Consider the following 72,089-nt stretch of genomic DNA (forward strand, 5'->3'; position numbering starts at 1 on the left):
CTATTCTATTCTATTCTATTCTATTCTATTCTATTCTATTCTATTCTATTCTATTCTATTCTATTCTATTCTATTCTTTCTGGGTGACACAGTAACTTCCTGATAGTGAGCAGAGAAAAATATATACCTTCAAAGCAATATTATTTTCTTCTCTTTTACACTCAAGGAGGGGATGAACTGCTCTCTGAGAATTCTTCATGCTCCACATGGTCCATAAAGAGAGTCTGGAATGATTACTTTTGTTGTAGGTTAGAGAACTGTTAGAGAACTAAATTAAGTGAGGTAAATCTCAATAACAATAGAGGTAATTCATTTTGAATCTTAAAACATGTATCATGAATTTCAAAATTAATGGTTGTGTATGCATATGTATTTATGTCAGGGACAGCAGAGCTATTTCACTGTAGGTTCTTTCTGAGACACAATTTTAAACCATTAGTTATGCCTTTTTCCTTTCTTTTCCTTCTTATTTTTCCCCCTTGGGTTACTTAAGCAGGTTGCAAAGCTGGAAACATTCAAGTTGGAGCAGTTTTTGAAGCTCTTCATAATGTCCTGGTTTTCAAATTAAGCAAAGGAAGAATATTCATACACAAACCTGTAAGGAATTTAGAAGGAAACCTTAAAAATTAAAATAGCAAACTGAAATAGTGTGAAATGATTTTAGTAGAACCAGGAGAAACAAAGGAATTCTACCCCTAGGCACTGATTCCTGAACATCTGTAAGGGGAATGTATGAAGTAAATTATGTGGTGTGTTGGGTGTGATATTAAGGACTGTGTTTCTAGCTTGGAAGCAAGAACTGATAATCTCACCATTTGCTTCCACATGGGAATAATACACAAAAGGAAAACGTATGAGGACTGGCCAAAAGAGGGTAAAATATGAATGCTGTCAAAAAGAAGAAAGAATTCTGTGTTTAATTTAACAGCTGGTTAATGGACTAGGATGGACATGGTAACATCTATGTTCTAGAACCCAGAGCCTGGAAGTTACTTTGACATCTTTGATAAGCCACTTGGTCACTATGCTATCTTTTCAACTCTTTGCCTAGTTGGCCTGCAATTGATGGAGACAAGCAATTTTCTTCCTATTTCTTTGACCAAAGTCCTGTATAAGGCATTAACTGCTAAAAATGTCTAACACATCTATGAAGGCATTTGGTAAGATCTGTTTGCTGTCAAAATTGAACTCTTAATGACCAATTTAATTTCTCCTTCACTGAGATACTGAGATTTCATTGTGAAAATTCATATATATGCCAACTCTACTTGTCACTGAATTGCTGTATTATGATAATAATATGTAAGGACTTTTACCTGTTCTATTATTTTACAGAAATTTTGCATCAGCTTCGCCCATTTATCTATTTATTTACTTATTTTCAGTGTCAGGGGATACTGGTTGCATTCCTTCCTTTGTTACATCAGAGATGAGTCGATATATGTTTTTTTCAGTAGCAGTCATGAGCACAAGATTTTAATGCCAGTGTTGACTGGTCCAGAATAATTGCTGAAGGAGGAAGGTGAGGATGAAGAGGGTGCCTCACCCTCAGAAGCATAAAAAGGTGTCCTATTTTACCTACCAAAGGACAAACTATTACAGCCTCTTAATTAAGCACTGCAATTTATTAAGTTTCAAGAAAACTCCTTAATTCTGACAAAGTAATTTTGAGGATAGCACCATATTATTTTTGGAGCATAACAGTTATACTTATCCCTAAATAGCTTGAGAGAACAGCTAATGTGAGAGAAAAAAATAAAGTATAATTTCCAAGAAATAAAAAACACTTTTTCAGTGTAGGAAGGTAATTAACATAGGCTTTCCTACCTGAATTCTAACAAATTCATTCCTATTTTTCCTTAGAGTTTTATCACCACTCACTTTTCCAGATACCGCGTGTGATATATTAGTCTATTTGGATTTGATTGGCAATAAAAACAGACCAGTCAGTCTGTTAGTTCTATAACCTCTTGCATTTAAGAAATAATATAAATAGCATGAAGACAGAGGGAGAAATCAATGTGTCAATTATTTACATAGAAAAAAAAATCTACCTAGTAAAATGAAATTGCTTATTTCCTAAAGGGCAGAGATGAACTTTTTTGGCTGTTTATGCAGAAATGTTATAAATATTTAAATGTAAATAATAAAATCTTTACATGCATAAATAAACATGAGATTGATATTACACACACCATAGCATCAAAAAATGGCAACTGCTGCTTCTTCAGTAAAATGAATATTTCCTGCGATTGAATGGAGAATAATCTCAAAGCTAATAAGAAGATACCTCACAGATGCTCCAATTTCTCACTGCTGTTAACCAAAATTCCCCTTTTCTGAAAAAAAAAAACAAAAAAAACAAAAAAAACAAAAAAAAAAAACAACTGAAGACTTCTCTGGAAGCATTCACAGAATCATAGATTGGTTTGGATGGACAGGGCCTTTAAGATCATGTAGTTCCAACACCCTCCCATAGGTAGGGACACCTGCCTCTAGCCCAGGTTGCTCACAGCCCCATCCATCCTGGCCTTGAATGCTTCCAGGGAGGAAGAATTGACAGCCTTGCTGGACAACCTGTTCCAGTGTCTCACCACCCTCACAGCATTGAATTTGTTCCCAATAGCTAGTCTAAATAGAATTTCTTCCAGTTCGTAGCTATTTCCCCTCATTTTGTGGTTTTGTGCCCTGATAAAAAGTCCATTTCCAGCTTTCCTGCAGTCCCTCTTCTGGTACTGGAAGATTGTTTAGGATGGAAGATGTTTAGGATGAGATTAAATAGGTTCCAGTGTCATTAAACACAGGATGCTAGAGTCAGCACGGGGGAAGCTGAAGGAATGTTAAGAGCTAGAAACACACAGATGTCTGTTACTTTGTCCATTACTAAGGTCTGTATGACTTCAAGAACGAAGCACTTGAATGGGATTTTCTTGTGTTCAAGAAACATTTGGATGTTGCGTTGAGGAATATGATTTAGCTGGGAAGTACTGGTAATGGTTGGACTAGATGATCTTCTAGGTCTTTTCCAACCTTGACAATTCTGTGATTCTGTGGATGCAGGTTTGGTCAGTAGCATAAGAAATGGAACTTGTATGAAAAACAAAATGGTGTTCCCCTGGCTTTCTCTTTGTCTTTAGCATTAAAGATAGTGGAGCTTCTCCTGACCTATATCTCATGTTATGGCAGACTGGTGCTCACAGTCCCTCTCCGTGCTGTGTTAACACACTCAGTGCTGCCTTCAGCTCTCCTGAGTCAGTACTCGGCCACCTGGCTGCATGAGGTACACCTCAGAAGGATGAACCAGGTCCAAGCTCATTACCACTATTTTGCCAGGAGGTTTGTTTTTGAACCTTTGGTTACGTATATATGACTATATAAAACAGGTCATGGATCAGCTGGAGGACAGTCTTTCTTGACAGCTAAAGGGAGCAGCCTAGCTTGTAGGCACATGCCTAAATTCTCTTTCCCTACAGACAGGATAACAGTGTCCAAGCTGCCTGTTGGGAGCAATTCATAGCACATCAGTACCCTGGGCTATGCAGAGACATAGTCTAGGAGAGCCAGCATAAGCCAAAACCACGTAGGAAGCATGTGAGTAATTACATATTCTGGATAACAGGGGAATGGAGTTTGACAACATGTTCTGGCTTTGATTTGTTTGTTGGTATAAATGTAACCTTTGTTCTCAGTAGAGAGTTATGAGGTCCTGAAGAACTCCATGTTTATGAAAAGACTCTAGAGACAGGCTCTAAGAGTACAGGAAATTCTATGATTAGTCTCTTTTCCCACAGACACATTTATTTAAGTAATTTCCCTTTGCTAACATGAGCTCATTTTGTGGTGTACAACTGTTCTAGGCTCTTAATCCATATCACCATCTGTATAGTTTTACCAACTGTAAGCATGACTTATGCAGAATATAAAGTCACTCTGGGAATGTTAAATAAGCAAGTTCAGGAATACCATTTAACATTAAAACTAACAGCAGGAAAATCAATCAAACAACAACAACAAAAACACCAAAACAACTCCCACCTAAATAAAGTCCTTGAAGAGGTCTTGAAATCACGTCTGTGTGTTTGGTGTTATTTTAATAGCAGACCTAAGTTCAAACGCAAGACCACCTGCCCAAGTGAGAGATGGAAAATGTTCAGGACTGTTGAGCACTGCACGCCTTTTCACAGTGGCTCGGCTAAGAGCTATTCAGCACAGGTGTTTAATTACGACACATCAGGGAAGCTCATGGCATTCCACGCTCCTTAGTCTCGCGGTCCCACCTGTGCGGTGGACTTATGTCAGCGAGCAAGGCTGAAAAAGCAGGTATACTGCAATGCTCACAGCTTCCAAAAGTGCTTTGGGGCTTTTCTGAGCAACCAAACTCATTGCAAAAAAGCCACAGGTATACACTGCATGTGCACAGTCGTAACTCTAGATTAGGAAATGCACTGAAGTTATGTTGTTTGGAATTTAAGGGTGGCTTGTGTGCAGCTTGGACCATGACACAGCACTGAGGGTTTCTCTCCAGAAGCCTTAGGAATGAAAGAATCATCTTGAAAAATTCAAGAGAAAGCTGTCTGGAAAATATCCAGTGCAAATACTTTTGCCTTCTGAAAATGCTGAGTTGTGGAGCATGAAATGTGCTATGGAAACATTTCAATTCATCCTAATCTGCCCAAAAATACAAGCAAAGAATGGAATGTCCCGGTAAACTCAGAATACTCAATTTCGGACTTGCTGAGTTTCTATTTTTTGAAAGCTTATAATTAAATAATATTCTATGTTTAACGATAGTCCTTCAGAATTACTAAAATGAAAGGGTGAGTAACTTGGGTCTGTTCAGCCTGGGGAAAAGACTGAGATCTGACCAATGTTCATACATATCTAAAGGGAGGTGGGTGGCAAATGGATGAGGCTGGGCTCTTCTTGGTGGTGTGTAGCAATAGGACTACAACTTGAACACAGGAAGTACTGTGGTAACATGAGGAAGAACCTTATGGTAAGGGTGATGGAAGACTGGCACAGGCTGCCCAGGGAGGTGGTGGAGTCTCCTTCTATAGAGATATAACAGACCTGTCTGGATGCCAACCTGTGCAACCCATTAGCAGGGGGTTGGACTTGATGGCCTCTTGAGGTTCCTTCTAAGCCCTGCAAAGCTGCAACTCTGTGAAAACTATTTCTCTATATGCATTCATCTTTCTTCTATAGCCTTATTTTGAAGGACTTTAAAAAAAGTTGTTCTCTGTGGTTCCATTTTGTTTGCTTCTTTTTGTTGCTGTTTTGTTTCTTTTTTAAATCACATTTAAAGAAACTTTAATTTTTTTTTTTTTCCCAAGGTCTGACTTACTGTCTGAAAGGGAGCAAGATTTCTCCTAGCAGGAGAAACAAATGTTTTAGCAGATATATTTTTGTAGCCTAGGTGCCTGGCTATGCGGAGTAGATGCTCTAATTTCAGTTTTAAAATAGAAACTGCTATCTTCAGTCACACACAGAAAATAGATATTCACACTGGACTGGTTCCAAGGTTCCTGACATAGTTATGAATGTTGTAGTCATAACATAGAAACCATTGGGCTGGTTCTTCCAACAGAAATAAATAATAGTAGAAAAAAAAGGAATAGGTATGTTTACTTTTGAAGAGCACATAGAGTAATACAGTATCAATGTAATACTAGTAAACAAAGTAAACTAGTAAATCAAAACTTGGGTTTTGATTTCTGGAGTGGGATTTATAAAATCTAATTTACAAATAGTAGGGATGAGTTGAAATCAGTGATCTAGTCTAGCTGGACAAATAACTGAGAAGTACTGTACCCTTACAAGGCAATTCACATCTGCCAGGTGCCGGGTGTGGAATGAGATAAATAGGATATGAATGGACTTCGTTAGACTGTGTTTTAGGTGACCAGAGTTGGGTTAGGTTAATCCCAGTGATGTATTTGGGATGGTTTCATCTCACTTAGGTTTAAATGCTTAAAAGGTCTGACCATGCAATCATTCACATCAGAGTTAGTGACCTTGGTTTGGGTTTTAGTGAGTGGAGATGAATAGGCATTTTCAAAGTGTAGCTAGTTTGGTTGAGGTGAATACATTTTCAATTTTTATCATGAAGTGAGATTGGAAAATGACCTCCAAGTTTAACGTTTCATCTGAAGATTTCCAAAATTAAAAATGAAACAATTTCTAGTATAAACTAGAGGAACAGCATTTTCTTCTCTGGACAGTTGGATTCTGGAGATCGGATCTTTTCTATGACTGAGGTGCTTGGAATTTAGAGTTCTGTTCTCCACAGGAGAAAAAATGGTAAAGTAATGCAGTGTATCCCCATTACCTCAGCTGTCACTGAGGTTACCAAATAATAGGTGTTGTTTTGTGAGGTTTTTTTTTTGTTTATTTGTTTTTTTGTTTTGTTTTGTTTTGTTTTGTTTTTTGCAGCAGCAGATTCAGGTAGCTTTTATAGGAATGCTAATCTCCAGGCTGGGCTTTGAGGTACCTCCTTAGTCCAATATCTAACTAATGCTCAAGCATTTTCTTTGTCATGAGGGTTGAAAAGTGCTGATGACATTAGCTTAGATAAATAACAGTTATATCCCAGTTTTGGCTGTTGGTCATAATCAGACTATACAGCCTTCCATGGAACAATAGAGAACATTGGAATTCTATCCAAATTATAGAAAGCACGATAGCTGGAGATTAAATAATTACTGAATGTGTAATGTGCACCTTTAATTTAAGAAAGCTGGAGCTTGCTTTGATATACCTTGGGATTTTGCAATATGACTCTCAGTCTACACTAGATTTTAGCAGCATGTCTTTATTTTTGATACCAGAGTGTTGCTTTAACACAACATATGGAATATTTAGAACCTTAATGAAAGTGTGAATCATTAGTCTAATCTCTTATTGGCATAATTAAATCAGAATCTTCAGAAAAAGTTGGAATTTGGCTTTTGGTTTAACTCAGTCTTTCCAAGTTTAAAACTGATGCTTTGAAACTGTTACAGAAATCACAGATAACTATGACTGCAATGTAAATACTGAACATGAAATGATTTGTTTGCATTGCTGCTTTTCCATTAACATCCAAAACTCTGTTCTAGAATTACAAGTTTTGTGTATCAAGATCTATAGACAGGCAAAAAAGGAAGAGGTTTCTATGTGCAAGAGAACATCTTCCTAAGTTTAAAAAATGTATTATCTAGTTATTCTAAATGCAGTCAATGATGTCACTCTTTTGAGACAATTTTTGCTCTCCCTTTTAAGATGTTGTTATCTAGAGCACGTATTCATATGTTGTTTTGCCATAACCTTTGAAACAGTTCTTTGATTTCAGCTCTTTTCTACCCTGGTGTAGCACAGCCACTACAGAAACACTGGAAACTAGGATGACACTCAGCTTTCTTGTCAGTCAATGGAGTAAGATGGGCATCGTCAAAGGATGGGTCATTGCAATACCTCACCACAGAGGGAAACTTGACAAGTGACTTAGATGAGATACTAACAAGCCATTAAAAATAACCACAATTAATTCCATTATTGGTATCTACAGAAAAACAGGTCAAATTTTGTCTATATGGCTACATTTAGAAAAACAATCTGCAGTGTTCACTCTTAGAGAAAGCAATTTGTTTTTTAGTGTTCCAGTATCAACAGCACAATAGCGTAATTGTTTAGTCAGTGGCTTATGAAGACGTATTCAGTATTTAGTCATTAAAAAAAAAGAAAGAAAGCAGTATTTCCTTTTTATTGGAGAAGCCTACTGTTAAACATTTCTCTATCTAATGTTTAGTAAATACCTGGCTCTATCTTGTACCAATCTTGACAATAATTAACCTGAAATAACTGCAGTTGTTTTATATATCGAAACATATTTACTTTGACAGATTTAATTTGCTTGTTAAACAAAGGGTAAATGGTTAAAATGACACTCTTTAGCAAAGAGAATAAATTCTGTTACAATTTCCTTTCCTTGGAGGTACCTGCAGCTGTTCTGACTAGAAGTCAGCATTACTGTGAGAGGTTACAGCATGTTGGGTTTGGTCAAGGTACAAACTCATTTCCCATAGTGGTTTAGAGCAAGCCTGGAGCCCCATATATTACATGGTGGTGTTGTATTTGATTCTTTGCGAATGGCAGCCTCCAAGAAGAGCTAGACTTGGTTTTTGAGAATTATCATGCAAGAATGTTGGTGGACATGAGCAGAGGTACAGACCAGCTCTCCTAAGAAAGCAAGCTTGGGTTGCATGAACACCCAGCACTGTCATGAAGGATAGAAAGATAAAGGAGATAAGCAGCACAGAACTAGAATTGAGACTTAATGTGTGAGAGTGAGGCTTTTTCATATGCTAATTCTCTTAAAAGGAGCTGAAATTTACACTGGCTGGGTTTACCAGCAAGAGCAGCTTACCTCTATAGCCACCATAACTTGGTCAGTGGACGTCATGTAAACTAAGCCTGAGTGCTACATTTCTTTATCTCATATTTTCATTAGAAAGTTTACAGCTTAATAATTTAATTATATGAATAAAATCTTTGTTTATCCTTGATTAATTCTTATTTTTTCCCCGATTTACAGTATGCAACTGTTAGAGCAGTTTTACTTAATGAAGATGTGAATTAGCTGGAAAATAACATATTGTGCTGTATGTAAAATGAGGAAAAGCATGCATAATGCTTCCTCTCATTTGTACGTACTACATTGGTGATTGTCAAAAACAGGATTAACTGCCTCTCTTGGGTTGTGCGTTCCAAAATGCTTAATCTATTCTCCCTTTGATACGATAGAGTAACTCCCACTCACACACAGGCATGCTGGAACAAAAAATATTAATCTACCCATGTTTCTCATCTCATATTAATTTCCTACTAGTCTTCATTAGCACCCCAAATCGCTGCAGTTCTCACCAGTGGAAAAATAAATCACCAATATAAAGTGCTGTATATTGAAAGCCAAATTTTTTGAATACCAAAAATTAGAAGGATTATTATCCTTCAGTTTCGGTGAGGGCTGGAAATTCCTTTCATGAATACAGTGAACATTTTTGAGTCCTTTTGGAAGACATGAATGTAGAACCGGGAAGAGACTGGAGCAGTGATTGTCAGTGGCAGATTTGGGCTGTCTACCCATCTACTGTTAGGCACTTTATTACTAGAGTCAGAAGATTAACATTCTAACTTCCAGTGGAAAGACAGAATAAGATCCAAAGGATCATTCCAGTAGCATCCAGAAGTGCTTCTCTTATTTGTAGAATCATAAAAGGATTTGAGTTGGAAGGGACCCTTCAAGGCCATCTGTCTCACTCCCTGCACTGTACAGGGACACCCACAGCTCCATCAGTGCTCACAGCCCATCAAGCCTGACCTTGGCTGGCTGCAGGGATGGGGCACCACTGCCTCTCTGTGCAACCTGTGACAGTGCCTCACCACCCTTATACAAAACACCTGAGCAATGTGGTCTAGAGGGAGGTGTACCTGCCTATGGCAGGGGGCTGGAACTGGATGATAATAAAGGTCCCTTCCAACCCAAACTTCACGGGTGTAGTTCGACTAATTCGACAGAATTAGGCTGTCTCCAAAAATGTGCATTTGGATAAATATGTTGGCAGGAGTCTTACAGTCCTATGACCCCTCTTCCTTTTAACTCCATGAGACACTAAAATGAAACCTAGTAGGGTTATAAAAGCATAGAATGGCTTGGGTTGGATGGGACCTCAAAGATCATCAAGATCCAACCCCCTCCACTTCAGTCATGGCTACCAACCTCCACATTTAATACCAGCCCAGGCTGCCCAGGGCCCCTTCCAGCCTGGCCTTGAACACCTCCAGGGATGGATGGGGCATCCACAGCCTCTCTGGGCAGCTGTTCCAGCATCTCACCGCTCTCTCTATCAAGAATTTCCCTGTGACATTTAATCGCTCTCTCTATGTAAAATAATTGTAAATATAATAATGATAATAATAGTATAGTATAGGAGTTGAATTTATTATCATTCTCTTGGAAAAGGGATCACAGCACAAAATATTAATGGATTCTGAATAATTTCTTCTTCTTTGCTTTCCAGTATGTTAAGCACTGTAAAAAATAATAATAATAGTAATAAATGTCTAAATAGCCACAAATATTCCAAGTCTGTTCTGAGTATTTCTGTGTTCTGGCAGTGCCGTGGCTTTGTGGTATGAAACACACCGATATTAGCTGCATTCCCGTGTGAAATGCAATATTCACACTTTTGATTTCTCTGATGATAATTCAAATTACCTCCCTTTAACAGGGTCTTGATCTGTTAAAAACCTATGGAAAAACGTGAATCTGATAGCAGAATTTGATTTTATTTATGATATGGGAGATCAGAGTCTGGCTTCGTCTTAGAACCACGTTGGATTTTACGTTATGTCATTGTCCAGAACAACTCAGTCCATGTATAGCCAGAAATATTCAGCTAGGCTTGGGACAATGAATGTTCTTAACTGTATGTACGTGTATATAAACATTCTTTTATGTCATATTAGAATATATATGCGATAATCCGTATTTATAATTTCTACACATCCCAACAATCAGGTTTATTAAGCAAATAAAGTAGTGACTATGGTAGTGAATGTTTTTATAGCTGTGTTTTTTAACACTGCACAATGATTTGCATATCTATATATCAGCATCAAGTTAACAGGACCGGAGACACAGAAACTGAGTGGACAAAAAGCACCTTAAGAAGCTACAAACCAACAACCAGAAAAGCCTTTCAGCTCTAAGTCAGCAGACTTTTATGTCAAGCTTGGCTGACTAATTATTGCTTATAATTTGCATTAGGATTAATTAACTAATTAGAGAGGAATGTCTGAAGGCAAAGTTATGGCTCTGCTTGTCAAGCTGAGGACTTTAATTATTCTGATATTTTTAATTATAATCAGCTGCTGAATGAGTATTACATTGTCAGCTACTATAGCTGAAGCTGCAGCGGGTAGGAGAGCTGCAGGAATTGTGGGTATTGTACTACCACTTCACCTAGAACCACGGAAAGGTAATGCCAACTATGCAAATATAATAGGAAAGCCTTCTGGCTTCAATACTCATTAAAAGCATGTACACAGCACTATGCAAACAGTGACAGTTCAGGGTTACGTATCGTTTTAAGAGTAAGACGGCAACATTTCCTCGGGAACATTCCTGATCCTATATTCTCGCTGTGTTTAAGTCCCTTTTTTGTCTGCCTGAATTGTCTCACAGTCCCTAGGTACACACATCACTATGCATACTGCTTTGGGAAGCTCAGTGTACAAGGGACAGTAAAGAAAGCAATGCCCTGAGCCTGGACTGGGAAAAAAAGGCATCTTCTTGCTACCTGTGTGTCTCTAGCAGAATTCAGAGAAGCCTCAGATATCTGTGCTTCAATTAACAGAAGCTTTTCAGTGCTGCGAGGAGAAGCCCTGCGCATCGCAGAACAGGATCATTTCTGAGGCACAACATATCTGATTTGCTTGCCAAGACTTCTGCAATATCTTGGCTTAAGGGTTTGATCTCACAGCCCTGTCAGGAGTAAGTTTGTTCAGCAATTTAATGAGGCCACTCCTTTTCTAAGTCCTTCGACGATAACCATCACCGTCTGCATTGTAAGGGCTCTTCATTATCCTCAGTAGATGTACTTTCCCAACCCCTGTGTCATTACTCACATTTTAAAAGTGGGAAATGGGGAACAGATTAATGAAGAGCTGGAGTGGACTTCAGCACAAACTCTCTGCTTGTCGCTTTTATGAAACTCATGCCCGTGAATGCCAAAGGGTGGTTTACAGTCACCTGGTTTAGGTCTAAACATTGTCACTATTTTAGACATTTAGCCTGAGGTGGTTCAGCAAGTCTTAAATAACCACTTAAAATCATTGTACCACTTCTGAAAAGAGATATCTGGTCTGCCTGGTGGTGATGCTTCCTTTTTATTGGCAGGGGATATAAATATCCAGGCAAACCAGTCTGACCCATTTCTGCTGAAAGTGTAAGGAATCAGTATGAAATTTTGGGTATTTTGGGATGCAGTTTATCTAAATCCCCTTACAGAATGAAAACATTGTTATTTCCCATTCCTGCAAAGGTAAAGTGAGGCACTGGAGTTTAAGGTCCTAAGCATCATCAGCTGGATTAAGCCCATGTCTGTCAGACTGTGAGTACTTCTATCATCAGGCTAGGCAGAACTTTTTATTTCTGAGCCTGGGAGAAGACAAAGGTACAAAATGGTTTGGGCTAGATATAGCAAAAGAGGTTAGAGGAAGGCAGACTCAGGCTGGTACTGAGGCAGGAAGAGATGACAATTCAGACCAAAGTCCCCCAAACAAACTTCTCTTCTACTTTGAACCTTCAAGAACCATTAAATCAGTACAGTCTTGGAAACAGGAACATAGAAGGCATCACACTTCTCTATGCTCAGTGACTTCTAACCTCTTCTTTAAAAAGGACATAGTATGACTTTCACACCTTATTCCTGCTGATAGATTGCAACCTAGCTATGCTCAGTTTTTCAAGTAACATCCAAACAATCTTGAGTAAGAGACACTGTCCTGCATAAACCTAGATTATAAACTCTACAGTAGACATTTCCAGATATGTATGGGCAACTGGAGTAACCTTAAAGTTTTGGTGTAGCATTTAAACTTGTTTAGGATTAGTCGATTCTGAAAAAGAGCAAACTGTCACCGTCTTCAGCTTAAGGGCATTTGGACTACAGCCTAATTTAGGTAGAGCTGAAGATGACCGAGTTCTACACCAAATTTCTCTTTGCCAAGTCTTCTCAGTGCCTTCTGTTCAGTGTGCACAGAAATGAGTTCCCTGGGGGAAAAGGAGGCCTACCTAAGCTCTAAAAATAATGTGAGGGCATAGACCTGTCTCTGTGGACAACCGCTTCTCAAAACAAGGCAGTTCAATTGGATGGGAGTAAATACAGGTGAAATCAATGAAAAGGCTAATTGCATCTAAAAGGAAAAGAAGTTCTGTCTGTTTACCTTTTCAGTGCTACCAAAAGTGATCGATCTCACATATTCATCAATTTTGGTTTCCCAATATGTGTTATCACTCTGAGACGTTCTTGATCTGAATTTACTCTCAGTTATTACCAGTGGGATTTTTTATATGAGTAGAGTTTCTCCAAGTTTACACTATTCCCAAAGAAATTTTGTCTATTCATTTTTCTGTAACTGTGTGTTAAAATGAGATTAAATGAGATTAGTATGATTTTGGAATCCATGCTTTTCTCTGAACACTGTATAAAAGTATTCTGCATATATGCAAGGCCTAAATTTGTCAGTAAGAAATTAAATGAAAGCACTACACTGGAAAGATATTCACTAAGGATATGTGTTGATTGCTCTGAAAGTAATGCCTCCTATTTATCTCCTTGGAAACTACAACAGATGAAAAGAGGACAACAGTGCTGTCCGACAGAGCAAATTCTCTGCTACAAAACCTTGTTTTTTCATCACAGCCACCACCATTAGCCATGCATTTTCACCTGTGATCAATAAGAGCCTAAATGTCATGCCCATAGAAATCTGCACTGGTAGAAATGTCCCACTGCAATGGTCACCACTGCTGAAACTCTCCCTTTACAGTGCTCACACCCACTGTTTCATCTCCATAAACATTCAGGAAGAGTCAATGAACATCAAGAGGTGATATTTTTTTCAGCATAGAGGAATTCAATTCCACGCTTTTTCTTTAACCATATCTCCGTGTCTGGTGCCATTCTGTCAGACTGCTCCTCTTTACTGATGTCTGTCACACAGCAACAAAATGTAATAGGGTATTGGAGTGAAGGTTTGATCCTTACTGCCATTCCACCAACATCCACCTCTGACACTGTGGGCGAACATCATAAAACAGGAGGCATTACTTTCATGTAATGTATTCTATTCTAAATGTATGCACTTATTTAGAAAGTTAATGTTTTAAGCTTTCTGTATTCTAGACAAATATATCTGACCTAATTAGTGCTTTCCAGGCAAACATGGCTGTAAGCAGGCCCTGAATATGCTGATGTCTCAAAAGACATGTCTCACCTCAGGCCTTTTCAGGCCCTCTTTCTGTCCTAGGATTTTAAATGTACCTTGGAAAATACTACTTAGCTTGATAAGCATGAAGAAAAATATAGTGAGATATAAAAACAAAAGATAAAGTGTATGCATTCATATTCTGGAAAGGAAAGAGACAGAAAAAAATTTGGAATTCATTTATTCTATCTTCAGAGATCTTTAAGAAGTTCTCCCTTTAAGTGATCTATTTATGATATTACAAGTCACAAGCTAACAGATCCAGAGGACTATATAGATTGACTCAAATGCAGATATCTATCTGTAAATATACAGTTAATTGCGATAAGTATTGTTATGACTTATTACTTATCCTTCAAATGCACACACTGAAGATAAATGGTTTATTTCTTCTGTGGGCAAACATTCTTCTCAAGTGTTTAAACACTGTTACAGAGAAAGTAAAGGCATCGTAGCTCTTGAGCTACAAAGAAAGAATTTCTTTGCTAGTTTGAAGTTTGTTGTATTGACATTTTCCATAGCTCTGGGAAAGGAAAGAAAACTGTTTTGTAAGCTGAAATAAGCTAGTTTGTAGACTTCATTCTTCTTCCTATTCCAAAAGGATTTCATGGAAAACCAAGAAACAAAAGCTATGAGCATTCCACTATTTACACTTTTAGGGGTCCATCTTGAACTACAAAGGAATACAACAAATATAGACTTTGCAGTGTTTTTCAGTGTTTTCTTGTGTGGGCCAAGCATAAGGAAGTCATGGAATCATAGAATGATTTGGGTTGCAAGGAACTTTTAGGATCATTCCGATCCAACCCCCTGCTGTAGACAGGGACACCTCCCTCGAGCCCAGGCTGCTCAGAGCCCCATCCAGCCTGGCCTTGACTGCTTCCAGGGAGGGGGCATCCACAGCCTCGCTTGGCAACCTGTTCCAGTGTCTCACCACCCTCACAGCAGAGAATTTCTTCCTAACACCTAGTCTAAAGTGCAGAAGCGATTTGCTTGCAGTTTTACTTTTTCATCTGCTAGGAAAACTCCTTGTAAAAGCTAAAAATGTGCCTACAAATTTACTAGAACAAGGATAACTATATCATCTCTGGGATCATCAGGGACTTGCTGCTGTAAGTCTACATTCTGGGGGACTCTCGGTCAATGCTGAGATCCATGTGTTGTGGATTAAGATTTTTTAGAAGTATTTAAGGTTTAAAATACAAATGTTTGAACTATTAGCACAAACTGATTTGCCAACAGGCAACCTATATATTCAGAAACATCCAATGGTAGGGCATATCAGTATTATTCTCTGTGAACTTGGTATGAGTAGGGAAAGAAGAAGACAAAAAATAAAGAAAAATCAGAAGAAAATGATAGGTACAGATGGAACTTTAAGAAAACATGCCAAATATTTGACATCAGGGAATATATAAAAATATAAAAGTTTTCCTTAACATTCACCAATCTTAGTTAAATCGGGCAATTGTATAAATCACAGCTTCAAATGTAGTATTTTTCTTTAGCTGCTGGTACAATATCCAAGGCTTTTGTTCTGTGTTAGAATGTCAAATCGAAAGCAAAAGACAAATCGTTTGTAAATATTATTCATTTTCCTTCCCATTTGATAAGTAGAAATCTAAAATAAGAAAGAAACTAATTTTTATGATTACTGTGCCAGTACCTACAGCTTCCAGGCAGGGATGAGGTTTTGTTTTTCTTCATATTTTAATGTACTCTATTTAATTTTCTTCAGTTTCTTCTTTGTGATTTCAGTAAGCACTAAGAAATATATAATTATCAGGGCTCTGTGTAACTACATTATTTTTTAATGGATGTAAATCTGTCCCTTATTATTCTCCCATTTTTTAGTTTGTTATTCTGGTTACCCTTCCGATATGGTTTTATCTCAGCTGACTCTGTTCTATCGTTCCTTCTTAGAGGCTCTGCTGTCTGAACTCCCAGCTAAGGATGTGGCTATAAGGTATCTTTCAATTTCTGAGAAAGTTCAATAAACTGCAAAACATACTTTAGTAAACTGAAAAACTGCACGGATCTATTGGAATTGAATAAACAGGGGAAAATGGGAAAAAACTGATAGGCAAGACACAGTAGTTTGATTCATCACAAGGAAGCTTATATTCCACTGTTTATGGGAGAACACTGCTTGGAGTATTCTCCTGTCTCGGGTATGGTGCTGTCAAAAAGAAGGAGGACTTAGAAAGCCAAGGGAAGATTACAGACAATGCCATGCTTACGATGATGCTTTCCTATCAGCTAGCACTGTGACATTCGTACATCCCAAAAAATTAAAACCTACGGAATCAATCATTTCCCTTAAATAGCTAGACAAATCCTTGTCTCCAAGATCCTTAATGCCATATAAATATTTAGCCACAGGCTTGCCTGGGTAATTATGCCTAAACTCTGCCCTGAAGGCAACCATCCCTGGCACTTAAGACTGACTGAAAGGCAGGAGCAAATTCATTGTTTGGATTAAATATATGGAGACATTGTCCCTCATGTCTGGGATGATCTGCTCCAAGAGGTACAACGTGGGCATATTTCAATGTATTCAAAGTAAAAATATGATGTCCGTTATTTGCCATAGATGCTGGCTGTGCCAAATGGATATTTGGTATAAAACAAAAAATAAGTAAGATTTGAGTTCGAGCATTGGTAATTATAAACCTTTTTTTTTGCAAAGAATGTGAGCCTATTCACACACCTTAGAGTGAGTAATGAATTCTATTTTGTGGTGTGCTGGGAAGGACCCTGGGATATTTTTCACCTTCTGTTGAGCGGAGAAAACATCAGGCAGACACAAAAGGTTTCCTGGGCAGGAGTACTAGGGGACCATCAGTCCCTCTTATCTTCAAAGTTACATTCAATGTTTTTTGTTTTTCTTTTAGGAAAGTGCAACTACATTCCAACTAAACAAGAGAGAATAAATTCTATGTGACTTTTGCCCTGTACTCTTAGAGAAAGCATTCTCTCCTGTAGGATGCCTATATGGGATGCAGACGAACATTAAAGACCTAAACTTACGTTTTCCCTTCTTCGTGCATCTGATACAAAGGAAACCCTTTAAAATTCTCATTTCTTATATTCTTTGCCCAGATGAAAATTCCCCACACTTTTGTCCATGTAAACACAGAATTAGTCTCCTGCAAGTTTCGGTGGTGGCAGTTCCTGAACACAGTCATATTTTGCAGATAACAGGATTAGCTTGGATGTGGGTAATAAGTTGGTGAATCTCCCCCTGGCCATTTCTCAACACTGTGAGAGCACTAATCCTTTATGCTTTGATGTCTTCTAGTTTTCCATCAGGTGCAGCTCGGCACTTTTGTCCTGGGGCAGTCAGCGCTCTTATAAGATCTCATAGTGTCCTCATTAGCTGCGCCTATTTACCCAGCCAGCCTGTTGAACCCAATTTATAGTTTATGTGATTAATTCCCAAAGTACAGTAAACCCTAGCTTTAAGGCTCTCTATTATATGGCTGCATCTCATATAAGGGCAAACACTAGCTACCGCTCTTTTGTTATATGGCTTCGCTATACATAAAACTGTAATAATTTTTCTCTCAACTACACATTAAACATCATTATATATACCTCCTCTCAGACATACAGCCTATAAAAATGTTGCACGTTGGATCATAAAGGAACACGCACGCACAAGACTCATTTTTGGGTTCTTCCCTAGTTTCATTTTAAAAATCTATCTCTTTCCCACTTTATATCACAATTATTGATATTGTTGAGTAAGTCTAACAAGGCACATAATTTGGAACTGTTTATCCATGGAATTGCAGGTTACAAAGGCTCAGCAGTCAAAGTAGCAGCCTATAACCACTGGCACAATTTTTTTTTTCCATTTTTTTTTTAAACATGCAGGGTTTGGAGATAAAAGACTTACGTTGTGAATTTTTATGCACTTATTAAAGTCAACTGATGACATCTGTCAGCTCTGCTGTATTTCTTCCTATTGGGATATGAACTATGGGAGTTGGATCTTTGGTAATTTGCATGCGAAAGAACATTGTATCTTTTTTTAAATGGATGATCATTTCCAGCTATCTCTCCTCAAGGGTTCTTTGGGAGAGGCATCCTGCAGGTCTCTCTCTCTCTCTCTCTTTTCTTTTTCCACCCTCGTTTTCCATCCATTTAGTTTCAGAAACTGCTTCTCGCTGCTTCTTGGAAGTTTCAATTACGCTGGATGATCTCCATCACCAAAGCAAAAGCAGAAAATCAGCAAGTCTCAGAGTGTTTTGAGTAAGATGCAGAAAATATTGAGCAGAGGGGATAGCAGAAAAGCTCTTTTGAAAGGGGATCCCTCAGCGTGAGCTCAGCTGACCGAAGCTGTTTGTTTAAACAATAAAACCCAACTTGCTATACAAAGGCCTTATGAGAATCAGTTACACCACCTGAAAAAAAACCATAACTACAGATCACGGAAGGCCAAATTGTTACCTTAGTGTGCATTAGAAATAATGCAAACATACAGCTGTGACCAAGGAGAACCTTATTTTGACTTAAAATGAGGTTTTAGCTGCTTTATTCAATAGCCTTAGTGCCATCTGACAAAAAGTATGAGGTATAAACTTGCCCCAAAATATCCAAAATTACTGAAAGCGTTAGGATGAGCTTCCCTTAAGCTACATAATCAATAAGTCTGGAACTTGACCTAGAATGATGAACCCTCTGAAAGAGCAGGAGAATTATTTAAACTTTATGCTCTTTTGTCCCCCGATATTTCCAGTGAGGCCTCTCAACACCGGTGTATACGAAGGTCTGGTATGGAATAATCAATATGAACATGCTCACAGATATTTTTATGTGTATAAAAATGATATCTAAAATGCAAGTATATATGTATATTATTTGTATACAAGTGCATATATATATTTACATAAAATGAAACACAAGAAAACAAGTGAGAGACACTTTAGCAAACCATACAAAGCAGAAGTTTTTATGCACTGTTGATTCCCAAGGGGAATTCCTCTTGACAATCATAGTCGTTTGGGAATAAGAAGTTTCTATAAAGGAACGGTAGATCAATACTAGTGAGGAAAATTCTTTTGACCTCTCCACTGAGCAACTGTACATTTATGATTTTCTCATCAAATATGCCCGTGTTTTTTCCCATTTGAGTTTTCATTTAGTGGGATTTGACTATATGGTTGACATTCATTGAACTCTCCTCCCAAAAATGAACATATTGGATGTCCCAGCAGCCCTGTCAGAGACTGTAAAACAAAATAAACAGGAAATCAACAAGTCTTTGGCAATTGTATTGAACATGTCCATGTACAGTAGCACACTGCTATGTGCTAAATATTTCAATTATTCTTGCTCACTGAGTTTAATGTTTGAAAAACATCCGACCCTGATATTTTTTTTCTGTGCATTTATTTCCTGGAGACAATCATAGAATCACAGAATACCTAGCTTGGAAGTGACCATAAGGATCATCTAATTTGCCACCCACAAGATCAGGGTGGTGGGTTTTATTACTATATAAGATAAAATCAAATGCATTTCTACAGAATAAACTCCTCAGTTAACATTTGAACAAGTAGGAAAAAAAACACACCTGAATCAGGTACTGATGTAAAATGATATGAGGTCATACAAATTGTAGAGTCATTGGAGATGGAAGGAAAGGCCATCTGGTCCAACCCCCTGCCACAAACAGTTGCACCCACAGCTCCATCAGAGCTCAGAGCCCATCCAGCCTGACCTTGGCTGTCTGAAGAGATGGGGCACCACCGCCTCACTGGGCAACCTGTGTCAGTGCCTCACTACCATTAGTGTAGAAAACTTCTTCCTTATATCCAGTCTAAACCTCTACTCTTTTAATTTTGAAATCCTTTTCCCTCATTCTGTCATAACAGTTTGTTTCTATTGTCCTAATACATTAAGCTGAATTTTTTAATTTTCCTCCATGTTAAAGTATTTTATTGGACGTCCATAAGAAACTATGATTCTTGAGCAGTTTCAATGCACATGAAGCTATCTTTTGGAGATAATGAATAATTGCTATAAGAAACTGTGAACACCAGCAGTTCTCCAGTTCAAATGCTGACCTATCACAGCATTGCACAATAAGCATGTTTTTTTTTTACTCCTCTAATGTTGAGTTTTGCATTGTCTACTCCAAAGGGTACACCATGGCTCTGAATATATTCAGCAAAATTAATAACTCAAATAAAAGAAAGAGATAACCTTATCAGTATTTCCTTGTGTTGGATCGTAGACTGACAAAATGAGCATTTGTATAAGCTTTAATAAAACTCTCTTTCTTCAAGAAAAGTGCTGAGTATATAATGGGAAACGAAAAAAGAGGATTGCATATGTAATGGAAATTTCCTAATTCGTATTCAAAATGCATGTCCACAAATACTTTGTAATATTTACCAGTTCTAGCTGTGAATAGCACCTTGTCTCTCAATTCTTGGTAAACAAATGGCCCACAAGGCAACTTGCAATAACTTACTGATCTAGAAATAAGTAAGATGATGCAAATTTTGCAGAAGTTTTGTCTGAGGTTTTCAAAAATACATGGCAAGTTTAAGAGCATAAGATACTATTTTTATTTTAGGTATTGAGCTAGGCAATTGTGCTGTTTGTCCCAGTGATATTCTGTGGAAACACTGTCAGAATCTCAGTAATACGAAGATGTGTATTGTTGCCATAGACTTTTAATATTTCACATGCAGGTGGACTGAGTAGAAATGAGCAGTAAAGAGGACTGGCATGATAATAACGAAAGAGAAAGACTGTTCTTCGTATTTAGAATGGTTTTCATTCAGTGATCACTTATGGCTTTGTAAAACAATATGGATGCTGATGCCATGTCATGAGAAAAATAGTATCAGCATTATTATATACAATTTCAGATAAGATCGTGGAAATAGTAAGTGTTGAGAGTTAAGGAAAAAACAATGCCACTGAAATCATCAATTTAAAAAATAAATGAGTTTTTTTTTTTTTATATTATCAGTAATGTCTGTCTCTTTAATAGATATATATAAATATATATCTCCATATGTATATATGTGTGTGTGTATATATATATATATATATATGTATTTTCATCCCTCAGTAGATATGACCTAACAAAAGTACCCATAACTATAGCATCTGTGTTCCAAAGCATAGATTTAGACTACAATCCGCAGACTGTTCCTCATCTTCCTAATAAGCTTCTCCTTTTCATGAACATTTCAGTCTCTTTGAAGAAGATTTAAGGCACAATGCAAAAGCACACTGAAATAAATTATTTTTTATATATATATATTTGCAAGTACACAGGTATACAAGCATCAGTATGCAAGCAGTTCTTGGAGTAAATATAAATGTAGATATATGTATGTTCCTTTCTTAATGAAAAGAACAATTGTTGTAAACTACTATCTAAAACCTTGTCTTCTAACCTAATTCCTGTGATACCATAAAACATCATAGACAAGGTCTGTGCCTATAGGAGAATTTCTCTTCAGCCCAACTTTCCATGTCTTCCAAGGGCATGTCTTCTTCCACCTCAGAAACTTTCCTTGACTCTTCCAGTTTCTCCTTCTCATTTGTGCTTAATTCATTTCTCGTCTGCGCTACACCCCTATGGCACTTATGTTGCCTCCATCTCAGAGGTTCGTAAGTCATAGTCTTTAAGTAACTGCTTTTCTAAGCCATGTCCATACAACTGACATGTCCTGCTTGGGGGGAGTATTTCCTCTTAGCATGTTTTATAATAACCCATGGTTTCAGTGATTTTGCCATTTTACAGACTTTTGCCAAGCACTCTGTCTTTTTCAGTTCTGTTACTCGCTCTATTTGTCAGACTGGTTCAAAATAAAAAGAGGATTTTTGGGGCCATCCCAGATTCTAATTACTGGTGCCAGGAAAGGCCACTTCCTTGCTCTTCTCAGTGTGAGTTTAATCTCATCATTCATGATTGGATCTGAAACGAAGGTGTACCTCTTGACATTTGTGTTTATTGAATTGTCCTATTGATTACAGTTTAAGGGCACCGTGAACTATTTTCTATGTAAGGTACCAAAATGCCCTTGATATGCTGATGTAAGCCAACGATGAAATAAACTGTACAATACAGGTAACATTCATATGTGAAAATTGAGAGGTAACTGCTGAAATTTATGCTAATTTTCTGTATTTGGGGGTTATTCATAGAGTTGTGCCCTAAATTTAAAATTAGGTTGACTAAAGATACAAGAGAGAAAGCTGAACAATATGTCCTTTATTTCAGCGTTTACCAACTAGTGGGATGGCAGCAGAGCCTCAGAGGATGACATTTCTTATCCTCTGTGATCCCAGCCTAAGTGACCACACCATGTTCCTCAGATCCAGATCTGAGCTGATCATGGTTACAACCTCTGAGGACCATCTAACAGATTCAATTGGATTCATTCACCCTTCCAGTGCCGCACCTACTTCAGCAGATCATCTAGTCTCAGCAAATATATGCAACAACATAATTTCATTATTTTTAAAATACTGATTTTTCATTATTATTGTTTTGTCTGCACGTGTATCTATCTAATTAAAAAATATCTTTTGTCCTTCAAACACTTCTATGGAAACCATGTTCTATGGCTCTCATGGTCTCTGATATCTATGTGCTAATGATTTAAGCGAGTCTTGTTTCTCATTGTCCTCAAATAGATAAATTCTGATGAAAAAACATTTTAATTGATACTTTACTTTGAAATACTTAATCACATAATCTGAGTTGATTGCTGTGTCTAGAGATACTTTAGTAAACTGAGCTCAGGTTGCAAAATTTGGCATTGTTTTATGACTGACCGTACTGTAGAGCTGCTAATACAGACTTCGAAATGACTACCAAGACTAACTATAACTAACAAGCTTCCCAGGTAACACACATGCAAAAGTCAATGAGATAGCATGTTTCTAAGGATCACTGTTGATGTTAGGATCCAGCTGGTTTGAAGGACAAGGTACAGAGAAGTTTCTCAGTGTCAATTGTCTCACAAAAATAGTTTCGCATGAGGTCTTTTTTGTATCTGGAGACTTGTATCTGGGGATGCTGGTCTCTTCACAGAACCACTGAATGACAGAATCACCAAGGCTGGAAAATACTTACAAGATCATCCAGTCCAACTCTTCACCTACCACCAATATTTCCTCACTAAACTATGGCCCTTAATAGAACATCTAAACACCTCCAGGGATGCTGACTTCCCTGTGCAGACTGTTCCAGTGCTTACCCACTCTTTTGGAGGATAAATTTTTCCTAACATCCAACCCAAATCTCCATTGATGCAAGTTGAGGCCATTCTATCTAGTCTTATCACTGAGTAAACAGAAGAGGCCAATCCCCACCTCCCCACAACCTCTTTTCAGGTAGCTGTAGAGAGCTGCAAGGCCTCCTCTGAAGTCTTCTACTACATGTCAAAACATAGAATTTAACAAAAGGTCAAATGGCCACTAAAGCTTTTCCAGCCAATCCACTAGCTAATGTGGGCAAAGTTTGTTTGGAATGAACTTACATTTACCTTGACCGATATTGGATCCACAAATTATATATCACCAGCTATTTACATCTGGATCAAAAAAGAATGAATTTAAACTTAATACTTTAAGAAAATGTGAACTTTTGCATCTTGAAATTTAAATGTATGGTGTTGTTTAAATTCATCAATTTTTTTTTAGACCAGAGTCCATGAGGAACATAACACTGCAGCAGTTTTTCCAGCACCCTCAGGAGGAAGGGAAAGTGAAGAGCTCAGCTCATGATAAAGCTATCTGTGACACTGCCCCCTAGACACTACAACTTCCATCATCAAATATGAGCACTGGATGGTGGAGTATTCAGCAGCCAATGTTTGTGCAGTCCTTTGAAGTTGAGAAATGCCTCTCCATGCCTCTTCATTTTCCCCCAACTTCTGGCAAGCATGTCAATGGGACATTTTTACTCAAAGCACTATGTCAGCCTTTATTTTACAGAGATAAACTAGATGTTTTCTTCCATTCTCTAACAAATAACAATTAAAAGAATGAAAACGTCTGATTGGATTCCCAATGTGCAGTGAAAGCTTAAGTTGGCAAATAATTGCTACTTAAAGCTTCCTCTGACTCACAGCTAAATACAGAAGGCAAGTCAAAACAGCCTTGAATAAATACTTAAAGCATTTAAAGATATTAGGCTTATATTTTGATCTTAATCTGTAGCTGGTATAAATCTACCTAGCTCAACAGAATGAATGGTGCAGCAGAAAGCAAAGTCTGGATCTTATTTTCAAGACTTCTCTAGATAGTAAATGAGTAGAATTTATGTTAAATATTTCTACATCTCATTACTAATGTCTCACTGACTGATAATTTCTCAGACATGTTTTAAATGGGAATAGACATAGATATTGCACTCTTATTTATGTATCCGCAGAACAGGTGTGTTCAGGTACTGCTGGAATAGATGCACTATAAAATGTGGTTTCATCTCTGTTAACTTTGTCCTCTAGACTGATAACCACATCTGAGTTAATCAACCTGTGCTCCTCATAGGATTAGTCGTGACAAACAGGTACTTCGAAAATTGAATTCATCTTCTGGTAAAAATCCTAAATATTTCAGGCCTGAGATCTAGAAGTGTCTAATTTTGCCTATTAACTGTAAAGAAAGAATGCAGTTAACTCACGTATCTACGCAGTTGTCTCTAAAATAAGGTGACGTTAATCTTTTTCGCAATCAATGTTTCTTTTAAATGATGTTGCACAACTAGAGATTGACTGCTGTTGCTATCCTGGGTGAGAGACATACTAGATAAAAAAAGGGTGGTTGCAAGAGTGACCTCAGGAATCACCACAGTTTGAGCAGAAGCAGAACCAGAGACTCAGATCTCTGTGGCTCTTCATCCTATCATCATCGCTCCTGCTATGCCAGAGAAACCCTCATTTTCACAGTGACAACATTCAGTTCTTCCTTCAGTCCTCTGAGTGTTTGAGATACTTGTGCTCTGATAGCCTTAAGGAGAATGTACCAGCTGCCAAATGGAGCTGTTTTTGCTTTAGGGCTCCACATACTCCTGTTGCTTAAATTGTGATCTAGAAGAAGAATTCAAGGTAAAAATAAAATGAGATAGTGCTGATACATTGCTGGAATGTTGAGAGCCTTAAGATAGTGAATTCTGGAGCCAGATAACATTTGTTAGGCAATAAGAAATCTAGACTCAATATATTTAGTAGGAAAGAAACACAAAAATAAATGAACCAAGGGAGGAAGCTAACTGGATTTGGTCAATAGACCTTCAGATTTAATCAAAATGCAGCCAGCTTTTTTAACCGTCACGGTTACAGAAATCACAGTTCTTACATATAAAAACACTCAAATCTGTTTTTTGTTGCAAATTCCCATGCACTTCAGTTCCATTGTTTGTGAAAGTATATAGAAACATGCATAAAGAAATTGTTCTATTTATTAAGAGGTCCAGAAAAGCATATCTTATTTGAATCCAGACGCATATCTTAGTCTAGTAGACAATCAAAGTTATATGAAAAGGATCCAGCTTAGAAAATGTAGTTGTACTTACTGTGAATTCACCTCTACAGCAGATTTAGAAATGAAAGAGTATAGTGGAAATATTATGGCCATATTCAACAAGTCCCTTGGGGAGGATCACATGCTCCCTCCCACCACTGGTAAATGTCCTCAATGAAAATTCAAAGATACAATGTTATAGGCACTTACATATATCAGCTCTATAGACACTTTAGATGCGGCCTCTCTCCAGATATAACAGAAAAGGAACGGGATTTAAAGAGAACTCCAAACCTTCCAGACTGGCTGCTGGAGCACAGGTAGAACATTCCTATGTCATCTCAAACAGCAATGAACATCCATTTGAACATCTAAAGCATTGATCTCTACTTAGAGGTTCATCAGTCAGCTAATGAATTCAGTTCCTATTATTTTTACTTAAACCACCCAGAGCAGAATAAGCCCAAAGAAATTTTCCTGTAAAGAAAAGAAAGAAAGAAGAGCAAAAGGAGACTGATGAGACATAATAATAGTTTTAAAATATTTAAAAGTCACATAGGAAGTACAAAAAGAAAACAGTTTTCCATATTCATGTGTATGGGAGAAATAATTAGGAACAGAAGCAGCAGTAGGGATATCTTTCTAATGAAATGGATCATTACAAAATGGAGTAAATCTCCTGGAAAGGATGTAGTGTGTCCATGCCCGAACACTTAGGTGAACAGGTAGATGTCATGGGGCATCCTTCTGAGTGTCTTCCAGCCTGACTTCTAATGATTTTGTGACTGTATTTTTCTATGCCAGGGAATAGGGAAATTATCCCTGTGGGTGGAAATGGACTTACTCTTATCACACAGGCCTCCTGACACCACCAACAGAATTTTAAATGAGGAGCTAGACGGTCTGTAGTTCTTTAATAGGGCTTTGCTGCCAAGGGGCCCAACATGTTTCCCATAATGAGGGAAGGGTAGGAGGAGAGAAGAGGGAAATTCCTCCATTCTTTATATTTCCATATTATTTTGTAATTAATTTGATGCTTTTACAGAAAATTAATTGGTTTTTGATAATGAAATAGAGAGGACTCGTCAGACACTGTCAAATTAAAATATATATATATCAATGTCTAATAGGGCCCCACGTCAGCCTGATAATGCTGTCTCCCTCAGGTGCTGAAGAAAAAAATAACCCAAGAGGAGACATTGTGGAAGTACTTGTGAATGTAAGGGTTAATCTGCCTTCTGTACCCACTCTCCAACTCCCTCACAATGAAAGCTAAGCAGATTAATTAAAACTTAAAAGGATTCTGATTTAGTTATGACTAAGAAAGTGAAGAGCTGCAGCTTCATGCCTATAATTCACCACCGCAGATTGACATTCGGACAGGCCTGAGCTATAATTATCTCATGATGTAGTATGTTCCCTGCAATTCTTCACAAAGGCACGGCCTCCTTTTGGGCTTTTTTCCCTCCCTTTTTTCCCCCATCCTTCCCAAGACGAAGGTATTTAAAAGGGGTAAACATTAATTTGTAGGAGGATGACAGCTGTGGGTCACACAGGAGGCTGATGGATCTCTGTAAGCTCAACAGGTATCTGCTCCACTTCATCTGTCATTCCCTGGTGAAACAGAAAGCCATTCTACACCATTTCTGCTTAATATTTCATTTTTTACCCAATATATAATCGGTGGAAAAAGAGGCAGAGGAAAAAAAGAAATCCACAGTCAAGAGTATCTCCCTGTTCTGCTCAGGGTACCATGAATATTCATAGGGCAAGTTATTTATTTTCCACACATAAAGACTAAGTTCCCACATTATTTACTGTAGCAAATCATTTACAAATTTCTGTGGTCTTAAGTTCCAGCCACCAAACCCACAAGCCATAAATACATTTAATCCAGTACGGAGAGCTGGTATAAAACCTATTGAAATAGTTGAATGTCCTTAAAAATACAGGGATAAAAGCACGCATGTACAATGTTATGTGTTTGCTTTCTGCATAATGATGATTTGCAATCTGTTAAGCTAATCTTCCCCCTTGAATTTCCCTTGCTAACAGGAGGCATACTTGGATATACCTATGTGATGTCCATAATGCTAACTGGGCAGATTTGTGCTTTCTATGGAATTAGACATACTACATTTTGATTTTGAGGAGATAGATAGAAGTTCAGTAGGCAGATGGCGTTGAAAATAACCATGTAGAGACTTTATAAAATGGACATGATATTTGATGTTGTACCTTAGTGGTGAAATCATTCACTGAGGCTTTGGAAAATGCAGGTTTTTCTTTTCTCTGTTGGAGGGATGTGAACTCAGACCTCCCATCTTTCTTCAGTCTGACTTAAGTATCAGCTTGCACAAACTTGAGGAGAAGTAAAGGTGGTATCTCTATTTCAAAGCTGGTCTTTGTATAGAAAATAAATCTTCTCACAGTAAATCAGTGATAGGACAACAGCTGACCATAAGTGTAAAGCGTGAAGCAGAATAGTATAACACAGACATGAAGCCAAACTCCAGATCTTGTTCCAAGGATTTACTGATTTTACCTGTTGTACTTACACAGGCTGAGGATGACACACTGGAATAAAGACTCTTTTGAGTTGTTTCTGATGATTGTGTAGAGGTTCTTACTCCCTCCCAATGTACACTGTTCTTATTTGTATACCCAAACAGTTGTTCTAATTTCTATTCAAATGGAGATTTGGAATATGTATTACAGAACCTATTTGGTAACCACTGGGAGAACAAAAAACTCCCTTTCTTTGAGGTGTTATTCCGCCCCTTTGGCAAAGGGAGGAAAGTTCAGTTTCCCACATCTTGAGCAATCAAACCACTGTACGCAGCAGCAGAGGAACTCATAATTGATGTTGAATTTCAGCACTTGCATGCTGCATAAGTTCTGTTTTAGCTATGGGGGTAAGATACGGAACTAGACCCACTAGCAGTGGAACCACCTTTAAAATTAAGTGACCCTTATACCTTTCTTTAAGAACCCAGCTTCAAAAAGGTTGCAGTAGGCTTGCAATAGGTGATAGAAGCAACAGGGGGGAGTTTTAGTGGAATTCTAATGGAGTATATTCCTGTTTTTCTAAAATTGTACCTAGTCCTAAATGTTGATATACCCAATGAGATCTGCAATAGCTACAGTGTGCCTCAACAGGTAGATTGGTGTAGGAATCAGCTTGGTTACCTTAATGTTGATACCTGAAGCCTTCAGAACAAAGACAACTACATGGGAGTAACAGATATGATGATGTGATGATTTGTTCAATTCCAGAGTTGGCAGTGGAAACCAGGTACCCTTGGGTGACTGTAATGTGTCAAACACATATATGTAGGCAACTGTATTATACTCGCAAAAGTATAGCCGATAAAGAAATAAACCAGGCCAGCTGAGCATCAAGAAGAATCTGCCTATAAATCTCTCTAAGTGCTCAGTACAGTTAACAGCACCATTTGATGCACTAACTTCCAACAGCTGCACCTGAGATGTTTCTCAAAAGCCCTGAGATACACCTGGCTGCTTTCTGGAGATGTTTGGGATACCTTTAGCATCTCAAATTGCACTTGATGACCACATGAAGCACCTGAACTCAGTCTGGAGTGTCTTCATAAATCAACCCGGGTTACACAATTCACATGAGAAGTGATGGGTTGAGCCAGTGAATTCCCGCACTGTCATTTCAAGGTGGATTCAGAGCCTTCAGATCATGTCATGACGTTGATAGTTAATGGCAAAATGAGAAAAGCTTTCCAAGTGGAAGAGTTTCTTCAGGATGAATCAAAAGACAATAAAAATAGACAGCATAAGACTCCTTGAAAAATTATAGTATATTTGTGAGGAGTGATGATCTCCCTTATCCTCCCTGTATCCTAACAATAAAACAGCTGAGATTTCTTAATTGAAAATCCCTTTACAGGGACAAAATCATGGCCTCTTGTACAGCATTTCTTATTAAGAGATCCATCCTGGATGGTGCAGGAATTGCATAGTGCTAACAGAGATGTTAAGGCAGCTGGGTGCTCAGTCCCTGCAATCTGTGTAGGTGTTATATTTTTGCTTTCATATCATGGGTCTGAACCCAGTTCCAGGATTCCCATTTATCCCCATGATCTGAGTGTAAACATGCCTTGAGAGTAAGTGCAGATATCTCTAAGTTTGTGTCTGGGATCATGTGAAGATTGGCTGTATCATTTCAAATACTTCAGTGTCGATCTGTACGCCTATAATCTGCTTCATAAGTTTTTCTGTCTCTTTCCCATACACTGTTTCCTATGTCAACTGGTGATGGCATCTTCACAGATTCACTTCTGGCATCTGCAACTCCAATATTTACTGTTTATCAACCACTACTGCTTTTCCCTTTTAGATAGCTTTAGAAAGCTACTTGGGAGTTTTGGAAGGTTGTTGAGTCTCACTTTTTTCTCCTCAAGCATTTTTTCCTCATCATTAAGAAAATTATGTTCCAGTTTTCTTATTGGTACTTACATTTACATCAATGTCATATATCTATTGGAAAAGTCTCGGCAATAAAGAAAAGGTCACAAAATCCTGCGCGCATCTTCAGTTTTTGTGGTACAATTTCTGTCAATACCAAGAAAAAAATTCCCACATCTAATGTTAACTCTATACATGATATTTGGTGAAATGCATCAGTTTTTGTTCTATTAGAAAAAAGAAGGAAAATGTGATCACTTTTTGGGATACTTTGGTGTTCATTTTTATCCAGGGCTGTGAATTTTGTGAGGGAATGGCCCATTGTCAAGGCAGAGCCTTTTGGTTATATTGTGTATGTCAGTCTGATCTGATTGATTTATAACCTTCTGGAAGTGTTTATTTACCCACTGTAGTTTGTGTTTCTCTATGCCAGAATAAAAGGTGCTCATGGAAGTTCATTCTTCATCTTTGTGTTTATCTAGTTGGAAAGCATTTTAAGCTATTTAGACTATTGTTATTTCACTCTGGGCACCTGTGGACGCCTAGGGGAAAGTAATTCAAATCAGACTGTGAAATCAGAAGTACTCTCATGGGCCATGAGTGTTTTCCCATGTAAACCCATCACTTACCAGGAACAACATCAGGATATAACTGCGAGCACAATTTATACAATTCAAAACAGGGATTATTTTGTGGGCTTTTAATTATTTTATTTTAAATGAAGATTTTCATCCAGGTCCTTGACCTTTCCCAAAGAAAACAACTGGTTTTGTTTTGATTTGTCTTGTTTTGTTATGAAAACATTGGGTAGAAGAAGAGAAAGGTGACAGTTTGCATAACAAAAAGGCTATGCAACCCTAATGGCTTTCTAGATGATGGAACTAAAACTGTTTTCCAACAACACCACTTCTGGTGTATCTGTTTTAAGTTCTTCTGGCAGGAAAGATCTTCCTGACTGGTCACACAGCATCTGACATCTTTCCTATCATGTGCCCCGTGTTACGTGGCCCACTGCAGAAAAGATGAAACCACAGGGATTAGTCCTGGACATACAATGCCATGGGGAAATGAAGGATGTTTATAATTTAAAAAATATTTCCTCTTACTCCCAGGCTACATTTTTTAGACCAATCCTGATCTGTTTAGTAAAGGAAGATGCTTTCAGTAAGACCACAGACCGTTCACAGAGCTTTTTGGTCTCCAGTAATCTCCAGTAATGACTGCCTGTTGGGAAAAGGCATAAAAAGGAAAATGTACACTGATGTTCCCACATTTTAGCTTTCCAGCTTCCTGCAATCTGTGGCTATGCAGTTTCCTGACCTGGGGGTTATTTCTTTGTCTATCACACTCTGTGGTGGATTTTCCTTCCATGTTTTTATCTAATTGCTTTTTGAACCCGTGAAAACTTATGATGCTCACAACATCCCATGGCAATGAGTATCATAGTTTAATTACGTGCTGCATGAAAAACTGTTTTCCTTTAATCATTTTGAACCCACCTTCATTTGATATCTCCAAGATTCTGTATTACAAGAAATTGCTCTTTCTTCACTCTTTCCGTGTTTGTCATGATTTCATTGACATCTGTCACATCCTGGAAAAATTACTTTCCTTGCTGAAGAGACTCATTTTAGTTTATCTCTCTTAACATGGAACCTCTTTCATATCTTGAAGTATCTTGGCTATTTCTTTGTTTTATATTTTCTTTACTCTGTTTATATAAAAAGACACCTCATACAGTAATTTGTACCTCCCTAAGCATCATTTTATCACTCAAGTACAGGAAAACTTCTTTATACCCAGTTCTGACTGCAGAAATGTGAATCTGCAGAGACTTCGGTTCTCCACATTCAATAAATATTAAGCAGTTTCTATTTATCATCGAAAAAATTCTATTCTGACTTTGATGTGGGTTCCATATTAAAAGAACAACAACAACAAAAAAAAACCCAACACAAAATAAAACCAAAAAAGAAACAAACAAAAAAGTATTTATTTAATATTTGTTTTGATTATTCCATCTGATGTTCTCCAATCTGGTGGAGAGAAAACAATATGTTCTGTTAATGACTATGTTTTTAATGTCTGATGAATTTTCTTCTGTGAGAGAAGGACACGGCTCTTTCAAACTCAGCAGCTGAATAGATCTATACACCCCGAGGCAGAATGTTGCCAGGATAATGACACAGCTAATGTAATTAATTAACCCTTTTGAAGTCTTAATGTTTCAAAATTTCAGGTAATGGTGTTTAGGTAGTGATTTTATTTTATTTTATTTTATGTGGATTTACGTAAAATTGCAATTTGATACCTAAGTAAGTGGAAATAACCCTCAAAACAACAAAAACAAACAGATAAATGGGCCTAAGCACTCTAAATGAAAAAAAATGGGAGAAATTAAATAAAGAGAGTCATGATATATATAAACTAAGACTCAATTTACAACATCATAGGCAAAATTAAAAATATCTTTTGCACTGTAGAGAGCAAGAGAAAAAGGAAAAGAAAGAGAAATAAAAGTGAAAGGAAAGGAAAAAGAAAGGGAAAAGGAAGAAGAAAAAGAAAAAGAAAAAGAAAAAAAAGAAAAAAAAAAAGGAAAAGCAAAAGGGAAAGCAAAGACAAAACGAAAAGAAAAAGCTTTGATTACAAAGCTTGAAGAATGGGCTCAAAAAATAGATATGTTATGGATTGCAGACCACAATGTGACCTTGACTGCGATGTGCTTAATTGCCGTGTGCCTCATTCCATGGTCTTTGAAAAAAGGGACAATCTCATTTCTTTATCCCAGATTTATTTATTTATTTGCCTTACTTATTCACACTGCAAATAGGTCAGGATTCGGCCCTTTCTGTAGTAAGAACAGCGCTTGGTACAGTGACATTCTGAACTCAGCAGAACCCTTTAGATACTACGTCGTATTGATGAGATGACAGTTGATAAAGATGCATAGGAAAGTGAAGTCATTTCAAGTTACACTTTGATTTTATTTAAGACAAATAGCTACACCCTGCTTTGATTTACACTGGTGAAAATCTTCAGTAATATTCTTCAGTTCTCTGGAATATGCATTTACATTAAGAGAACAAAGTACTTATTAATTGCTTTTAGTTTTTTGTTTGTTTCTTTTGAGAGGAACTGAAATTAGATCATGCCTGTTGCTATAAGATTATAATTGCTGCCTTTTTTAATCTACGGAAAAACAGCTTAAATGTTGCTACTGAAGCTGATGTTCTCTGTTAAGCAATCGCGTGACTTCAGAGTCTTTGTAAATGAGGACATCCTTGGTTTGCTATTAGATGCTCTTTGGATAATGCTGAAGTCTATAATTTTAGCTTTGCTTTTTGCTCTAAAATTAACATAAATCTAAACATTTTACTCACCTTAATGGTGGCATCTAGTGACGTTTTATATCCACTGGATATCCTGCTTGGCCTATTGTTGCTGACCCAGAGAGCTTCCCCAAAGGTCTTTCAGGAAGTTCCAGCTACCCTTGCTTGTCCAAATGGCACCCACATCAAGACAACTAAACGGTGCCTGTGGTGTAATTCCCTTAGCAAATGGCCATTATCATTTTATGTGGATTAGGACCAGGACCACGCTGAAGGGATGTGAGCTGATGCTTTTATTATCCTACATCACCACTGCAGTTCAGTGATTAACTGCAGGTATGTAAATGTAAGGAGGGTCTCTTTATTTGCTATCAGAAACTATTTATATCCCCGAGGCGCTGGGTGAGCTCAAGAAATATCCAAGATAGAGACAACACGCCACAAGATTTGGAAGGTTTAGGAGCTATCTGAACAGCGGGACTGTTCTCTAGAGAAGATGTTGAGACACAGAACAAAATGACATGGGGCTCCTGTGACATCAGCAAGAGCTGCCCCCAAAGCCCCTAACCTGCCAGGTCTTCACTCCGAACCCACATTTCCTCCCAGATGCTGGCTGACAAATGTGACACAGCCTGGTTCTCCCTGTTATTCCCTTGCACTACAAGCTCCATTAAATGATTTCTGAGCTGACAGAAATGAGGCTCTTGCTCTGAGGGAATTTGCACACTATGGCTTTTTCTTGCATTTTTTCATCCTGTGTAATTTTTAAAACCATTTCTACCTCCTCCAGAGGAAGATTTTATCCAATTTTGAGAATATTCACAATAGTCTGAGAATATTTTATTTTGTACTTTTTTTTTTTTTTTTTTTTTTTTTTTTTTTTTTTGCTGTAGATATCTATTCTCCATCATAGCTGGGTATTATACCCTAGTAACGTGTATCTCTGCAAGAGCAATCTGTACTGCCCTTGCAAAGAGTAACTCAGAGTAGTGTAGAAAGTGTTGTATTTTATGAGGCTGCCTGTGGTTCCAGGAGTCATGCCCCAGATGAGCAGCAGTGTAGCTGATTTTCAAGCCAGACTAAGGGAAAACTAACACAAGAGTCAGGTACAGCAATTTTGTACAGGCTGAGAGGTTCCCTCAGCCAAGGCAGCACAAAGATCTGCTCCTTTGGCTGATGCTTTGAGCATGTTAGAAAGAATCCTATTTCCACATCCTATGTTTTTTTTTTCTCTGGGAATAAGCATTCCAGTCTGTGTGTGTATGAGTATGCTTTAGTAGCCTGGAACACTGGCACTAATCCCTTTTTGATCCTGATGGCAATATCAGCATATTAACAGAGGCTTTTTAATTGTGAGCTCTTGAACAGCCGTATTAAAAAATAAAAATAATAATAATAAAAAAAGGCAATATAATACTGCCCCAATGTTATTTCAATGCTAATAAAAAACGATGAATAGACTGAAGACCTTAGTAAATAAAACCATGTTATTTTACTTCAGGGATCGCAATTGTTGGCCAGACTCATGATTTTCACTGAAAATGAGATTGGTGCTTTTATTTTAGCCTGAGTAGATAATTCACATGGAGAAATAGTTCAATAATTATTCTCATTAGTCAACTAGGACAGGGGAAGCCGTAATGGATTTAAGTTGAGGCAGGGAAATTTAGGTTAGATTTTTGTAGTTAAAAAGAGAGAAGAAAGGATGGTAAAGAAATCAACAACAACAAGAAAAATGAAATAAAGCAATTCAGGGAAGAAAACAAGGAGCAGTGAGAAGATGTGATGCGAAATAATGAAGAGTGACAAAAGGCGGATGTTGAGAGACGATGACTGACTAAAGCAATCCTCAAGCCCAGTGAGGACACGAGCATATGTCTTTTATTTACACTTCATTATTATTTCTGCAAAGTTATTTTCTCAAGAATCAAACCTTATTTTGATACTCAGTTATTATTTCCATACATAATTTTAATCAAGTTGCATCTGCAAATCTAATGAAAAGAAGGGTTTTGGAAGGAGAAAGCTATGCAAGGTGAGGGTGGTGCATCATTATCCATTTGCCAGGAGCTCTTGGCACATCTTTACTGTATTGAGGTTTACTATTTAGTCCAATGGATTTTATTATCATAGAAACATAAAATGATTTAGGTTGGAAGGGATCCTTCAGACCACCAAGTTCCAACCCTCCTGCTTGTGGCAGGAACACTTCCCACTAGACCAGATTGCTCAAAGTCCCATCCAGCCTGGCCTCGAATGCCAAATTTCTTTGAATTATATAATTTGTGATTCTTTCTTTGAATTTCAAGAGAAGAAACCCTGAAAAGAACTGACCAGTAACATTTTATAGGTGGGCAAAAGGTTTCCTAGTTTAAAGAGTACCATTCTGATATGACTGTGCTTTTCTCCTAGGGGACCTTCATGTAGCACCATAGCACACTTTCTCTATTGGAATAAACCATGGAGAATTCTGAGCAGAGTTACACTGAGACTTCACCTGGAGTTCAGGTGTTCTTTATCCCAATGGCCTTGTAATCTCAGGATAATGCATGAGAAATACCTAGGCATTTTACGAACATGAAGGAATGCTCAGAGAAACTGGAAAATATTCACTACATTTTGGAGATTTAGGGCTTGAGGCTTTGACAAACTGTGAGCACTTGCTAAACAAATCACTGAAACCTTTAACACTGCTTTATTTTTCTGCAACCCTAATAAATTCAGTGGCACTTTACATGATACACAGGCGTAATCAACAGCCTGCTGCAGTTTAGCCATTAAAAAATTAGGAGCTTTGCATTTGTTAGACATCTAGCCTCCTGCAGTCAGACAGATACATTCAGTAAAGCATTTCATCTCCACTGTCTTGACTGCTCATTATAGGCGGGATCAACCACTCTCCAAGGGATCACGATTCTCCTTCCTCTTCCCAATGAAGGAAACTACTACCAGGTCAGATGGTACACCTATCTTGTTAGCTAAGGTAGATCTGTCCAAAACGAATTAAAAAGAATGGTATTAGGTGAGAATCTGCAGAAAATAAAACTTTTCTAAGATTCCCATTGTTTTCATGCAAAACAAGAAGAAAATGAGTTTGGGAACCAGTCCATGGCATTATAACTGTAAAATAATTATTGTAATACAATAAAATTATGACAGTGGCAAGAATGCTTTCAAGACTGTTTTCTGGGCCATGTAATCAAGAAATCAAACTCTTGATTCACCTTTCTGAACTATAGTTTTTTAAAAGTATCATGTGTTGACTAAGTTACCCGTGAAGGTGTATCCCTGCAGCCAGCAAAGAGAATAAACCCTAGGGAAAACAATTTATTCCAGCAGAAATTTAATGTCTCTTTAGTTGGGACTGATTTCTATCTTAGCATACCTACCTAACAGCCTTTCTGACTTGGTGTGTCTATCTCCTTCCAACAGAGTAGCAGGAGCAGACAAAACTAGCTTAGATTAAATGCCTAATTTTAGGATTGGAAAAGTTAGGACAAATTACCTTCATCCAGAGTGAAAATTCAAAATGAATTTTGATAAGGATCTACAGTACCTGCTACTGTACTGAATCAACTAGCAGTGATTGATGACTGCTCTTGGACTCAAATGAACATGTCATGGAAACAACATTTTATTTACACCTGAGAAAGTGACCTTTCTGAATTGCAACTATAATTCAGAGGGAAATGGAATGAGAAGAAAATTCCACATAGCGTAAGTGAATATAGACCTATAGACCTATGCCAAAAATCTGGAAATTGTAGCACGAAAACTGAAAGCTGAAAGAATGAGCTTGCTGAGTGTGGTGACAACAAGAAATCATTAAAGTAGTGCAGAAAGGTTAACATTAGAATTTAGACTTCTTCTAGTAACCAAATTAAGAATTAGCACTCCGTTTTCTGGTTTAATAAACACATTTTCATCTTATGTAATCTGATAAATTTTCCCAAAGCAACAGAAGGTTCAGGAAGTTCATCAAAGGTTGTATCCCACAGAATTTAAGTGCTAAAAGGCTGAAAGTCTTTCAGATATACCCCAAAACTACTGGGAATAAGCAGAAAAATTCACTGCTGGATTGTATTGGTCAATTCCAAAATCCAGCTGGTCCACAGAATATATTTTCTATTAAACTGAAACAATATAGACAGTTTACACAGATCACACCCTTATTTTAATTCAGCTTTACTGAACAGCTCCTCATAGGTAGCTGCGTCTCTTTAGACTAGAAATAAATTATAGAACTCTGAAAGTTAGATTTTTTTCTGTCAGGTCCCCAAAAAATTCCTAATCCATTTTGAGAGGAAAAAAATGGTGTGGTCAGAATTTTGGAAGTCCTTTGGAACAGGGCAGCAGCAGGTGAAGTTTGGATGCAGTCCACTGCCTTCGATTAACCCACAAATATGTATAACTGACAAAAAGGAAAACAAGAGTTTGATGCAATCTCATCCATTCTATTAAAAGCTTGCATGCATAGCTTCATTAACAGTTCATTTTCATTTATAGTACTAGTATTGATTATGTACAGATAAAAGGAGTGCAAATTTTTGGAGTGGAATTGGTTGAAAGTTCATCTGTGTAAGTAAAGGAAGTACTGGGAATGTTGCTGTTCACACTGATTCGTACCTAGAGTACTTTGTGGCATGGCTTTTGTTCCAGACCAACTAATGTTGTCCCAGAGGATGGACAACTCCTTTCAGGTAGTTTGGATGCATTCACACAGTTTTGGAGAGTAAGGTTGTTTAGTAATAGGCATGTAACCAACCCATGGCCTATTTCTCTTGGGAATAGGTCCTTATACTATTTTTTTCCACCAATAACTGGTTACCTGAAATATTTAATCCTCTAAACATTGATCTAAACACTTCAAATTAATGTTTAATATCCTGACTGTGGATATCTTTCCTGTCTTGAACCTCTGCTGATAGAAAAGTAGCCTTCCAAGATGTGTATTCCTCCTCTCTCTGTTAGGTTTTGACAAGAATATTGCTTAGACTTCAGGATTTCCCTTCCGACTGCACAATAATTATGCCCTGGTATTGGTGCTGAGATATAAGTTGGGCTAGTTTGTGATTAAACTTAGGAGCAGTCTCGAATACCTTCCTACATCCACCGAGAGCAGAATATCAAACAGGCAACTAGCATCATTAAGATCTACTTTGAATAGAAGAACAAATTTGATAATGTCTGTGCTAATTTGGCATCTCTCTTTACTCCGCACACTCTTTTTAACACAAGGCAATCATTCCTGTAGCTTGTTTGTTCCTAGCAATTACATAACACATTTAAATCAATGTAGTGCAGTGCATCTTAAGGGAGCACATTATCTTCATACAACAGTTTGCAGTTTATTTTGACAATACAGTTTCAAAGTGTGGTGAAAATTATTTTGAGTACATATAAGAAAAGTGCAAGTAAACCTGCAACATGTGGTTTATTTCCTCCAAATCCAAATAGTTCACTCAATATTAACTGCAATGGAAAAAAATATACATTTATTAGTACATAATTCCATTGCTTGCCCAGGAACATGATAACGTAGCATTTTCTTAAGCAATCTTTGAGAATGTGTGGAAAGGGAACAGATTTTTTCACGTGTCCTGTAATGCCTCTCTTTCCCAACATTTCAGCATTTTCAGTACAGAGGTTGAGTTACCCATTTTGACTGCAGATTTTCCCCACATTTTTTCCTCCCTTCTGATTTTTCCCCTTTTTTAAAAATATATATATATATAAAACATTTGGAAACCTCCTACATCTCTGAAAATGTTAATAGGCTAATTATCACTGGGTTAATTTGCAAGTCATATTCCCTCCTGCCCCCAACAGTAAAAAAAAAAAAGAAAGAAAAAGAGAAAAAAAAAAAAGAGAATTCTCCTCCCCCATTTTATTTTTCGGCAAGTCAAAATACATAAATAAATAAATAAAAAATAGGCGAGTGAACTTAGCCACAAAATAAGTCAAGGGAAAAATGAAGTACTAATTAAGAAAGCTGGGGTTTTATGCAAATGACTTCTTCACCGAAGACAGTCTAATGAATGTGCCCTGAGTCGATCCGTTTGCGTTTTCGCCAAGCTGACAGCTGGCTCGGAGGAAGGTCAGACAGAATCAAGCGTGCACAGAGCATAATCCTTCAGATTGGCAGCTCTGCCCCCTGGTCACTGTTTGATTATCTCCCAAATTGCTGTATTTCACAGAGATAATGATTTTTTATGGTCACAGATTTGAAGACAACTGCTGTATCCTGAGGGTTGTCGTTCTGCAAGGAGACACTGCTGCTTCCTTCAGAGAAGAAGAAGAGGGGGAAAAGTTGTGCATGTTTTTTTGGGGGGGGCTTTTGTTGTTGTCATTTTCCCTCTCTCCCCCACTCTCCTCATCTCTTATTTATTTATTTATTTATTTATTTGCTATTTCTCTCCCAGCCAAAAAGAGCCCCTGCTCGTACCAATTAACACACTTGTCCCATGCCTGTGCCTCCGCATGCCACCGCAGACATTCCTGCACAGAGCTGCTCACATCTCAAGGAGATAACACAATTCTCCAATGAAGTATGAAAGAGCAAGCACACAGGAGGGGAGGGGAACGGGCAGAAATCTGGGGGGCTCTGAAGGAATTCTCTGCATGTGGTTACTGCTCATTGCTGCTTGTTGGCTTGCTGTCTTGATTGTCAGATAAGGTGGGCCTTGGGGACTTGCACAAAAATGTGGGCCAGGAAAGGGGACATGTGTCAGAGAGGGGGTCAGATTTTCTAAACAAGGCAGGAGCAGATGTACAAACATCGCATACTCTCCTGCTATTCAGTTCTTCCCATTGGCACCTGTGGATGGATCTCCCACTGAAGTTCAACAGTGAATATTTCCAAAAATGTGAAAAATAAGGACACTTAGTGGTTCAGGAAGGTCTGAGTTTGTGTCCACAAAAGCTGGTTGTACATCACACAATGAAATCCTTTTTCCTTTTTGTTACTGAGTTTTACAAAAGACGATGTTTGTCTGAATGTAGACCAGGACAAAATATGACTCCAGCCATCTCAAAGAAGCCAGGAACTGGATGGGCTGATCATCCAAGGCGTGGACTGGGGCACCCAAATGAAAGTATGGATTTATTAATTTAATTTAAAGTATTTAGTTTAGCTGTTCACTTATAGACTTAACCACTTGAATTTTATCATGTATCAGGAGAAAGAGGACATTTCACAAGTGCTCCAGGGTGGTCACTTCCAGAGTGATACCCATGTGACATGAGGTTCTTTGATGCCTGTATTTGGAAAGGAATGATTTTCAGGGGTGGGCAAGAAATGGAGCTTTTTGGAGGCGGCAAATTGTGATAGGAATTCTGAGCTCACATTGAATCCATACAGAGGACTGTTGTTTTGTGACAGCATCTGATCAGACACCTACATGAGCATCCAAAGTGTCCTAAGCCATGTGTGCTGGTGGGCTGCAGTAGGAATTCAGCATGCTGCTCTGGGAGTTCAGCTAAATTGCTGTGGCACTGACAATGATGGGTCTTAATTCACCGTGAAGACTATGAAAGCAAAAACGAGAAAAAATCTAGCAAGGAAATCTGCAGTAGAGACTAAGCATGACCAAGGATACTTTATCTTTTACCTTAGTCCCTATATCCAGGTCTCTAACACACGGTGCCCTGTTACTGGAGAAACATGGCATCTAGCTAAAATCACAGAAGGGGAAATAACTTCTGCTTCTTCAAGTAGAGGAAAGAAAATGCACGGCGAACTGCTCACAATTCAGAGTTTCTTCCCTGTGTATACTGACAGAAACTAGAGCACAGATTGACTTGATCTTTTTAGCCTCTGTCTATATTTGCCTGAATAGGTTTCTTCCTTTATTATCCTCAGTATGTTTAAAGGCTTGCAGGGAAATAATGCAAGAGCCCTCCTGTGGCTGATTTTAACACCTACCATTCACGCTACATCTGTAAGAGACTAATAGACAAGTGGCCAGAAGTATCTGCTTTTAATAATGCACAATATCCTCACAGTTATGGATGGAAAAAGCTGATTATGCTAAACTATCTCCAAGTCTAGATAAAGTTACTTCCTACAGTCGGTTCACACTTATTTTTCTAGGCACCGTGCTAACATTTTTTACATTCCCACCCACTATTGTTCCTAATACTATTAGAAGCTAATAGATATCTCTCTTAAGAAGTTTATCTGGAAATTCACCCATCATTTCACATGGGAAACGGGGATCGAACTAAACCTTCTCCTTGTACCTCACATGTTTGTTTTCATTCTTTAACGTCTGCAATCTTCTAGCATTTGTAGACTGTTGCTTCCCCTCAGGGCTCTATTCAGTTCTTTTAATCCCTTTTAAACCGATCCCTCAAAAGTCTCCACTCTTCTCCAAATGCATTTTGTTCTGTTTCTTTCTTTCTTTCTTTCTTTTGGGCCATAAAAGGTATCCAGATGGTTGAGGTACTCCCACTAAGCTGCATCAGACCATACTATTGAACAATTGGTCCTCTGCTTAGATGTGTAAGATCATCATTTTGGCAGTCTCAGATCACACAGACCACATATATTCTTGACCTAGTATCCTTAACTAGCCTTTAAATTTTACATTCAAGACTATTCCTCCTCTCCAAGAAAAAGTTCATCATTATTAACTTTTAGTTGTAGGGGACCTTCTGTGATTGGTACATTGTGGGCATTAAGAGAAGCATGACTTCCCAAGTGAGGTGAGCTCACTGATGTTCACAAAAGGCTGAGCTGCCTTAAAGAAGTAGCAGTGAAGCCATGCAGTAGATAAAGCTGTCTCAGACCTTGGGCTTCCATTGCCAATGAGTAGCTCATTCAGTTGGCCACGCTTTCAGCATCAGAGGTCAACATGAGAACCTGCAGTATAATTACTAAACTCCACTGAAAAACAAAAAAGATGAAAAACAATCTTTGGATTCAGAAGGCAAAAGATAGGGGTAGGACAAGAGGACATGGTTTTAAACTAAAGGAGAGAAGATTTAGATTAGTTGTCAGGGGGAAGTTTTTTACTGAGAGAGTGGTGAGGTGCTGGAACATCTGCCCAGAGAGGATGTGGATGCCCCATCCTCTATGCCTCATCCTATTCAAGGCCCTAGGCAGTCTGGTCTAGTACTTGATCTAGTGGCTCGCAGCCTTGCCTGTGGCAGGAGGGTTGGAATCTCAAGATCCTCGGAGTCCCTTCCAACCCAAACCATTCTATGATCCTATGAAAAGGTAGTTAAAAACTCTAAAATCTAAAAGAGGCTATATTTATTGTTTTTATCTGGATGAATTGTAATAATTCTGGCTGCTTACCTGCCAAAACTTGAGAAGAAATTTCCCTCTGATGGGAACCAAGAAGAATATAAGTAAAATCCCTCAGGTTATTGGAATAGTTGCCACTAGCCCTGAAGAAAAAAATCGTTATTTACTAGCTAATAAAGTTTGTGAACAATGAGAGCCCTGGATAGTCATGACGGAAGTGGTTAAGATTCAGTTTAGCATGTCTTTCAGGCAGGGTAGGTAATTTTGCTGAGATTTCTCACATCACAAAGGAATGCCCTAAGCACCAAGCCAAAAGAAGTTTTAAAATGAGTGATCAGCAATTCCTCTCCAAGAAGCAAGAAATAGCTACTGATGCTTCTATAAGAACAGGTGCATACGTTACCTGCCAAAACCAATTCTGACAAAATAAAATGTGTCTGTATATAATGATTTAATGAACAAACTCTCGAGTTCCTCTAGTGATCTGTCATTTTGTATCATTGGCTTGATGGAAAATCTGTTGTCTATAGCAAAAGTGAACTGTGTTGCCTATCATATTCACATATAAATATACCATACTGTACTACTTCACGTATAAACCAGAACTTTGCAAAAAACATCAGAAGATATTGCAAGTATTTTCAGAGAAAATAATTCCAGACACTGAGTTGTACTGGGGAAAATATGCAAGAAATGCAATTATTTTCATCATCTAAATGAATCTGGAAGCATCAGCAGACAAGATTCAAAACAATTATTTGACAGCAGCACCACTAGATCGAGTGGACTCCTCAAAGAAGGAGGGAATAATGCTGCAGGACATGATGAACAGACTTTAATTCCAACAAGAGTGGTATTAAACTGGTTTTAAACTTGTACAGAGTCAAAGTGATAGTGGAAACGCAGCTTCTTCAGAATGCTTTTAGGGCTTTTCAAGAATGCAAAACTCAGAGACCACATCTGAGCAGATCTCACTGAAAAGCTATGATTTCTCCTAAAGACAACATAAATTGGAAACAAACTATAATTGGTTAAGATTAAGATTAAGTTAATTGTTGGTCTCACTGGTAGACTGCATTCATTGATACATTTGTTAATCTTACAGTGTAGATATTTATTGTGCTCAGTAATGTCTGGTAGCTCAGCTGCAATATTTTACTGATGGTTCCAGAGGAAAATAATACTGTAAACAGAACAGTGAGAGAGACAAACCTTTCCTCTGCCTTTGCTAAGGAAAGCTGATTTTACCCTAAGGCACAGGCTAAAAGGAGGGTGGTACAGAAGCATGGTTTGGGAATCACACAGAGGTACTTGTGTCATTACAGAACTGTAAGATGTAAGTCGTTTCTGGTATAAAAACAACATATAGATCTTAAGAAGTAAAAGGAAAAGGAGCCTTTTTTCCACTACTACTGCTAGAAATCAAATTGATACTAGGGAAAGTGAAAGAAATATACTTGGAAGGAAATATTTTTCTATGGTGGGTATAGCCAGGGAATTGCGCCCTTCAAAATATGGTGGTCTGGGATTCAGATTGTGAAGTTCAATTTGATCTGAACTTGACTGTCACTGAACTCAAGGTTTCTGGTAGGACATCTTTCAGAAATGAGGTCCAGAGCCATGTTATTTCTGATGTTTCACATCCAAGCCATTCACATAAGAACATCTAAAAATATTTTCAATTGGGAGAACACTTACTTAGGGTTGGAGCTCTTTCCAAGGAAGGAGGAAATCTGTTCCCTAGGCTCACTTGGCTTTAAATGTACAGATTAACTTTCCCAGATATCACTTTAGATAGCAGAATACGTAGCACAGTTGCCTACCTCTTCTTCTGAAGGTGGGACATTAAATAAACAGAAGCAAAAATGTCAAGGTGAAAGAGTTAACAGACAAGCAGCTGACTTAGCATGCCAGGAAAGATATTACCTTAGAAGTGGAGGATCCTGTATAATGGTTTCAACTCCTTAATTTCTTATTCAGTTAATTCTGAATGGAAACCAAACAAGCCTTTGCTGAAATAAGAATTAAGCCTCATTAAACCAGAGTAGTCTCTGGTAGGTCAGAACATATTCAGACTCTTACAAATCTTTCATTCTTATGCATAGTGATTCAACTTGAATAAGTGGATCGAGCTTTCCCAGTACTTGCTTCATTTTTCACCTATTATATTGCCAAAGTATGAGGTAGCCACCAGCAAAGAAGACATCAATTTTGACAGTCAATATATGCAACTGTGAAAAGTAGCCAGTCATATTCAGTCTTTGCAGAACCCCAGACACACTATCCTTTCAACTAGGATAACACAGGACTGCCAGAGGTAGGCGACAGGAGCAGAGAAACACTTGAGGCAGGTTTCTCTTCCTCACATATGGGTATTTTTATTGTTTGAGATGCTTTGGTGTTTGCTAGAGATACTCAGTTCAGCTTTTGTCTGCTATTCCAGAGCAACAGACATCTTCCACAAGTCCATAAAAAACAGGGCTGCAGGGCTGCACGGGGGAGTGTATAAAGAGATATGGTATGAAGTAGTGCATTATTAGAATATCTTCCCAACTGCTTGTGGCCGATGCTCCCAGTTCATTTGCAAACTGGATTCCTGCTGTAGCCTCTGATGTAGCCTACCAATGAGGTCTAAGAGGCTCCCAGTTCAGCCAGTGGGAGCACTGAGGAATTCTCCATCCCAGTACAGTTAATACAGAAAACCCTGTGTATTTAATTTAGAGGTTCTGGATTGTTCTTCAGATATAGCACACCTTTCCTTTCACTGAGTCTGAATTTATATGCTACTTAAGCTGTAGATGTAAATAAAGAGTCTGACTACAAAATAAAATTACTTCTGAATGAAGCTGCCATGGCCATAATTACCATTAACCTTCTCCTGGAAAGACTTTGGAAGCCTAAGCTGCATTTTGCAAATGATATATTGCAAAAACTGTACGTCATTATGATGTATAGATTTTTTTAGATCCCTGCATTCTTGTAGTAAAATGGTGTTCATAATCGTGACTGTGTCCAGAAGATTTTCTTGTTGGTATCCATTACTTCTCTGCTGACTGTGGGAAGAAAGCATAAAGTTGTTTGGAAAAGCTGTAGAGGATCAAACTGCACTCGATTGGTGGAAGGGAGAGAAGGGAAGGCAGGGTGATCTATCCCATCCAATTAAGAATACCTTGTGAATTAGGCAGACATCAGTTGCCCAGCTTCACCCATTCTCTCCAGACATGCCCCTGGATAAAAGAGGGAAACACAATGGTAGTTAAAACAATTATCATCCAGTGGTGCTTGATTCTAAACTACTCTGCTAGGAAGTGGCAAAGAGCATTCAGATCCTAACAGCAGCAAGCAATTGCTTTTTCCTCCCCTTAGGTAGAGAAGCTCTTGGCTTTTTAAGCAATTTTTTACCTCTGAACTAGTCCTTGTAGGGCTTTGGGGTAGCATGCCAGTGGCACTGCATCCCATTATCATCACTGCGTGTCACTGGAGGCAACAACAGGAAAGAGATGCAGAAAGGACTGGGAATAAGAGGAGACATTAATAACTGTATATTGCTCTGTGCTGACAAAAGTAGGAGAAGGTAGAGAGAGGGCAAGAGAAGAAGGAGGGATGGAAACAAAAGACTGAAAAATTACCTGATTCAAGATAAGTCTGTTTTTGCAATAATCTTGGTTAGAAAATTAGTAGTGGTTAAATGGGTACAGTTGCATATAAAACACTGTATGCCATTTTATTATGTTTGTCATATCAATCAGTTACAGATTTGCAAAAGATATCCGTATGTCTCAAAGATGGGGAAACAGCAAGTTGAATTTAGGGAGGTTCCCAAGAAAACCAGGAGCATGGCACACTTCTAACACTAACTAAAAACATTCACTATATAAAGGCACAAATGCTGTTTTATGGTCACACTGAATTCTACCTTGGCCTCAGGGTCAACTGGCACAGCCTGATTGCACTGATCTTCATAAGCTCTCTTAACAAAAGTTCGGACTTTCTTTTTATGCCTCATGGCCCCATCTGCAAGATATTCTAGCATGAAGAGGGTGTGTAAGAGTAAAAATGATTATACTATAGAAGGGGACATACTGGGGTACATTAAACACATGTATAGCCAACCAATCAGAAGAGGTGATTCTCCCCCTTTGTTTAAGGTTGCTGCAGCTTCACCATGAGTACTGTGTGCAATTCTGATCTCCACAGTATAAAAAAAGTGTTATGGCCCTCAAAAGCATCCAGGGAAGGGAAAAAAAAAATGTTGAAAGCAGAGTTTAATGAGGAGAGACTGAGCACACTTGTGTCCAGTCTGGAGAAAAGAAGACTCAGAAGTGATCTCATTGTTCCCTGCAAATTCTTGAGGAAGGAAAACAAAGAGAGATGCTCTTATCTGTTCCCATGGGAGGTGATGTCAGGATGTGTGGGAATGGCACAAAGATGCACCAGAGGTCAGGGCTGGGCTGTACATGAGAAAAAATGTCATTATTATGAAGGTGGTCAAACACTGGAAGAAGCTTTCTAGGAAGATAGATGATGTCCCATGCCTGCCAGTGTTCAAGAGACATTTACGTAGTACACTCAGTAATATAGCATTATTTTTTGTTAGTCCTGAAGAAGTTAAGCAGTTGAACTAGATGATCGTTGAAGACTTGCTCCAACTAAACTACTTCTGTTCTGTTCTGTTCTGTTCTGTTCTATTCTATTCTATTCTATTCTATTCTGTTCTGTTCCGTTCCGTTCTGCCCTGCCCTGCCCTGCCCTGCCCTGCCCTATCCTATCCTATCCTATCCTATCCTATCCTATCCTATCCTATCCTATCCTATCCTATCCTATCCTATCCTATCCTATCCTATCCTATCCTATCCTGTCCTGTCCTGTCCTGTCCTGTCCTGTCCTGTCCTGTCCTGTCCTGTCCTGTCCTATCCAGTGTCCCACTGAAGTGAATGAACAGAAAAACACTTCACATTCACTTCAAGCAGCAGGTTTGTTCATAGGGAAGAAGAAATGTGAGACTTTAGCCACATAAAATTAGACTTTCATTAAACATGAAGATTCATTTATTTGCAAGTCTTTGTTACTATCACTGGTCACTACATACAAAATCAATTTATTTCCATCAGCCAGTTTCAATTACATCCCAATCAGACACAACTTCGAGATACCTAAAATAAAAGGAGACCGTAATGTTGAACAGTCTAATTTCCATCATAACGCAGACAGTAGAAGTCATCAGTTGGTCTGTTTTTGAGTTCCACAAACAAATGGCTCAGCTTGGGCAGCATCAGTTTAGTAATTACTGCCGCCCTCTATGAACATCAGGGAGTATACATACCCATTTGGCTTTCTGATGGCCCTATCTAAATGCTCCATTATCCACCCTCCAACTGCTTTGCATTTCCAGAGTTGAAAGGAATGTAAAATATTGCAGAATGGGTAGTTTCTGGTTGAAAGATGGGATTTCTGAATATCTTTATGATGCTTCCCTAAGAAAGGAGGTTGTGTTGATGCAAGTGCACATCACTGACATTACCATGAGTCTTGAATTTGTTTCTAGGTGTGATATTCATCATTACAATCTACTGCATAAGTAGCATCTGCTTCTTTTAAGGTGAAATGACAAAAGCAATGGATTTTCTTTCTTCTCCGTTGTAATTTACATTATTGTTATGAAGGGTAGGGCTTTGGTGGGGTCTAAGTTCTCAGAAACAAATTAAGAGCTTTTGTTTTCAGATCTGGACTTTAATTGAACTAGGGAAATTTTTAAGAATGACTGTATATCAGCTGCTTTTCCCTGTCAGATTCTGGCCCGTACAGACCAAGTGTCTTTCATCAACTTAGAATTCCATTCAGAAGCACTGAAAGAACTTCATGTTGGACAGCAGAAGCAGTCAGCTCTGGACACAGCAAGCAAACTAAGAAGCTTAGGTAAAAAACGAAGGAAAAAAAACATTTTTTTTTCTTTCTCACTTTTTGCAATTTATAGGACAGACCAGACCAAAATACATAAAAAGTGCTGTGCCAGCAACCCAGATATCGCCATGGACCTGAGGATCAGATAAAGACTCCACCAGCTTCGTCACGTGTCCATCAGACTGTGTGTTGATAATAGCGGGCTCAGATAAATACAGGGATACCTGATCTCTCATACACACTATTCACACTTATGCCTAAGCAAACACAGACAGAAGGGCCTGATTTATTTATTTATTTCTATCATTCACATCAACAGTTTTTACTTTTGAATATTTGCAGTACATAAATGCTTGATACAGGTACACATAGCACAGCAGGGAACAGGGAAGGGTGGGGGAAGGGTTATGTCCTCATTTCTTGGCAGGAATAAAAAACCTATTCAGATTTAGCTCTGTTTGGAATAAATAATAATAATAAAAAAAAAACAAACAACATCTCAATGCACCCAAAGGCTTTGTATAGCTGGAAGCTTTATTGATTCATATACCACCCACATAATCTGCCAAAATGCAGTACAATATTTAGCTTTTTTTTAAGTCTTCTTCACGGGAAATTCTAGCCCTCCAAGCTCATTTATTTGAGGGAAAAGAATTAAATAAATCTTGTAAACACTACCAAGTCTGCTCTCAAAAAGGCTTTTGGGTGCAGCTGAAAAGAACTGCATTCTCTAGTCCTGCAGGAGAATGGAGTGTACAGGAACACCAAATCCAGCCCACAGAGATTATATGACTTTTGTCTGCTCTAGCAAAAAACCAAATAGGGGATGTTTGATGGGATTTTTTGGAAGGGAAAAGTTCACATCAGGTCAATGAATTTTAACATGTTCCCTGGAAAATACAATACTAAAAGAACTGCTATGACTGATGTTTTGGGTGGAAACAGGAATAGGAAACATCCCTGCTGATTTACTATTTGTAACAGTGTGTAGCCTTGGGAGGGGCTCTTTCACAGTATCTACACTGAGAGGGAAAGAATGGTAAAAGCAGAATTAAGTATGTGAAGCTGCATGACGGATGTACCTTCTGCCCAAATTACCTGTGGTTGACTGATGGTAGCTTAATTCAAAGTGCTCACCCCAGTCTTGGGAAGAACAGGGACATTTCCCTGCTCCTGTGGAAAACTGCCACAAAAGAATTTGCAACAATACCACTGATACTATTTTTTCCCCAGAAAAGTGCATGGTTGCACCCACACCAATTGTAAATACAATGGTCCATGCAAGTCCATGTTAACTCATGATCATTGTCTGGGGGATGATTCATAGATTACTTTGTTGCATAGGAAAGAATAACATGCGATTAAAATAAAGAAGATAAATAAATGAGTATGTAAAATGGCATTCAGTAGAATTTGTATAGAGTAGTATAGACATCCTCAGGTGTCTATACTACTACTTGTGTCTATACAACTACAGGTGTCTATACAACTTGTTTCAGGTAGCCAGAAAATTCACCTTAGCAAATTATTGATGATGCTTTTTGTAGTTCACTGAGTAAAAAGAGACTTTTATAGAATGCAATTTATGACAAAACTTCCCAGATATATCAGATGAATCAGCTCAGTCCCAAGGGTCTTCCTTTCTTTCCATTGTCTATTAGAAGCGCAGTGCAATTAGTTCACATAAAGACGTCCACAGTGTAGCCATACACCATTGAATAAACCAGGCTGGCCCTCCACTGCAGGCGTCCTTTTCCTGTTTGGCACTCCTTTCTTGCCATCTCTAGATCCCTCCACTTCAAAAGAGGGAATGTGACAAATGTGCAGCTCAAAAATGGCTCTGCTGAATGTTGAAACCTTTCCCTCTTCCATCCAGTGGAACAGAGGCCTACCTGGTGACATGCACCTTGAGGGCTTTGTTTCCTTTTCCTGTGGTGGAGAAGTTAAGGCCGAAGCAGAAAAGAAGCTGAGATCACCCAAATTCCAGCTATGTGTACTATGCTGAAGATTATCCTTCAGACTGGCTAAATTAGTTCATCAATAAGATGCTCGAAGGGCAAGATTTCATACTTGCAGACCGTTGCCAGCAGAATATAAAAGCAAACGAGGCATTTATGGAATTGTGTATTTCTTGGATGGCAGCTTAAAAATTAGACTTAATTGAAGGGCTAAAGAGAAAGCAGTTTCATTGTTAGGAATGAAGGGTTTAAAAAAGAATTAAAGAAAAATTCAACTTGGGTGTAGGGCATAATTACAAAAACATTAAAGCAAATAATTGGTAGCACTGTAATTTTTTCCTCCCCAGGTAACTATCATATGTATTACACAGTGAATCATTGACTCTGTCCCTCCTATCATTAATTACTGTGATGCATAAATAATTGGAAAATTATATGTTCCAAAAATGATTTAGTAATACATTTTATGCATCTAATAAGCACAGGCTTTTAATCATCACTAGACGTGTTATGATAAATTTTATTCTCTGTCTCAACTATTCTGTTATCTCTAGCTTATATGGCTGACATCTCCTTGCATACAAATACCACTAAGCCCCTTCACATCACATACTTCCTAATGGATGCTTATTATGGAGCTTTATTCTACTAGATGTATTTAGTGTTGATGTTCTGGCTTGAAAACTATTTCGGGGTGTTCTCAGCCTCACAGAATCACATTACACTATTTTTCCTAAAACTGGAAAATATTGTTTAATTTAAATGGAAATCTGTATTTTCAATGCATTAATCTGTATTTTCAATGCATTTTAAACTGCCTGTACCTTTCATGTTGCACAGTGGGGACATCTCAAAGCTGTTGCTATGTATGAAATGGAGTATCTGAAAATCTACTGGCTTTAGTTAGAAAAAGTAAAACATATTTTCACATGTGATGATGATTGTGGTGTCTATTTTCTTTCTTCAGGTTTAACACATTATGCTTGACACTCTGGCATCAAGTAAGATGACTCAACATCTTAAGGAAAGATTCAACCTGGAAAAGCACAAGAGCAAGTGATGTCAAGATATTATTTCAAGCTCAACTTTAGGAATGCAACCTGTCAAAACTGTTCAAATTAAATTTGCCACTCTGCAACTAATCATCCGTGCTTAGATTTACTACTGTTTATTGTTACATTGCTCACAGAACTTGTGGCTTCTGCACGCAGGATGGTAATCTAGGTTGCTGACTAGCTACATAAAGGTGATAGTGAAGTGGTTATTAGGTTAGGTTCAGTAAATTGTCTTCAAGTAAGCATAGAGGCTGCAGAAATGTTTCCATTTGTATTTCAGAGAAGTTTGCATTCCAGTTCACTACACAAAATAATTTTTAAAGGCTAGTTATTTCTAAGTCAAAGCCAAACATAGTAGGTTCTGTTCTTACTGAGTCTATAACTATTGTTTGGAATCTTTTGACCCTCCTTTTTCATGCCAATGACTGTAACAAAAGTATTGCCCATTTATCTATAGCCACACAACTTCAGTATGTCTCAAATTCCAAAGATCTGTAGATGCAATGCCATTTATATTGCCATAGACTTAGATTTGAGTTGGTATACAGGTTTGAGTTGGAAGGGATCCTTAAAGGACATATAGTCCAACACCCTTCGCTGAACAGAAGCACCCATAGCTCCATCGGTGTTCAGATCCCATCCATCCTGACCTTGGCTGTATGCAGGGATGGGGCACCCATCATCTCTCCTTACTGAGGATTCCACATCTGGGCACAGTACTCCAGATAAGGTCTCACAGTGCAGATCAGAGGGTCAGGATCCCCTCCCTAACCCTGCTGGCCACGCTGCTTTGGGTGCAGACAAGAATATGGTTGACTTTCTGGGCTGTGAGAGTCCAGAATTAATTACTGAATTGCTGATAAATTAATAATAGAGAGTTATTAAACTCTCAGTCTCCAAAATAGTTCGGCTGCATATAAATTGTTTATTTTGAATGGTTGTGTTAACCCTCAAAACACACTCAAGAGCTGTTCTGGAACTCAAAAGCATTGCAAGGAGCCTTTTAACGATTCAGCAGCATGGATGATGTGGTTCAAGATCCTTTTCTCATGCCCTACTCCTGCTTAATTTACTTGTGAATGTTGTACTGGATTGGAAGCTCAGTATGAATACCATCAGGCAACACCACATCTGTGATATTTCTGTTGGAGTTCCAGATCTGGAAAGGCTGATATACCCACTGGATACACTCTACTACTTTGGGGAGGTAAGGAAGAGGGAAAAGAGACTCCAATATAATTGTTCTGCTGTCTTCATCAATAGAAAAATGCACTGGGAAAAAGACTCCTAAACAAAAGGAGAAAATATTTTACCATTGGTGACCTGAAGATCCCTGAAAACGAAGACACAGCAGCACTATATTTTCAAGGAGAAACTATCTTGAAATAACAGGATGTTTAATCAAGCAAATTTAAGCACAGCAAAAACTTATGGCTGAAAGGTGGAAGGAGAGACATTCAAATGAAGAATCAGTCATGCATTTTTAATGTGGGCAAACGTAACCATAGCAGATTGCTAGGGCAAGGGATGGAGTTTCTTATATTCTGTCTCCACATCAACTTCATGAAGGAGCGTTGATCAAGACATCTGTCACAAAACCAAAACCAGAATGTAATGTTAATGCTCTCTGAAAACATTAACATAATGATAGAAAACCTAACACATCTTCATGCCATGAGGATCTACGAAGTCTTCTCTCTTATTCCAGTGGCATAAAGTATGAACATGGTCCCTCAGCAACTTTGGTGAGATAGAAGGGATAAAGTAAAGGAGAGAAGGCTTTATTTGAAAGATCAGAATCTCCCTTTCTTTCTCCAGGTTGCTTCCTTGTACTCTCATTGGTGAAACACTTGATAATCACTAATGCTTGTGATCTCTTTTAGTAAACCAAATGGCTCCAGGAAATATTCACAAGCACTGAAATCTGATAATCTATAACATAAAACTGTGCAAATAAGAGGAATTTAGCTTTGTGTAGCTAGCCATCACCCAAAACCATTAGCAGATTTGGAAAATTCAAGGACTCATGCATCGTAGTTGTTGTGGAGCTAAGGGAATTCAATGTGAGCTAGTCTCAGTGCCAGAGAATTAGTTTAGACATTTTTAATTTACTAGTACAGACAAAATTCTCATTTCCTGAAGCTGTGATAATTACCCAAGGAGATATAAACCAGTTTGAGTTAACTTACTGTATACTTCATAGTCCTTTAGAAAAGATGTAGGATTGAAGATAAAAGTTCTGGGACTTGGCTCATGCTTGACATTTTCCTCATAACTCTGACAATATGTCTGGACTACAATTTTTATTTGTAAGTCTTCTTTACTACTTTGCAAGGTTTCACCATCTCCTTGTGTCTGACTATCGGAATACATCTACTGAAGTAGGAATCTCCCATATTTTTTACCTGGAAAAAATTCTGCACAACCATTACAAGGCCTTTCTCCCAGGGTGGCACAATCATGAGCCCAGGAAAGGAAAGCAAGATTCATTTCCTCCAAGTCAGGAGCTCTCTGACTTCGAGCTATCCTTATGTGTGCTCATCCATGTGAGAAGAAGAGGTGATCCACAGGGACTATTCAGGTGAGGTAGGGCCATATTACTGAACACTGCCTCTGAGAGACTTTTGGTTTCCTTCCCTCCCTTCCCCAAATCAAATCCATTTACTACTTTCAGACAGAGATAGGGTCTCCAGTGTCACATTAGTGTTTTCATTGACCAGCAGCCAATATATAAAGCCAGTATATATTGCTTCAATGAGTTTGTCTGAATGACCTCAAGGAACGGATTTCAGGTCATATCATGGACTGGCACTATCTGAACAAGACAGATCAAGACTAGGTTTTTGGTGTGTCAGATGTGGTTTTAATTTAGATTGAGACATGACAAGTTGTCAAAGAAATGCCATCACACATTAGCGTTTCTTTTCTTTAAAATACAGGACTGTGTATTACTTTTGCAAGGCTCATACAAAACAAGAAATAATCTGCCAAAACTTTACCTTGGGCCTTTGTTGAATAGAGAACGCTCCTAAGACTACACAAAATAAGACCAGTTTCCTAGCAATTAAGCACAAAAATGAATATACTATTGTTCTATTTTCTTTTTGAGGAACTCCAGATATTTGAACCAAGACCTTCCTAATTATTGTCTAACAGATAGATCATGAAATTACACATCATAAGATAATGCCCATTTTTGTTTGTGTAAGAGAAAATAATAGCCAGTCTCCATTTGTGACTTCCAGAGAAAGAATTCCACATTGGCTTAACTTGTTATTTCTCCAAAGAAGTAGGAGTTGATATAAACTCCCTGTTCTCAGATGGGTAGTTGATCAACCATCCCCCTCAGCTGTGATGTTGGGAACTGTTTTGCAGGACTATCTCTCTGCAACGACCTTATAAAACGAAGCTTCTTCTCTATTACACTGTACAGTCGAGATAGTTTAAATCATTACAAGGTGACTTATTCAGCTGATGACAAGAGAAGAAATACTTCTCTCTCAGAGTCCACACTCTATGATACTTGAGTGAGCATATTATTTCTGCCAGCTCAGGATGCTGGTTCTATACTTTCTATTCTGAAGAACATTGCTTTTTCCTCTGGAGTTCACCAAATTATTCTTCAAAGGCTGGCACAGTCACACATGAATTCAAGAAAATAAAAGAAGGAAGGATGGGGTCTGGAATAATGTTACAGTCATCAAAAGTCTTGATGACAATGCTGGCAAGAATCACCTCCATGCAGCAAGGATTCTGACTTCGAATGCAGTCTCATGAATCCCATCACAAAGCCTTTGCCAACAGGTCTCTTTCATGATCCAGTGTCAAGAGCAGTTGTTCTCTTCATATGATCTTCTGTTTACTCTCACTCTCACAACCTCACACTTCCTCACATCCCAACAAGTTCTACATAGTAGAATTTCTGCTCTAATTAGCAAATTTACATGTATTTTTTCCCCCAACACTTTTAATCTGAGATAAAATGATTGAATTTTTTTCTTTTGAAAACCAAGACTGAATCCTCAGGTTACACAGCAAGTTGTTCCTACACTAACTAATCTTTTAAACATAAAACAAAAGTCAAAATGAACTAAAATTCTTGTGAAACTAACATCTTGTCCAAAACAAAATCTTGAGTGGGGAAATTCTGGTCACAAAAACTGTGGAGGATAAAGGAGTGAGGTGTGGACTGAAAGAAGAGTGCAATGACTGACCGTTGATGGTTATTGTAGGATTAAGGAGATGTTTGCCACTTGCTTCTAGCTGTGGTGTTACATTCATTTTCATCGTGCTTATTGAGAATCTTCCCAACTTGTTAGTTATGGACAGACATCAGGCTAGGATCAGAATCTTCAACATGTAATTAGGTGGGTGTATCTGGTTTCACTCCAGAGATACAGAGCCCCTCACCTCTCTGATCTCTTCTCTTCCCCCCATACCCATTGCTTATGTACTTTCGGGCATCAGTAAGAAGACAAGTCTGCCATGTTATCAGCTCAGCTGTGACGGGGTAAAATTTGGAGGCTTCCCTTAATCAATCTAGGTGCAGGTTTACTGAAAAATTTATCTCTGACTACAGGCCAGGGCTGCAGACTCCCAAGTGGGAAAAATCTGCTTATTTGAATTTGTTAGAGTGGAGCTGTCTGTTTTCTTTTATAGCTGGGGAGGACAAAGTAATGAATTTTTATTTTTATTTTACTGTAAGCAGGCAAATATATTAAACAAAAACATCAACAAAAAGACCCAGGTTCCTCAAACAGTGCCTGAGAATAAGGTTTTCTTTGTTGTTATAGTAGTTGGGATTGTCGAGCATTAATTCAGAGCTAATATTTTGAATCATGAGGTTTTGCAAGCTGAGCCATATTTCTTGCAGGTCAGATTTAACCCCTTCAAATATTTTCTCTTCCTTTTTCCCCTTCCCTTCCCTTCCCTTCCCTTCCCTTCCCTTCCCTTCCCTTCCCTTCCCTTCCCTTCCCTTCCCTTCCCTTCCCTTCCCTTCCCTTCCCTTCCCTTCCCTTCCCTTCCCTTCCCTTCCCTTCCCTTCCCTTCCCTTCCCTTCCCTTCCCTTCCCTTCCCTTCCCTTCCCTTCCCTTCCCTTCCCTTCCCTTCCCTTCCCTCCCTGTGTTGTAACGCAACAGAAAAAATAAGAACTTAATGTTATGATATTTCATGGTGTAGAATTAAGAGGGAACTCACAGAGGCTGCTGTGAAAAAAAAGAGTACTGCAGTTTCTGCTCTGGAGTGGCTGGAATGGAGAGCACATGTGTCATGCATGTGTACACATGCAAGCGAGTGCATATGCGTGTATAGGCACAAGCATGTGGAGTAGTTGCTAAATTTCAAGTTTCATGTGGGATGGGAAAACAATTATTTTAGATTTTTTTAGACTTTTTTTCTGAGCTATACTGAACACCTTTTGTCTGAACTGCCATTAACCAACCAGAAGCTTCAGAAGCCATTGTTTAGAAGGTCACACACAGCCTTCTATATCATAGAATCATAGAATGGTTTGGGTTGGAAGGGACCCCAAGGGTCATCATGTTCCAATGAAGTAGATTCTTGATCACGAGCTTTTTCCAGCAGCTTTCATGAATTCTGTGTAAACATTGTCTTTATAAGACATTGTCTTTAACAGATTGCCCACAATTCATGATGAAGGAAATCCTGGAATATATTCACCAAATGTCTCTACATCCATAAAAGACAGCATGGATGGAAACATCATGAGATAATTCAAACAAGGAAACAAACAAACAAAAACAGGAAAAGAAAAAAAGATGTAAAATGTTTTTTTTTTCTTTTAAACTTTTGTTGTTGTTGTAGTTTAATCTGATAAGAAAATGAATGAATTTTAATGTTTGTTTTTTTGTTTTTTTCCTTTTTATTTCTGGATATTGATCTCTATATTACAGTTTTGTGTAATAATGCACTTAAGGACATCCTTAACCTTAATAACAGGTGAACTTTCATTGATTTCAGTGTGTCACATGCAAACTGAGCATGAGATAGAGGAGAGCTTGCAGATTCCTACTGAACAGAGAATACCTCTAGCAAAGACAGATCTAAAAGAAAGAGGTAATTTTGTAATAGCAGAAGAAAAATTGAGCTGAAGATCTTCAAACTGAGCATTTGTCTAAAATGTGAAATTAGGTATCCAGTCTTGTAAGAAAGATTTTGTTCAAATAGTTTAGAAAATGAAAAGAAAAAGAAACAAACAAACAAACAAAAATTAAATGAAGACATTTGTTCCTAAATAGAAAAAAAGCTGTTTCATTTTCAGGCAATGTCTGATTAAAATATTTGTCTTGAAACTTGATGCATTTTTTCTTTGATATGGCATCATTTTGCTCTTGCTGCTCAAACTCTCATAGCACAGGAGTGTCTGAGGGATTTATTACTTAACATTTGTAAAGAGCTCTGCAAATGAAAAGCTCTGCTTAAGCACAGTAATCAAACTTCCAATTGAGAAAATATGCTTTTCTTTCTCCATTGTTCTGCATTTTTGTTCCCTCCTTCAGTATCTTCTTTTTTCCAAAATCTTATAATTGTCATAATTATTAGTACATACATTTATTTTTTTTACGTGTTTATCAAATTATTTATCTTTATGCATTTCTGTGACAGTGGAGAGATCTGAGAGAGATCTGCTAGGTTGCACTCCAGTCCTTTTCTTTTTTATCCATATAATCACCAAAATATATTCAGCTCTGTGATCAGATTGTGTATGAACACACCACTGACGTATGTTTTGTCACATCGCAGTGCTAATTGCATTCTAAATGGCTAGAGACATAAAAACACACATGCACGCTGAATACCTTTCTTGCCTGGAAGATTACCAAAAGAACACAGATCGTATTAAGAAATGTGGCATGCAGGGTATTTTACCTGCAGTGTTTGTGATTAGAGTTCTAATGCTGTACTGCTTTTAAGCGTGACAATTTCATTTCTACATTGCAACGACTTCAGTCAATGATGAGGAAAGAAAGAAAGTAGGAAAATACCCAACAAAATGATTATTTAACAAGAGAGAAGACGAAACATTCAGCCCTATCTTAAGAAAGGAAAAAACAGGCACACAAGCAGATGCTATACTGTGCTAGAAGTGCAAGCTTTTTTGTTATGATTATTTTTAAATAACAAACAAAATAGCAAAACACTTTTTTCTCCATCATAAAAACTGACTTTGATCCCCAGTACAGCCATTGAGTGGAAAATTGAACCACACTATAATTGCTTTCCTTGTGACCGATAAAGTGGTGTAACAAATTTTGTGTTTGAATGATAAAATCAGCAATTGGCCCCTAGCAATTCCTCTGCCATTCCTCCAAGGACACCGGCGTCCCATCAGGCTCCAGGGCGAGAGCAAAGGCTGAAGAACTGTAAATCTACTCCAAGTTGTTTTTGTTGAATACTCGCTTTCTCTGAAGCTTTTGTTTTCTCTCTCTCTCTTTTTTTTAATATATATAAATAGAAAACTACATGAAAAGGGTTTTGTATTTATTTGCTTGATTCTTAAATGACCGGGGCAAGTCATTCTAGATAACTATATATATATATATATATATATATATATGTATATATATATCAGGTAAACAAATCAACAACAGAAAAAAAAAAACAAACAAAAAATCAAAACAAATGCTACGTAAACCAACAAATAAAATGAAAAGAATAGGCTGAAGTTTACTGTAGCTATACAAACTAAAACTATCCCAAATAAAATAGATTTTACTCCAGAGTAAAATCTTGTTAGAAGGAGAAAATTGCTTTCCTCATAAGCACAGATAAGTCTCAGAGCTTGTAGATGCAGAAAACACCTAAAAAGCATTTTCTCCCTGGAAGGGAGGAGGGCTGTGTTTTGAGCAAATCTTTATCTCACAAACGCTGAAGTAGCAATTAAAGGAGTGTGAAACAAATGGAAATTTTACATGCAAAGAAACAATCTTATTTATCTCTATTTATTTGTAAGTCTAATTAAAGAAAAGAGTGTGAAGTGAGTGTTATTTGAATTTACACCTCAAAGCTGATTAAAGATTTTGCAACCTCATGTTAGTTTCCTATTTAAATAGCTATTTCTTTTTGTTTCTATTTCTTACACAGTGGATACAATCTTTAGTCCAAATCTCCAAAGGTGCAGAAATCATCCCCATGAGCTCTACCTTCAGTACTGTTGAGTAGTACCCAACATTCTTTGCGGATCTGGGTTTCCTTTGCGGAGGACAACAGTCCCTCTGTAGTCATCAACTCTACTACGTGAATAGATGTGAAATAATAAAATATTTCTTATTTTCTCCCTGCTTTATTTTTTCTTTTTTATGCTCTTATCTCTATGGCCACTTTACACTTTCCTCTTTGCTTGGCTCTAATGGAAGAGCCATGTATCACCTCTAGGTGAACTAAAGGCACAAAGGTGAGTGTTCAACTTGTGAGAGCTGTCATTGCTTTTCGTTCCTCTGGTGACAATGTAGATGCAGTCTCCCTTTCCACATTCATCTCATTTTGGGTTATCCTGTAGATCATTTAGAATTCCTTACTGTTAGCTTAAAATAATTATCAGGAAACCACTATGTTTTAATGCAGTTTGGATGCAACTACCCAGTATTGGAGGCTCAGGGAGTCTAACAGTATGGTCATCAGCTGTTCCATACTACCTTGCTCCAGCGCTAAATGGGATGGATGCTAATTTATGAGGGCTGTTCCAAATGTAATGCCACCTATTTTACTGTGTTGGCCCATGATGACAAGGGTGGATGTTGGTGGGATGGTTGTAGGGGTTGAACCTTCCCAACAGTATTCCTTTAAATAGTGCAAAGAAATTGGACTAGATTACCTTCAAAGGTTCTTCCAACTCAGACAACACTATGATTCTATGATTCTCACATAGAAGTATGATCCATGGAGAATGTGAATTCCATACAAGGCTATCACATAAAATTTGGAAATCATCAGTTAAATATCATAGCCCACACTGGTCTATGTTGAACCATGAAGACTCCTGCTTCATTACCAGGTGGACTGAGAGAATCCATCTTTACAGGTAACAGTGACATTGGTCTACTTTCTTTCAGACAAGATGGAGGCAATCTATGATTACTAATCTCAGTTCTGTTCAATTCCAGGCTGGTTTGGACAGCCCTGATCTAAACTATTGCAAGCGCTATTAGATGAAATCAGAAAACACTGCAGGTGTTAACTTTGCAGAGCAGGCTTGTACAAAAAACACATTGGAGGATTTTATGTATTGATTAAGTGGAGTAATATTAATATATCTTTCGCCTCCAGTCAGTTTCCCTTTCTTCAGAACATCCCCAGTTGGGAACCAAGATATTTTCCCTTATTCCAGCTGAATACTAATGCCATAAACTTTGGTGTGACTGTTTGACCCGTGCTTCTTCCTTCTCCTATATCTTATTTTATACTATTTATTTTATTTTATCTTGATCTCCAGAGGTAATCATTTCACTTCTTTTTTTCCACTCTCCCTCTCACGTGTCCTCCCATCCCACCACTGACGCAGCTCTGCCTCCCTTGACCTCGTCAACATCAGAAAGCATTTTCAAATCTCAGTCATCTCTGACAGTCTTTGAGCAGAGAAATGAGACAGTCTCCCTGACACAAAGGCTTCTGGCCTGGGGTAAAAAAACTCCTTTTGAAACAACAACAACAAAAAAAGCCCCTCCGAACACTCCATAGCCCACACGGCTTTGCATTCATCTTGCTATGCAGCCCCTGTATACCATATTAGTTTTCAGAGACTACTGTCTTTTTTGTTTACTGTAGGCCAACCACCAATACCTAAGGTACTTTGCTATTCTGCTTGGCACTTTTGCAAGAAAGAAAGGCAGTGGTTTACATACAGCGATTGTAATGCCTGAGTCTGTATAGCTAATTGGCCCTAATCTTATTTTCAAAGGTTGCTTATGCATACAAAGCTTGACAAAAGCATATCCTGAAGAAATGTGAAAGGCCCTTCTGGAGTATGGCATGCAGAATTTGATTCAGTGGAGAAACTGAGGCACTGGGAGGTTTGTTCAGGCTGATCTGTTTTTGCAAGATCAAAGAGAGTAAAATCTCTCCTGCTTCTTAGGACAACACCCACAATTAGGTTAATGTCCTACTTCTCCACTTCCCAACTACTGTAAAGGAGAGCTGCTTGCCCTAATGTAAAATTCATCACTTAGCATTCCAAAATATACCCCTATGACTTTCGTTGTTATTGATGATTGGCTTCATAGAGATGGAAATGATGGGCATACCAGGGAAGGGAATGTGAAACCCTTCACCAGTGGCTGAGATGTGGGGGCTCAGTTGTTTTTTTTCCCACAGCCCCTAAACTCCTGCAATAAAGCATAACTATTTTTCCATGCCTCTTATCAAAGCAGGCACGTTTGCTGGGGCTCTGCATCTTGCCACATTGCAGGCTTTTGCTCTTAATGTACAAGAATTCCCTTCTGTTCTTCCTGACAGTGTTTCAGTGAAGTTTCGTGCTGGTAAGGATAGTTTCTCAGTCCTTTTGCCTCCACTACACAAATTCACCCTCTGCATTTGAAGAGCTCCAGTCATCATCAGCTCCCAAAAGCAGCCTAAATGGAAGGGGGGTGTCTGAATATCTCACAGTAAAAGCACAGCTCCTTGATGTTCTTTCAGTGGTAGCAATTGTTTCTGACAAGAGGGAAAAACATCAAGGGAAAATACCATGATCCCGATTTCTTATGTTTGCATCCATTTGGACTCAGATCTGTTCTCATAGGATGAACAATAGCATTTGACTCCCTTCTTAATCCAGTCAGATTGCTGAGGAGGGAACCCAGGGGGTTCAAGAACAGCAAGTGCATGATACGGTGTGCCTCATAGCTGAGCTGCTAGAGCACATGCATGCTAGCTGCAAGGCCTGACTGTAATCTCCAGTTGTGACTTGGTATTTCTTTCCCATTATAGGCTTCTGGGTTATCAAAGTTGGGTGAATGGTTACAGATAAACGTCCATAAAGACCTTCCCTCTCGAAGAATGGACACATCTTTATTGAAAAGGAAGGAGGAATCCTTGCTGAGAGAGGAAATGGAAAGTCTCATTCCAAATGAACTGGGAATTTCATACCACAGATGGGACCAATCAGACCTCCCTTGTCAAGGTTTCCTCTTTGCACCATAGAATAATAAATAATAATCATTACGAAGTCCCTCATGGTTTTTTCTTTCTTCTTCCCCCTCCCCTGCTTCTAATTTATCATACAGCAAGACTATCAGTATTTATGGATCTCGTATCGCTAACAGTAAGTTGGGAGTTTGTTTTGTAGATCTGGATCAGTCTGAAGTTCTAGCAGTTCTTTCACGGAATGTTAAGTGCTAAGATTGCTAGATAAGTGCTTGTAAAATGGAAACGAAATAAATAAATGTAACTGTAGTTGCAATAGCCCGATTTACATCTTTTCAAGATTCAGATAAACAAATGAAAACTCAGTTTAAACTCAGATAATGGGAGATTATTTCTTGTCTAAAAAGAAAATTAGTAAAAAAGGAAAGAGGCAGAAATCAAAAAGGTTCTTGCATCCTGAAATAATGATGTTGGGTTGTTGTTTTTTTTTGTTTTTTTTTTTTGCTACGCTTGGATTTTGTTACCCATCAAAATTATATTTTTATATAAAATCTTATTTCTCTTACCAAGCAGTGTTTCAAGGGAAAGACAATATCTTTTAAAAGGAAAGATAGTATCTTTAAACAGTTCCAAAGATATGAGCACAAAAGTCTGCCTTTACATATTTTTCCTTGATAATTTTCCTCTGCTATCAGGAGCAAAGTGAATTCCAGTGGCCAAACAGCCAGAAGTTACTTGTCAAGTATTTACAGCTTCACATTTTCATCATTCCTTGATGAGAAGATTGTTTGCTGGCTTATTTTTTTAGTTTTTCACCTTTTTCACTACATCAAAGAGAGGTGTTAAGTGTGTTTTGGGACAACTTTCAGCAAGAATTTGGTGTCTTTACTTCCATATTTACTCTGTCTTTTTCAAAGATCATTCCTAAAGCAACAAAATGTTATATTTGCCTGTAGATCCAAGTGAAGATGGCACATACGCTTGTTCTTTAACTTGAATATGTGCATAATTTCACTGGACTTAACGATGTTAATGAAGTCTCGGAGTCCCCACAATAGCTAATTAAAACAATTTTCATCTACTTGAAGGTGTATAAAAAATATTGTTTCCTACATGGCTTTGCCATAGGCCAGTTAAACATTCTTGATCTGAAGATGTCTAGGGAAATTGCCTCCCTTTTCTATTCCTCTGGCTTAGATGGTTCTTGATCAACTGGTGTGATTGCCATTGTTTGTTTGTTTATTGGCTACTTTAGCAGGAGCCTCCTACATGCAAGGTTGTTTACCTACACAATAGATGACAGCAAATACGCTTTAGCTAGGGCTGCTTTCCTCTATCCCTCATGTTTCTACTTACTGAAGAATTTTTACTCTGGGGGAAAGAAAAAAGGCAAACACATGGTCCTTTTTTTAACAGTCCAGGCAAAGAGACCAATGCACAGCAACAACTAGGGTATGATTTATTGATCAAACTTCATTCTCTGAGCAGTATTTAGCATCTATGCACTAATAAAAAGAAACAGACAGCTCTGCTTGCCTCCTCAAATCCTGCAGCTTGCTGTAAATTCTTCTGAATACATTACCTGAATCAAACGCACAAAGCAGCTCTTGGCTTTGTCCCCTTTTGAGCCCCAAGGTATGATTTCCATGGACCAGCTCTGAAAAATACCTAAATATTTCTCCCTGCTGCCATCTCTCCAGCCACTCCCAGCAGTTGAAGCACAGTGTCTTGACTGTATTAGGCTCCAGGGGGTAAGCATGTTCAGTAATAGCCCTGACCTTTTCCTAGTGTTGTCATTCCAAATGACATTTATGGCATAAACAAGCGGTGACACAAAACTGACAGGCCAAGTTGCCATCTGAGGGAAGAATCACAAAACAGAAAGAAAAAGACTTCTAAAACCATTCCCCAATTTCTTATTAACTTTTTTTTTTTTTTTAAATTTATTTTAAATAAACCTCCCTCCTGCTTCCAAACACCCATCTTTAAGTGGTAACACTATTTTGCTATTTGATAACCCATTTATAGCCAATATTTTTAAGAAAATGACATCACCTAATTCTACAATCAAGCTTTAATTACTATGTCTTTAAAAAAACCAAAAGATCAAGAGGCAATTGCTCAGGATTCCTGCTGATATTACTACACACTCCTCCCCCTCCCAAATTTGGCTCACAGACATGAAGGAAAAGATTAATTCACCACATTTTAGCTATTTAAGTGCGCTTCATCTCTGCATGTCTGCTGTGGTTAGAAGAGAAAGATAAGTCATCACCTGGTCTGAGTCATCCCACCTTTGCATGAGAAGAATCTCTTTGGAGTGCCTACATCTATAAATCAACTATGCAAGAAATTCAGATGGCTAGTTTAGACAAGGTATCTGAATTGTAAGTTAGATTAATCCTAACCAATATCACAATACAAGCTACATTCAATATTTTAAAAGAATCACAAGGTGATTTATCAAAATCATTGTCTTCATTCCTTTGTTAACATCTCAGTTGTGAGTAGGTTTGGGCTGATGTTGTAATAGAGATATACGTTGAGTTCAGGCAAGCAGAAATACCATGAATTGTTTCTGTAGGACTACTATTCCCAACAAGCAGGGAACAGCAGAAATTCAGTAGCTTTTCTGCTGATGACCCCATCTTGCATAGCAGAAAAGCCTTTTAGATATGCTGAAGTATGGAGATAATGATATTTCCCCACAAATGCAGAAACATAAAATGCATGTCAGTCAGCTGTTAATTTTCCAATCAGATGACAGCGTTTTATGTCTGTCATCATATACCTTAGCCAATGATGTGAACAAGAGCAGTGAAGTGGGAGCAGGGTGAAGAAGGCAGTCCAGAGGCAACCGTACACATACACTATTCATAGGCACAATGCAACATGTGATACAAGCACATTAGGCATAATGCTAAAAGATTACCCACGTCTGTGTTATTTGGTATTCTACTGCTTCAGATTCTTAAGCAGTTTGCATGCATTTAAAATCTATCTTCTGATGAGAACACATTGCACTTGGTTGCCTTCCAAACTGATGGGGTACAGCACTAGTCCATGTGTGCAGGAATGCCATCCATATCAGATGTCCAGACACATCATATCATGTGTCCTCCCCCTCATTTGTCTGAGCAGCCTCTCTGCAAAGAAATGGTAGGTTGGCTTCCTGAACATGAAATGCCTTCATGAGAAACATACCCATTTATCTCCCTATGCATGTAATATTGATGGACTATTATTTAACAAGCTGAAACAATCCTTTTTTGGGGGGATAGGGAGGAAGGTAATAAGTCACTGATTGAAAACCACCAGAGAGACAGTAAAACAAATACTACCTGCCTTGGAGGGCAATATCATTAAGCTCTGGGCACTATGCTACAGATTCAAGAGCTACTGTTACCCTTGGGCCATAGTTTACTACTAATGATGGATGAGAACAATCAACAGGCTAGAATCTGTCCTGAGCATTCAGAGGTAACTTCACTTGGAAGCAGCACATGCCTCTGAGCTCAAATAATACAAATCTGTATCAAACAAACAAACAAACAAACAAATAAATAAATAAAAAAACAGAACAAACAAACAAACAAAAAAACACCTAGAAATTGACTGCAGTGATTATTATGGTATGGAACAGAAAAAAATAAAAAGATTAAAACAAAAGGAGGCTTTCCATACAAATATTTGTTGTGTCATGTTACCCTATGGGCATTTTTGGCTTTTAGTTGCAGTTTTAGCCCATATTTAGTCAGTGCACTGCACATACACCAAGATGCCCCGTCCTTTGAGTCTCCTGTGGCTGCGTAAAATGCTACTGACTAAAAACAGGGATAAATCCTGGGGGAAAACAATGAGCAAATGGGACCTGAAAAGAAAGTCTCCACTTGGTGGTCATATGGTTAAGGTCAATCTGCCTCCAGTGGAGCAGTTTTCTAGAGGTACTGCTGCTATCCCTGTTTTCTAACTCATAATAGCCCTCTTGAAAGCAAAGAGAGTTGTGCTTGGGTTTCTTGGCTAGAATGAATACTGCGGGTGTGAGTTCCAAAAAGATGGGTCATTCATTGATTTATGAGGTTCAGGTTCCTTTCATGATCAGTTTTCCAATAGACATGTAATAAAGAATTCAGTGATAACAGTATTTCTATTTTTCTCAACTCATTGTGGGTCTGAAAATACTGTTTTTAAAAATCAGAGCAAAAATAGAATGAACACATAAGAGGGATGCATCGATCACCCTATAATTCCCTCAACAGACTTTCTTCTAACGTTTGACTCTTTCACTTGCATTTCACTTGGGTTAGAAAGCATTTAGGAGAGGCAATTTAAGCCTGTTTGCTTGATCTTCATGAGAGTCCACTGAAATTTGAGAGATAATAAATATTTGCATTTTAATGTTCTCACAAGTGCAGTTAGGAACATATTTTCAAGGTACTTCATAAACATGGTGATATGAATCACTTAAAAATATTATCTAGGTAGAGCAGTAATTTATCTCATTTTAGGCTTAAAATCATCGCATCTACAGCACATCCAAGCCTCTTCTAAGCTGGTGCACTTTGCTCTCTGAAACCACCAAATGTACACGTGTGGATATTTGTGCACACACATCAGTGATCACAATCATAAGCTGTTTTATTTTATGTGTATAAAAAGCAAAGATGCATGTCATGATACTTAGATTTATATATAGCACTTTAATTCATCTCTGTGGAATTTACTATTGCTCCACCATATAAAAAATGAGGATGAAGTTTTGACGTAAGAAATGCCTATTTATTTAGTAGTTAAAAAACTGATTTATGGAGAAATAAAAACAGTGGAAATTAAACTTATTTGTTGATTGCAGCCCAGCTGAAGAAAGGAAAGGCTGTTGGTTTAAACTAGATTTCATTTCCCTCTGCATGTGCGACCGTATCTGTGTGTGTATTCCTAAAATGAAGAGTAAAAACAGGAAAAAGATAAAAAAAAAAAAAGAGGAAAAAAAAAGGCAAATACTAAACTGCAACCTTGTTTAGCGTTTCAAGAAGGAGGGAGAAAAGAAAAAAAAAAGGAAAAAAACTTCAGGAAAAAAAAAAAAAAAAAACATCAGCAGGCAATTAGACTAATCTTCAGCAAGCCAGGCTTGTGGGATCATTGTTTGGTATTTGCTAGGGCCCAAGCTGTGTGCCCCGAAGGCCCGACCTTCTAATCATTATCTGTCTGTTTTATTACCCAGCCAAACTGGGCCCAGTTTTAAATAAAATATGCAAAGGTTTCTTAAATTATCACCTGGGGCAAGGCGGATCGCCTTTCTTGCTGTACATGTTGTTAATCTGTGAAATGCAAATTCCCTTCATCTTATAGTTGGGCTTTATTAACTTTTTTGAATTTAAAATTTCTCGAACAATGAGTTCTGTCAGCTTCTGAAATTATATTTTCTCTCTCCCTCTCTTTCTGTCTCTCTCTCTTTTTTTCCTCCCTTTTCCCCCCTCAAACACGGAAGCGAGTTTAAAGCATAAAATCACCAGGGGAAATAAGAAGGGTTTCATCTCGCTTTCAGAATTTAATTGGCTCCTTAGCAATTATTAGTTTTTGCTGTTAAAGTCTTTTTTTATTACTATAAGTATTTTCTTAAAGAAACCGCATTACCTTTCTCGGGTGAGGACCTAAATGTCACAGGGAAAAAGATGAAGAGAAGGTGGCAAGCTAAAAAGGAGAGGAATGGACTTCAGAAAGGATCCGAGTAACTTAATGCTATTGATCTTGCTGCAGTCAGAAGTTGGGAGTTTTAACCCTTGCTGGCTTCAGCAACCACTGCTGGCATTAAAGTCCTCTCCTTTGAATGTATGAGAAAATACATGCTAAAAATGTCAGAAATAGAATCATAGAATCACAAAATGGCCTGGGTTGAAAAGGACCACAACGATCATCCAGTTCCAACACCCTGCTGTGTGCAGGGTTGCCAACCAGCAGCCCAGGCTGCCCAGAGCCACATCCAGCCTGGCCTTGAATGCCTGCAGGGATGGGGCATCCACAGCCTCCTTGGGCAACCTGTTCCAGTATGACTCCACCACAATCATGATAATGATTGTTCTTGTTCTGTTTCATGCAGCAGTAAAATATCTCTGTTATCTAGAACAATTAAGAAGTCCTTGGGCGAAACAGACCAAGGATTCAGTCCTACCCCCTCCCAGTGTTCTGCACTTCAGTAAAGAAATAATCATTAGAACCTTCTGCACACTGAAATCTCTGCTGTCTGCAATGATGTACCTCTGTAACACCTCTGCTGCGTGACCTGAGGAAGCCACAGTAATTTTACCTCTTATTCCTGGATCCCTGCCACTACTTACTGTGCCAGCTCCATTGCTTCAGAAGGTACTGAGGTTAAGTTTAACTGACTAAATGAAATGAGGCAAGGAGCCACCTCTGGCTCCAAAATCTCATCCATGTGGCCAATTCTTTTCTCCCTCTGACTGGGATGGATGTCTTTAACCTGCCTCCTAGAAAAGCCTTTCCTGAATGTTATCTGAAATAATGCTGGCTGGTGCAGTCCAAAGTTGTGCCATCCAAAGAATTAAGAGAGAGGAAGTTTCAGCATTCCCTGTTTTAGCTTGTTTTATTCCCTATCACAACCTTAGTGAGTATGATGATGAGCTTGATGTTCCTTGATGTCCCTTCCAACCCAAACCATTCTGTGATTCTATGATTCTATGAATGGTTTCTATGCAAGAAGCAGTGAAACAGGAATAGTATTTTGAAGTTTCACAGGCCCTTTTGCTATTCAGTAGCTGTTAGGTGACTAGAAGAACAAATAAATGTATTAGGAATCCAAGAAAATGCATCAACCACACCTGATAAGACCACTGATAATGAGCATAATGAGCAGAAGTCTGTTATTCAGTTGGCAAAGCTTCTCCACCTGATCTAAAAGAGTCAGAAATTACAGCTATTTTCTATACACAAAGAGACACAGGAGGAGCGCTCAGCACCAAACACTGGAAAGGATAACAGTGGTAAAATTAATTGAATTAAAGTATCACAGTAATGGAGCTGGTGTCTGTGAGCCGTGTTGAACTGCTGTCTTGGACTAGATCTGATCCAGTGTAATTCCATAAGGTCATAATCTTCTTTTTCTTGCCAAGAAGGCAAATATTGTACATTTTCAGCTCATATAAATCTTGACAAACACCGTGGAAATCAATGGAGATAATCCTGATTTAGGCCAATTGCTGAAAGCAGAAGGTGGCCCCATCTGTAGATACTAAAAGTAGCTTTGATTTTTTCCTCATGGCCAATGATGTCCAGCATCCCCTAGGGATTCTTAATCACAATGGCAGTGTGTTACCTTACAACTAATCAGTTCCCCATGAATCCTGGAAACATATTAATTTGACTCATCTTTCAAGCACCACAAGGCCAGAATAATGTCTTATGGTCATATGAAGGATGTGAACACGTTCCACAGTAATGAATGAACTCTCCCTTCGTGAAGAGAAGAAACTGAAACGCGCAAATGCAAACTGACAAAAAGAATAACGGCACCTTTGTATGGGTTATTGATTACACCTGGAGCTGTACGGAAATTGCAAAATCAGCTTAAGCATTCCTTCAAATTTCTAACAATTAATGGGTCTAAAAATGTTTTGTAAACAGATTCATTAAGAGAAATTCTGTGATAGGTTTCATTTTACAGATCCTCAGACAGGCAAGTATGCTCCCAGCCGAGCGGGTTTTTTCATTCTTTGCTATTCTCTTGTTTTTTACTTCACCACAAATCAGATTGAACGTTTAACACCAAGCTTAAAACCCAAAAACAAAGAAAATAGTAAAACAATTTTGCTGTCCCGAGTTCTTCCTTAATCTTTAAGAGAACTCTATAAGTCTGTGAATATTTTTGATGTCCGAATGAACATGGGCACTTATGGACTGCTTCCAAGTGGATGTTACTGCTTTTGTCTAACAGTGTGCCACTATTTCACCCTATTTTCCCTCTTAAATTGCCACTATTTCACCCTATTCTCCCTCTTAAATATTTGTAGATGACATTTTCTGAGATAATGAGGTGATTATAGGACTCTTCTCACCTAATGCTGGCCTTCCAAAGGCCGGGCTATAGAAACAGAGAATTGTACAATGGCTTGGGTTAAAAGGGACATTAAAGGTCATTGAGCCCCAACTCTCCTGGTGTAAGCAGAGTTGCCAGTCACCAGATCAGGCGGCCCAGGATCCTATCCAACCCAGCCTTGAATGCATACAGGGATCCACATCATTTCTGAGCATCATGGATCAGTGCTTCACCACTCTCTCAGTATACAACTCATCTAAGGTGTTTTCAGAGTACCACTTCCTGCAAAAGCACTTTTACAGTGACTTAACCCTCCTTAAGAGGGATGAGAACTTATCTAGCAGTGTCCAGCTGGTGAAGATAAGATGGACTAGATAATAAAGTTATAGAATTTAATAAGTAGGTGAGATCACTTCAATTTATATATTTTGAACTGTGGAGTAGAGATCTCACTAGCGACTGTAGGCGCTACTTCAGTGTATTAAGAAGTTTAAAAAGTATGTCAGAAATAATGTTAATTTAATCTCCAACATAAATATTTTTGTCCTATCCATTTATTTGCAATAAGAGGAATTTATTCTAAATAATGAAATAGTTTCTGATATGAAAAGAATATCTGAATTCCTTGTGTAAAATAAACCAGATAGTTATATATCCTGTTGAACAGCAGATTCTTTAATAGGTAGTGTTGATGTCAAAATTTTCCCTGAAGTAAAACTGATTCAAAATGTAATAATGATATGCAAGGCCAAACCATCAGCTGAGGCAAACTGGCATGACTGCTTAAACTGAAGTAGCTAAGTTGATTTGCACCACGTAAGGTTTAGGCTCTTGTGTTATAATGTCATTTGATTCTTCCATTCTATGGTTCGCAGGAAAAATCAAGCAATGTCAAAATGATTAACCGTAAATGGTCTTGTGTTTGATCATCTTTGTGCTTCAATTATAATTACAGATTCAAGCCTAACAATAGTCTCTCTATAATTTCTTTATTGGCATGCAAAGTTTGCACAGTAAATATTTCTTCTCATCACATATTTTCCCTTTTCCTACAAGCTCTCAAAGCAACCATACCAAACTAAATAGCAATTGAACTGGACTGTTATTATTCTGCACATACTAATTTTGCTCCTAGCTATTTTTTTTAAAGCATGAAATTCACAGATTACAAAGCCTACTGAATCATGTGAACTCATCTTTGAAATAAGTCCGAACCATAGATTTCAAAGCCCAAACTGACTTGAAACTGCACTTCCTCATCAAAGATAAATGTTTAGGGCTAGTGTTCTTGTTTGATCCAAGTGATAAGTCTTAGGCCTTAGTCTTCCAGACTGCAGTCTTGATTTCATTCAAGCCAACAGCAAAATTCCTATTGTTTGTTAACAAGGTCAGGACTCCAGCACCAGATTTCAACTCCCTGAAGTTTGGGTGCAGTGGGAGTTTTGAATCCACCACTCTAATTCTGATGCTACGTTT

The sequence above is a fragment of the Excalfactoria chinensis genome, chromosome 3 (assembly GCF_039878825.1).
Source record: "Excalfactoria chinensis isolate bCotChi1 chromosome 3, bCotChi1.hap2, whole genome shotgun sequence".
Lineage (NCBI taxonomy): Eukaryota > Metazoa > Chordata > Aves > Galliformes > Phasianidae > Excalfactoria > Excalfactoria chinensis.